Source organism: Eschrichtius robustus, chromosome 3 (genome assembly GCF_028021215.1).
Source record: "Eschrichtius robustus isolate mEscRob2 chromosome 3, mEscRob2.pri, whole genome shotgun sequence".
NCBI classification, from domain to species: domain Eukaryota; kingdom Metazoa; phylum Chordata; class Mammalia; order Artiodactyla; family Eschrichtiidae; genus Eschrichtius; species Eschrichtius robustus.
The window spans coordinates 23,504,856-23,576,944 of NC_090826.1; the positions used below are offsets into that span (position 1 = coordinate 23,504,856).

Sequence of the window (72,089 nt, forward strand, 5' to 3'; positions counted from 1 at the left end):
CAACAACAGTAGCTCATGCCATTGAGACGTGAAATGATCTCACATAAACAGATGTCTGGAGGGGCTCCCGGGCTGGTCAGAAGCTCAGAGGTATCAGCAAACCCAGACACTTTCTCTCTCGCTTCTTTACCATCCTTGGCCATCTTGGTCCAGGGTCTGATATGGGAGTCAGAGGTGTAGACAAATAGCCCTGACTCTGTGTGTTGAGGGTTATGAGAGACACGGACTGGGCACATGGTAAGTGCTTCCATCAGTTGGGATGTGTTGGGTATCAAGTAACAGAAAATCCAACAACAGTGGCTCAAGTTATTGAGACATGTAATGATCCGGCATAAAAAGATGTCTGGAGGGAGGTAGTTCTGGGGTTGGTCAGACACCAACAGTGTCTGACAGTGTTTTGACAGTGATGCCAAAAAACCAAGGTCTTTCCCTCTTTCCTGGTTACCATCCTTAACCATACTGACCTTTTTCCTTGCTTGTTGCCTCATGGTTGCATGATGGCTACTGCAGCTCCAAACATCATGTCTCACACTAAAACATTCAAGCTGAGAAGAAGGGAGGGAGTGGAGTAAGGCAGAAAAAATAATTCCCAGAAGTCCCTCTACCAGATTTTCCCTTATATCTCAATGGCCAGATCTGGGTCACACTCTCACCCCTAAAACAATGTCTGGAGAAGGGAGGTGGGGTGCCAGGCTTGGCTTCACCCCTGGGCTGGGGAGGCCCACCAGGCCTGAGCCCGTTGCTGCAGAACAAACCCAGGGCTCTGTGAGTGAGGAAGGAGGGGTGGGCTGCTGGGCGGGCAGCCACGAGTGTCTGCCACCTTCTCATCAGTGCTTGTGATTGAGAGTCCTGTGCCGTGTGGGGTCTGGGGTGGTGGCCCAGCCTGGGGCCTGGGGACAGAAAGCCCTGCTCTGAGCCTCTGCCCCGTGTGGCCTGTGTGATCCCGGAGGTACTTGACCCGCCCGGGGCATAACCTCCCCCCTGTAGAGAGGGGGCCTGAACAGCACCTGCCGCTTAGGGCGCTTGTGAAGGGGACATGGGGTCATGTGAGCAGGCGCCTGGCCCAAGGGGGTGTCAACAGCTGGGAACCATAGCAGCGATTAGCCCCATTTGTGAAATGGGCCCGGGTGCCTCCTCTGTCTCAGTCCTGGGGTGACAACAGCAGGGGCATCAGTTCACACGAGTGAGCACTTCCTGCGTCTGCTGGGTGCCCTTCACTTGCACTCTCTCCCTTAATCCTCACAGCCACCCTGCGAGGAGGGAGCTGCTTTCATCCCCATTTTACAGCCAAGGAAACTGAGGCTCAGGGGTGTACCCAGGTGAGTGAGGGCAGCCGGGGCTCCAGCTCTGACCCCCTGCAGGGCCCTGGGTGGAGCCACAGGCAGGCGCTCAGGTAACCCCTCCCCCCGCCAACTGTCACCTGGTCCAGGCTGGTGGCTGCGGCTGACCTCTCTCCTGACCCTGCTCTCTGTCCTCCCGGAGCTCCAGGACCCCAGGACATGCCTGTGGTGTGGGGAGATTTGTCCACCTTCCCCGCTGCCCCTCCTCCCCAGGATGATGAATGGACACATTCCATGTCCTGCGTGATGGGGACACATGAGCATCAGGCTGGGGTCCCTGTGTCTTGGTCGTGAATTGGCAACTTGCATCCTCGGGGAAAAAATGTACACTTATGAGAACATAAGCGTATGTTAATGATGGATAATTACAACCCATATATATAGATTTATCAAAATATGCAAAACTATTCTGACAATTATATATCTACGGCACATCACATTTAATAATTGCACTTGAAGATCCTGGCCAGCACCGTGATGCAAACTTGGACACCAAGTGTGAAATGAAACTGCAGCCCAGCCCCATGGGATGCCTTGGTTGTCTCCCCTGCCGGCCCGCCACTCAGACCTGCGCCCATCCCCACGGTTTCCAGCCTTCCTGGTCCTCTCAGCTCCCAGAGAGACAGACCTTGTGGGGGATGGGTGTGGAAGAGACCCTGAAGACCACCGAGAGTGAACTTCCCCTTTTCTAGACGGGGAAACTGAGGCTTCACCCATCGCTCTCTCACCCAACAGTTTGCTGAGTGCCCACGACGTGCCAGGCTCTGTTCTGGGCACCGGGATTGAGCCGGTGTCCCTGTGGGGGGAGACACGACAGTGCCGGGTGGTAATGGGCCACGTGCGAGAACTGAAGTGGGCGGTGGGGGTCCCAGAAGAACTCGCTGAGCGGGTGACCTTGAGTGGAGAACTGAAGGAAGTGAGGGTGGAGCTGTTCTGGCCCCTGAGGGATAAAATGTGCACGGGCTTGGCCGGCGGGGGACCGACCTCACCCAGGGAGGATGGCCCTCCACCCACTTGTGGGTTCTCCAAACGTTTATGTCTCTGGGTCACCGGTGGGGGCCCCATGCTGAGGGCGAAGGGAGCAGAGAGAAGCAAGGACGGGTCCCTGTCCTCAGGGATGGAGGGGGATTTAGATAAGTGACGACAGTCCATAGTGTTCAGGGCACCGAGCCGGGGGATGTCTCAGGAGATGAGAGAAGCAGAGCGTGGACCCGGACAGGCCTGAGCTCAGTCCTCACACCAACACTTCCTTCTTCAGCTCCCAGAGCCTCTGATTCCCTGTCTGTACAATGGGTGGGTGAGGGTGTCTGGGCATCAGGCTTGTTTTAAAGCCAGTGACTCTAATGGTCCTGGAACGAGACCCCTAGTCTGGGTGGTCTTCCAGGCATCCTTCCAGCCCTGAGTAAATAGATGATAGCTATTTAGATGGCTAGGGGGATAGAAAGGCCTGAATTTGGATCTCTTCTGAAGCTCTTTCCTTTAAGCCCCTGCCCCTCTCCAGCTGCCCTGGGTCACCAGGGACTTTCCCCCTCCCTGTTCTCAGGACAGCATCTGAATATAGACCCTTGGGGGCCTCTCCTGAAGGGTTTTATATTATGATTCTGAACACCAATAGTGGAGAGTCAGTCTCTGTTAATGGTCCCTGTGGTAGAGGGAGGCAGTGTGGCCTACTTGTTAGACCACAAGCTCTGGCCAACCCTGGTTTCTAGCTGCTTGCTTGCTGTGGGACCTCAGGAGAATTACTTAACCTCTCTGAGCTCAGCCCCCTCATGTGTGAGTTGAAGATAATAAAAGCATCTGCCTTATGGGTGGGGCCAGACTTAGATGTGGCAACACATGTGACACACTCAGTGACAGATTCTGTTAGTATTACTCCTGTGTTGTGTCATGGCTGGTGATCTCTTTGGCCCCAAGCCCCCCGAGGTGGGCAGCTCCCCCTGCACCTGGAGGGTGCTGGCTCCACCTGGGCCTCTCACCATTGACGCAGTGAGAAGAGATTGGCCTTGGATCCTATAGAGCTGGGCTTAGATTCAGTCTCCAGTGCTCACTCGTTGTGTGATTTGGACAAATGGCTTAACCTCTATGAGCCTCATCGCTTTTCCCCTCTGTAGAATGGGCACAATAATACTGACTACGTATGGTTATTGTGAGGATTTGATGAGGCTACCTCAGCGGGAGGCAGATTCCTGGGCTGACATGGCACTTCCAGGCAGCACTTGGAGGTGGGACTGTGGGCAAACCCAGGGCCTCTCTGTGCCTTGGATTCTCATCTGTAACACAGTGATTGTGACAGTCTCTGGTGGGAAGGACGTTGTGGGGACTCCACCCCCTAATGTGTGTTAAATGCCTGGTACACGATGAGCCCCGAATGCATGTTCACTGGCATGGTTATCATTACTATGATGATGATCATTAATCAGCTAACAGGTAGATGCCGCCATCTTGACATCGGGCATCAAGCCCAGCCCCGGCACAGGGTCTGGGCACAGTAGAGGTCGACACTCAGTACAGCAGGAAGAGCAGGGACTGGGGAGCAGACTGCTGGGGTTCAAGGCCCAACTCCAGCACTTCTGAGCTGTGTGACCTTGGATGAGTTCCTAAACCTCTCTGTGCTTCAGTATCTTCATCTTTAAAATGCAGGGATAGCAACAGTGCCTCCCTGATAGGATTGTTGAAACGATTAAGTGAACTAATGCACATGAAGAGCTAAGCGCCAGGCCTGGCATAGAGTCAGCTCTTGCTATTCCAGGCCCCGAGGGAGTGTTGGCATTGAGGGGCCTCTAAAGATCTCCCTTTCTGTGTGGAAAAGGGAACCCTCTTACACTGTTGGTGGGAATGTAAATTGATACAGCCACTATGGAAACAGTATGGAGGACCCTTAAAAAACTAAAATTAGAACTGCCATATGACCCAGCAATCCCACTCCTGGGCATATACCTAGAAAAGACCATAATTCAAAAAGATACATGCACCCCAACGTTCATTGCAGCACTATTTACAATAGCCAGGACATGGAAGCAACCTAAATGTCCATCAACAGAGGAATGGATAAAGAAGATGTTGTACACATATACAATGGAATATGACTCAACCATAAAAAAGAACGAAACTGGGTCATTTGTAGAGACGTGGATGGACCTAGAGATTGTCATACAGAGTGAAATAAGTCAGATAGAGAAAAACAAATATTGTATAATATCGCTTATACACGGAATCTAGAAAAATGATACGGATGAACTTATTTGCAAAGCAGAAATAGAGACACAGACATAGAGAACAAACATATGGATACCAAGGTGGGAAGGGGAGGGGTGGGATGATTGGGAGATTGGGATTGACATATATACACTACTATGTATAAAACAGGTAACTAATGAGAACCTACTGTATAGCATAGGGAACTCTACTCAGTGCTCTGTGGTGACCTAAATGGGAAGGAAATCCAAAAAAGAGGGGATGTATGTATACATATAGCTGATTCACTTTGCTGTACAGAAGAAACTAACACAACATTGTAAAGCAACTATACTCTGATAAAAATTAATTAAAAAAAAAAAGATCTCCCTTTCTGCCACTGCTGCACTCAGAGATGAGAAACCAAGGCCAAGAGACACTAAATTAAACATTTGAGAACAAGACAGTAGATGACTGTGCTAAGTTATGCAGGGCAGACAATTAGAGAACAAAACCATCTGTAATAAAGGGCTAATTGGGCCGGACAGCCGCTCGGTGCGCCCGGAGCCTAAGATGCAGCCTGAGATGGGGATGGCCTTGCCAGGGCCCGGCACTCTTGTTAATAACACTGACCTTTCCCCTTAAAGTAAGTGATACCTACTTCCGGTGAAGCGTTTGGAGTGTAAAATGGTAAATATGAGAGTACATAAATCACCTGATGCCGCATCTCCCAAAGATAGTGGCCGGTAAATTATCGATATCTTTCTTTATTCTTCTGTTTGTCCATGCACATTTTCATTTTTATGTGACTGTCAGGATGAGCTCAGATATGATGCAATAATGAACAACCCTCCAAAACAACCGAGGTTATCCTTGCTCCTGTCATGTGTCCGCTGCAGTCAGCGGGGAGGGCTTTGCTCATCACCAGGGGCCCTCACTGATGGAGGCGCCACTGTTTCAGGATATCAGCATCTCCACGTGTGTCTCTCAACTGTGACAAGGAAGATTGGAATGTTGAGCTCTGACCCTTAGGTGCTCCCTCCTGGAAGGGACACTCCCCACCTCCATTCATGTTTCCTTCGCCAAAGCAAGTCTCGTGGGCATGAAGACTGACATGAGGGTGATGGGGGCGTGCCACTCCCCCACTGTGAGGGCGGGCGGCTCAGGAGAACTGGGTCTTGGAGAACCCCAGCTGTGCCCTCCACTCTGCACACACCGATTTGGGTCTTTCTTGCCTGTCACTCCCCTCTGACCAGTTTTCCATCTCATATGTTCTTGGAAATAGTCCATTTGATTAATATTTCATAATTTATTTAACATCCTATTTATGTAGTTTAGATAGTTTCATTTTTTACTATTATGAATAACACTGCGATTAATATTTTCATCCTTTAATCTTCCTCGAAGCTTCTGTTTTGTTAGAATAGCTTTCTATAAGGAAGGAGTTGTTAGATAAAGTAGTATGAAGTTTTAAGAACTGATAATGCCTAATATATAGGGAGTGAATAATTTCCATTTGCTTGACTGTCACTTAATCCCAGAACTGAGATCCTCTCCCACTGTCCAGGCTCTCCCCCTGGTCCATCACCACCACGCCTGCACCGGTGCAGTGGGCTTCTGCCTGGTCCCTGCCTCTGCCCTGGCCCTGCTCCCGTCACTCTCCCCGCGGGAGCCGGGTGACCCTGTGAGACTCGGGGCAGAGCCGTCCCTGCTCTGCCCCACACCCCAGGGCTCCTGCCTCACGGGGGCACCGTCCACGCTGATAGTGGCCCTGGGTCCTGAGGTCTCATCCCCCTCACCTCTAAGCACAAAGCAGCCAGAGACAGCTTTAGAAATATGACTTTAATATACTTCATTGACTTACTGTGGCACTTCAGCTCCAGTCTTGAATTCCTGATGCAGCCGCCAAGGCCCAGGGAAGTCTGACTCTGTCCGCCTCTGATCCCCCCATTCAAGATGGCCCAGGCACACTGGTCTTTCTTCTGCCACCCGAACGTCTGAGCCTTGGCACGTGTTGTTCCCTCTGCCTGGGGCAGGCTCACCAGGGAGGCCAGAGGGAATGACGGGACAGGGGGCGTGGGCCGGTGTGGGACCAACCCCGCAGGTGCTACAGGATGCGGACAGGGTCTGCCTGCTCTGCTCGCAGCTGCCTGAACCATGAGGACGGAACCAGAGCCACAGCCCCCCGCAGACGAGGCCCGTCACCTGCACAGGTTAGCGGGTGGCGGTGGGTAGTCAGATCACCTGCTTTCCTCACTGGGCACGGCCACTGGAGCCACCAGAAACGTCTCTCACAGAAGCTCCGCTGGCCAAGGGAGGGGCGTCTCTGCCCTGGGGTCAGGAACGTCACTGCCTGTGCGTGCACTGGCCGTGACGCGGGCTGGGCAACTCGCCCCTCGGGCAGAACGGGGTTGTGATGCTCTGTTCTACTCACTCTTCGGCAACCAGGTCTGTGAGGGGCCTGGGACAACGCAGAGGTTGCCCGGGTTACCTGTTACCAGCAGGACCCTCATCCAGGGCGGGGGAAGGCAGAGGGCAGGGGCGGGGCGGGGCGGGGCGGGGCGGGGCGGGGCGAGCCTCCCGGTCCTGCTCAGGCCTCTCCTCGCTCACGTGCCTCACTGCTCACTCCTGGCATCTCAGGGACACGTGGAGGGAGCCGGCTGCTTCCCAGCGGTGGAGGAAAGAGTTCTTACCAGATTCCCAGATGTTCATCAAATTGGAATGGAAGTTGTGATAGTTATCCATGTGAAAATGCTACTCTGAAAATAAAAATAAAAGCAAGAAAGGCCATCTACCCTCTTTCCTGAGAGAAACATTGTGGGAGCTGCCAGTGTCCAGGGGCAGGAGGGAGGAGCAGGGAAGTGGGCGGCCCAGGGTCAGATATCTGACCTCAGTCTCTCCCACTTGCATGGCCCACGCCTGCATCTCTGCTCCCAGCCTGTATGGAAGATTCTTCTGAACACATCTGTTTTTACGCAAAACCACCCCTGAGTTTTCCACTGGTGTCAGCCCCATGTTCCTGGGAGGGAGTGGTGAGGGCTGAGGGCCATGGGGCTGGATGGAAGAAAGGAAGGAAAAAAACTCCCATCACAGGAGATGGCGAGGCTGGCCTATTAGTACATGAATGGAACTAACCCTTAGTTAAGAAATGATTTGCTGAAATAACAGGCTTCTCATCTTCTTCCTGTGATCACTGCATGCTCCCTGACCACCTGTCTTCTCTCTGCACTCCCTCCCCCTCAGGATGCTCTATTATTTTTTTCCTTCTTTTTGCTTAACTATAAGACAACACTTTTTGCCACATCATTTTCATAAAAATCCTCCAGGGAGAAGCACAGCAGAGCCGACTGTGTAGCCCCTTTTGCAGGAACCAAAGAAACCATTTTGCAAATTGCACAAAATGATTAGAAATTAGAACGGCATTTATGTCAATTACAGCTGGGGATGGAGAGAAAGGTGGTCTGTGTGGAGGTGGGGCTGGGGTGCATTACGCTCTCCTCAGTAATGGGGGGGCAGCGTGGGAAGTGGAGAGAGCACTGGACTGGGGGTCCCGGGGGCCTGGAGTCAGACCCCAATGGGCTCCATCCAGAACCTCTGTATGTGTAGACGGGTGTGCAGATATGGTCAGCACACACATGGACACACACAGAGACACAGATACACACAGGCAGAGACAGATGCAGATACACGTGGACACAGGCACGTATTCCCCCCGGATACACATACACCCCTCCCCCTCGCACACACACTCACCCATTCACGTGACACACAGATGTGTTCGTTTGGCCGCAGTCAGAGGCAGGGGAAGGTGAGCCCACAAGGCAGCGGAGGGGGGGGCCTGTGAGTGTCATTCCCATCCCCCACGCTCTACCCAACTCACCTTCGGAGGGAGAGGATGAAGAGGGTGGAGTGGGTGGCAACCCTCACCCTCTCAGGAGTCAGGAATGGATTCTGCTCCCAGCTCTAATGAGCCCCCTACCCTGAGCCCACTTCCTCGGGCCCCCGGCTCCACCACTGCTAGGCAGAGACACCTCCTGCTCTGGCTCCTTGCCCAGCCGAGGAAAGAGCTCTACTTGCGTGACGACAAGCAACACACACATGATACAGGTCAACCTGGTGACACTTACAGATCCGAGAGGCTGAGGATTCTCAGGGCACCGGCGGGTCAGCAGCCAAGGGAGGATGAGACACACCAGTCAGGTCCGTCTCTGCTGGCCCTTGACCTGAGGATGTGTGGTTTCAAGGGAGGAGGGAGGTGATTCTGGCAATGAGAGGAGAGCAGCAGGGAAACCAGCCATAGAGAGAAGGATGAACAAGTGCCCAGAGAGAAGCTGAGATGAGCCCCCAGGGTGGGGTGGGCAGTGAGCAGCTGTCTAGGGTCCCAGCGGGGGCTGCAGGCCCTGGTTTCAGGCTCTAGTGTGGCAGGGTCTTCCATGAGACGCTCCCCCCGACCCCAAGCCTGGTACTCTATCCACACACAATTTCCTCTTGCCTAAGCTACACTGGTTTTCTGTTTTTTGCAAAGAGCCCTAATTCGGACACCAAGAAAACCTATTTATTTTTAAAACTGCTTTAAAAAAAGCACCATTTCCAACAATGAATGTCTCCCGCTCACAGAGGCCTCGTCAAACATGAGGAACGAGGCGTTTGCAAACCTGTATGAAAATTAAATCCACAATCTGGGCACACAGTTGCTTGACAAGTGATAATTAACTGCTGACAACATAATTTCAGTTTGGATGCAAATGTGTTTTTCATTAAAAAGTAATCAAAGAAGATCTGTGAATGGCCAATAAGCACAAGAAAAGATGCTCAACATTGTTAGTTATCAAGGAAATGAAAATTAAAGCCACATTGAGAGGGCATTACACACCTACTAGAGTGGCTAAAATTAAAAAGGCTGAAAATAACAAGTATTGGTGAGGATGTGGAAGAACGGAGCCCTTACACATTGCTGGTGGGAATATGAAATGTTACAATGACAGTGGAGAACAGTCTGGTGGTTTCTTAAGAACTTGACTGCATCTACCCCACAATCCAGCTGTTCCACTCCATTTACCCAGAACTCTGGGCTTGACTGTGGGAACTCAGCTCTTCCGCTGGAAAGCTTTTCAGAATAGATGTTGAGTGTCCACTGCCCTTTGCTGGGATGGGGCTCCACCAAGAAATGGCACTGGGATTATGTGTCCCTAGATCTTCTCTGACCCACAGACCTGGCGGCAGTCCTGGCTCAGACAATCCATCTCTTGCTGAGGGACCAGCATCCTCCTCTGATCATGCCCAGGCCTGAATGTGCGCAAATCCAACAGGTGGGGGCTTGGTGCTGACTCCAGCTTCAAGAGAGGAGACGGGCATCTCATCTCTGCAGCCCCTACCACACTCTAGGTTCTGCAGGTGTCATACCCTATCTCCCCATTTCACAGAGGAGGAAACTGAGGCTCAGAGACTTGGAGTCACTTATTCAAGGCCACACAGGTGATGAGTGGCAAAACGGGGAGAGATGTGAACTCTGACTTGCCTGACTCCCAAGTCTGTGGCCCTCACCCCACCTACCTCCCTTTCCTGTGATCCACTCAACTCCTCTGTGCCTCAGTTTTCTCATGTGTAAAATGGGAATGATAGTGGTACTTAGCCTCATGAGCTTGTCATGAGGATTAAATAAGTTAATACACAGAACAGTGCTTGGTATATGGAAATCTCTCAATCCACGTGAGTGATAATACTTATTATTAATTAATTCAGATAATTAAAACTATCATGGTGCCATCTTCATTCCTTCCCCCAGTGGGACAAGTTGGCTCTTCCCCCTTAATCATCTCCGTATCCCCCTGGGAATTTCATCCTGATTTCCCTTACCCACTTAAGAGGGAAGCCAGAAAGGGACCCTGTGACCTAGAGATCAGGGCAAACATTGTTTCCCGGCCTGTGAAGGGGCAGAATCCTCTGAGCTGAGAATCCAAGATTCCTATACCACTAAAATAGCCAAACTCTCCAGTCACTCAATTACTGTAGAATCTACACTAACCATGTGAAAGGGCATTTTAAATGCCCACGTCCGATTGTGTAGAAGGAAACTTGACTTCATTTCAAAGGGGCCACATCTGTCTATTTCTCTTCTCTCTTAGGAGCAATTTGTCATGATCAAGGACAATTCGAAAAATGTAGCAAACTTAAGAAGAGGAGCCCGGTCTCCCTCTTGGACAGTCCTTCTCCAACTCTCCCTCACTCTGGAAGGAGGCAGAAATTCTAGAATCATGGATACAGACTGGAGACACAGCATTCAATCCACACGACAGACAGCAGGTGTGGCATCCAGGTCATTGTCAGGGAGTCAGCTCCTCCAGGCACTCATGAGGGACTCCGCAGTTGTCCGTCCCCCATCCTCCATCCCCCATGCTGACCTCTCATCAATACCTGGGCTGGGTCAGGGTCACTGTGGGGACCCGGAGACACGTTAACCCTCATGCACTTTGATCAGAGCAGAGCCCCGGCCTGGCATCAGAGCCCGTTGAGACTCTGTGTACAATCGCACCGGTTTCCATACATACTAGAGGTAGCGCACAGGGAGTGGGGGAGGGGCTGAGACGGGCAGACGCAGGCGGAGTCCAGGGAAGGAGTGACACCTGGGAGAGCATCAGTGACGGGGCCACCGTGAGAAGCTCCGTGAGGACGTGGTGAGTGGCCGCCTGCTCATCAAACCTCATGGTTCTGAAAGGGACTGAAGTGGCTTCTCAAACCCACACTGCACAGCAAGATCCATGCGTTCCTCCTCCAGCGTTCGCTGAGCACCTACTGTGTGCAGGCCCTGCGCTGGGAGCTGAGTGCGCGATGAGGACGAAATGGGTCCTGCCCCTGGGGGAGAAGTGGAGACCCTGTTACCCTGTGATGAGGATGTGCCTGAGCTGTGGGGAAACAGTTGAGGGGTGGCTAACTCTGACCCTGACCTGGGTCTGGAGTGAGAGCTCCCTGATAACCCGGGGAGTCTGGGCATTTGGAGACCATCTTCACTTCTCAGGGGAGCTGACAGAGGTGGCCCAGATGGGGGAGGGACTTGCCCCATGTCCTGGATCCACGTTTCCCCAAACCTGAGCTCCGTCCTCAGCATCACCTGGCTTCGGGGGCCTATGGGACAATCATGGTGATGACGCAACCCCCTTCCTCATTCCCAGGCCACACAGCAAACTTTCCCACGCTGACAGTAATTATACTAACCAGAGTTTAACTTGCAAGGAGACAATGAAAATGTGTTATTTAAATAGTGATTATTAAAATCATGCTGGGGGTTTGCTACATAATAGGTAATTATCTGGAACATAATTGGGAAAACAATGTAGTCAATGCTATTTAGCTCTTCCCACTGAAAGCAGAGTTAATCCTGGGGAGCGAGCGGCGTACTCAGTGGCACCAGTGATATTTGCAATTATATTCTTATTACGTCTAAATTGAGTGGAGATGCTTCCTCAAGGTTATTGATACTTCCCCTTCATGTCCAGCCAGAACACATGAAACCAGTGCTCCATTTACACCTTTGTACAATTATGCATTTGCTTATTGTTTTTTATATGCACTCATTCACCTCTAGTACTAGTTTTGTTTTTCATGTATTTATTGCTTCTTTCATTCATTTATTCACACACTCATCCTGTGTTCATTTATTCCTTGCTATTCATTCTTCCTTCCATTGATTGTACTTTCATTCACTCTTTCTCCCCTTGTTTATTTATGTACCCAGTTCCTCACTCAGTCAACCAGCGACTCCTTCATTCCTTCACACTTTACTTCATTGGGTCATTCATCCTACCACTCGAGGATGTGCTCTTTCATTCATCACTTCATTCTTTCATTTGTTTGTTATTCCCTGGTTCACTCATTTATTCAATGGTTCATGTAGTTGTCCATCCCTTCATTCATTCATCATTCGACTGTGAACGGTTTGTTCATATGCAATGTGTGGGGTGCATCTGTCTGGTGTGATTGCAGCCATGCCACCTCTCTGGCATTTTCTAGGCATTTCAGTAGAATGGGCCTTGGGGCTTATCTTTTTTAAAGCCAACTTTTTATTATAGGATAATGTAATGTAAAACATACATAGAGCAAAGTACACAAATCATAAGTGTATGGCTAGAAGAATTTTCTGAAACTAAATATACTTGTAGGACAAGCACCAGGTCAAGCAAGAGAATGTTACCAGTAGCCCAGCCTGTCACCATCCCTCCAAGCTTACTGATACTGATTACCAATATCATGATGTCTAACACTGTATATTGCCTGTGCCTGATCCAGAACTTCATACAAGTGGATTTGAACTATTTTGTGCTCTTACGTGCCTTGTTTCCACTTTGTCCAACATTATGTTTGTGTGGTTTATCCAAGTTTCTGCGTTGAGTTGTACATTGTTCACTCATGTTGATGTATGATATATGTATATTGTTTGAATATGCAACTATTTATTTACCCATCTAACTCCAGGTGAAATTGAGTACCGTCCACTTTGGGACTGCTATGAACAGTGCTGCTATGGAATTCTTGCGTGTGTCTTTTGGGGAACATATGGATGAATTTCTGCTGGGTGGACACTTAGGAGTGGAATTTCTGGATTTCATGGACTATTTCATGAACATATGTATAGCAATATACACATATACTGAGATATATATATATATATATATATGTACACATAGTATATGTATATATGACTATACGTATGTTCAGTCATAAAAGATACCATCACACAGTGTTCCAAAGTGGTTATTGCAATTCGTCTTCACACCAGCAGTGTGTGAGGCCCATCCTTTCCCCACAGACGTGCCCCTGAATCACTCGCTTTCCCCATGACCTCACCTCACCCTTGGTCTGTCTCAGGCCCCCGGCCCAGGTGCTCACTGCTCCTTCCCAGTCTTGCCCCTCCTTGGGGCTTCAGTGAAGGTCTTCCTCTTCCCTGGTTCTGCTGTTGGCTCCTTCCAGCCCTGGTTCTGGGGACACATTCTCAAGCCACTCTGGGTGAGTGGCTTGAGGCCAGGTCATCTGGACCTGGCCCAGCCTGGCTGCCTTTCCCACCCTCGGGACTTTGTTGGGGGATGAGGTACCCAGGCATCCTGACCTACCTCCTGGGGTAACCGGCCCATGGCTGAGGCCTTCTGCTGAGCACTGGGGGTCTTTGATAAACCAGGTGTAGGTCCTGCCCTTGCACAGTTCACAGAGTAGTGTCTGAGATATTGCCTGGGGTTCTCTTGTTGTGACTCAAAGATGGGTAGTCAGATTTGAAAGGAAGAGATTGACAGAGGAAACTTCACATGGAGAGAATCATAGAACCTGGCATCTGATTTACTGGGGGTGGAGTGGGGGTGGTGATGTCATAGGCTAGAAAGTACCTGAACTTTAAAATGAGTTGGATCTGGGCTCAAATTCCAATGCATTCGTGTCTAGCTGTGCGACTGGAAGGTGATAGCACCAATTTTGGTGATTAGAACACGTGGAGGTGCCATCAGTGCATCCAGGAGGACATGTCCAGTGGGCTGTTAGGAATCCAGAGACTGATGGCAAGGGCCCTGGAGTTGGAGCTGGAAGATCTGGAGAGTCTCACCTCTGTGACCCTCTCTAGGGACTGCAGTCAGCCAAACCCACATTTCCTTCTGTTTCCTTCTCTGATTCTCCAGCAGTGTGACCTTGGGAAAGTCCCTTCACCTGTTTGTGTCTCGGGTGCCACAATCATGCAATGGGGATAAAAAGACCGGCCTCCTGGGACTATGCAGAGGATTGAGTGAGCCGGTGGAGGTGAAGGGGTTAACAAACCCTGCCGCCTAACCCATCCTGGGTTGGTCATCACATTCCCTCAGAGGGTGGTGCTTCCCTCACTTTGGTTCTATTCATCACCCTTCAGGATTCCACTTCCCTCCTTTTTTCCACTCCCTGCTCACTTACTTTCCTTTGTCTCACTTTTTCTTTGACTTATTTTAATTTTAGACTCAGAAAGATTGTTAGAGACCAACTGGCCCAACCCCTTGCTTTACACATTGGGGAAACTGAGGCCCGGAGAAGTAGAGCAATGGGTTCGAGGTCACCCAGCCAGCTGTGGTCCAGCTCCCAGCTCCACTCAGGATCAATGTCTTTGCTCAATGTGGTTCCTACTCTATGTTCCAGGGAGATGTTCAACCTCGTCTGGGAATTTTCTGACTGATATTCTCAGAAAGAACAAAAGCCAACAAGCATGAACGCTGCCTTTGAAAAGCTGGAAGCTGATTTGTCTTGGGGCCCTATTTTCTTTTTCGACTCACCCAAAGCCACACTTTCTCATCTGAACTGGCTGTCAGCTTCACTCCAAAGCAAGCACGCTTGATCTATTGCCTATGTGAACATAGCATGCTATTGATGTAATTAAAAATGCCATCAAAAAAGTTTATGACAAGTGAAGGGCTTTGATTTGGGAGAACTCAAGTTGCTTTCAGACTTTTACTTTAATTTTTATGTCAGGAGAGAGCAAATTATTTTAAAAGGTTACCTTCACCTTAAAAACACCCCAGATGACGTTGCTTGAGTACATGTTGAACGTGTGAAATGTGAGTGTTTTATCACTTATCTAAGCCTTTCCCCAGTGATGGGAAGACCTAGGCCAGGGACTCCCTGCTGCATTGCATCATCAGCAATTTCTCTTTGCAGCCTGAGGGTTTGTTTCAAGAGACCAGACGGAGCTACTAGACTCAGATGAAGACAGGCAGCGACAAGACTTGATTTCAGATTTATCAGCCCTTTCCATTTACTGATGATAATAGCTACCATCTCCTGAGGGCCTACAATGTGCCATGCACCGTGCTGGGTGCTTGTTTGTTTAGTTATTATTCATTATTCATGATCCTTACGGTAACCCTGGAAAATACGTTTATTTAAGGTCCCACCTTTATCACACACCACATCTGCCTGGATTATTGCGGGAGCTGTTCAACTTTCTCCCTGGTTCCATTTTTGCCTTCTATGGTCTTGTCTCCATGGAGCAGAAGAATAGAGTCTATGAAAGTGTCAGTGCAACCAGGTCCTTTCTGCTTACACCCTCCATGGCTCCCATCTTCTTCAGATTAGAGTCCTTCACGGGCACCTAAGATGTCTGTGACCTCTCTCCCCTCCCCTCCCCTAACCCTCCCTCCCCACTCTGCCCCAGTCACATGGGGACCAACCCTCCTTGATGACCCTCGAGTATGCCAGGTACACTCCCACCTCCTGCCTCACAATTGTGGTTCCTGTGGCCTGGAGTGCTCTCCCCAGGTACACGCATGGGTCACACCTTTTATGATCCAGTTGACCTTTAGGGATTAAGGTTATTGTGGGCTTAGATGATCTTTAGGATGCCAGTTATTATTAAGCGCAATGCTCCTGAAACTTTTCTTACAAAACCCTCTTAGGGCAGGGGGTAGTGAATGCTCTCTGGGAATCTGAGGACATTGACAGACATGAGCCACCACGGAACAGAACATTTTGAGGACTGCTCACTGATCTTGAAAAAAGTCATGTTAATTTTCACTGTATTCCATTATATATTTGTATTTTCTTGAATTAAAAAAAACTTCCACTAAATCTTTGAGTAGTATGGACGTTCTAGGAAGGTTGGCTTATCATTCAAAAAGGTGCTGTGCCTGGGAATCCACCAACTGGAGAAGCAGAGATTTGGGGGTAGGCGAGGTAGGGTGAGGTCTTGGAGTAGGTAGAATAAGCTGAAGCTGCAGTTGGCTTAGAGGGACTTCGAGAAGTAAAGAGCCATGTGGTTAAGAGCACTGACACGTATCTCATATTTCACACCAACCAGCCAAGTATCTTTATCCTCAATTTCCTCATCTTTAAAATGCCACTAACATCGGGGATTACTTCATAGAGCTCCCATGAAGGGTCAATGGAATAATGAGTGCAAAGCAGCCAACACACAGTGACATCATTGCTATTGTTAGCTATCATCATAGCAGGGCTGATTTTTAGGGTCTTCAGCCCAGGGACATGACTGAAATATTTTGGGTGGATTTCTGCAGCACTTGCAGAGGGAAGTAGATGGGGCTGTTGGCTGGGGACCAGGAGCTGATCTTGGTTCTGGTTCCAGCTCTGCCACTAACTCACAGAGGGACCCTCGGTAGGACTTTTTCTCTCCCTGGGCCTCAGTTTTCTCATCTCTAAAATACAGAAGTTTGGATAGAACAATTGCCAAAACACTTCCAGCTGGAATGTTCTCTGAATCTGGGAGTTGCTTTCTTGACCTGTTGAAAAACATTTCAATGTCTCATGAGGTGTCTGCTAAAGAAGCTTCTAAAAAATCTAATTAGTTTGGTGTTGATGAATATGGCCACATTTATTAGCCATTCATCAAGAATCTTCTGTATAGGAGAACAGAAGGGATAAAATACTTGGAGTACAAAAATATGGCGGGCAATCAGCAGACTCACAAGCCTTTTGGGTGCTTTTCCCCATATGGGGACAGAATCAGGGCTGTGGAACTCAGAGATAGCACCTGCATTGTACATCAAACCAGGCATCCTAGAATCAGAGGATTGTGGCTCATGGAGGGAATATATTTTCCCCAAGGGGATATAAAGCTGATCCAAGTCACTGGCCTTTTAGTCCAGTGACCATTTTATCCATTTATATCACTACTCCAACACTCCTGGCATTTCTTCACCTGTAAAATGAAGAGAGAGATTGTTAAACTCTCTGTCTGAGATTCCTTTTCACTATATTAATTTACTATTCCTTGAGTCATGAAAGACATACGGAAGCTGGAGTTAGAACCTAGGCCAGCACGGCCACTATCCAAGGTTCTAAAGGAGAGTGAGGGCCTGTCTCTACAACCAGGCCCCCACAGCCAAGGGGAGGAGGGCACAATTGGCTTCAGAACCTCATGCCATCCACCCTAAAATTATTATTTCTACCATCTCATGGTTCCCCAATGTGCCAGGCTCCTGGTGCCCTCCCCAACTAAGCCTTGGAAACCATGTATGACAGGGGTCTTTGGAGAGAAAACAGCAGTGGTGAATGGTATGTTAGCTTTGTTTTCTCACTGATGAGGCCCTGAAACTGTGTCTGTCCTAGGTCTGGGTGGTCCAGGAAAGAGAACGCCAAAGCTAAGCTCTCTCCATCAACCATGATACCATATGATGGTGGGAGGGGCACTCTTGGATACACTAAAGGGCACATTCACAAGCTGTGGTCAGGTTATTATCTAAGACCTTAGATGGGCTGGCTGTCAAGACCCTGTAGGAGCAGCTACAGCCAACAGAGTGGGAGACCAGGGATGTGGAAAAGATGGGCCAGGAAGGGTAGGAGATCCCATGGTAAGACTCACAACTTGGAATCAGTTGGGCTGGAGAACTGCAGGAGGGAAGGTAGATTTGAGGAGGCCAGAAGGTAAAATCCTGGGAAGTGCCTGATGAAATCATCTCCTTCCAATTTAAATTTGCATTCACCGAGCACTCACTGTGTTACACGTGTGGTTTCATTTAATTCGTTTTAGTGACACAGAAAAGAATGCAGCATTATTGCCACTTTACAACTAAGTAAACGTAGCCTCAGAGTGGTGGAGGGACTTGCCCAAGCTCTCTCAGGTTGGGGAGGGGACAGAAGTGAGTTTGGAATAAACTCTGCCTGCCTGTAAAACCCTCATTCATTCCATAGCAAACACTCCCACCCCTGACTCTGAATGCAATGGAAACAGGGCTGGACTTGTCCGGAGTGAGTGGGGAGGGTGGGTACAGCAAGGGTGCTGAGTCCCTTCCTGCCACCTGACTTTTGTGCAAACACAGCATTGAATTGGTATGACTTGGAAGCCCATTTCTGGGAGAAGGGGTAGTGCATACCAGCTGGCATATTATGGCTGGCAGTGTCTCTAAGTGCCCTTGGGAAAAGTGATGTGGGAATATCCACTGGTCAATTAATCAAAGGAGATTGGCCTTTGGGTCATACTTGGCCCTTCGGCCAGGAGTCATAAACACTGAATCACCCACCAGATGTATCTGGGACATTGAGTACTTTCTCTCTCTTGGTATCATGTGATTCCTTGAGTAAATAAGAGCCGTTTGTTGATCATCTACTGAACTCATTCAACAAATGTCTATTGAGTGCCTACTAGGTTCTGAGCACAGTGAACCCCACAAAGCGGGCAATGACAGAGACGGGACAGCCGGACTCCTGCTGTGTCCACTGTGCTTGTGGCCTCTGTAGCCACGTGAGAGCTCCCCTTTCATACTCTGGCCCCTCCTGCTGCTCAACTTCAGATGCTACGTTTCGCCCCCCCCACCCCCACCCCGCCCCCGCCATCATTTGCTGGTCCTTGGTCTTAGAGCTGGGGCTGGGGATGGGAGGAGGGAAACAGCAGGCACATGGAAGACAAATCCCAGAGCCAAAGTGGGGATTTTCCTCCTGTTTCTTACTCTAAGAAATGACAAGTTTAACTCAAATTAATTCAAGCTCAGTTTATACCTGAAGAAGAAAAAGGAGCTGGTTAGACTCAATTTCTTGGTCGGCTTTTCAAGCCTGGTATTAATCTATTCACCAGCTTCGTTCACCAGGAGAAAACATGCTTCTTCAGGAGTTTTCTAACTGAAAATAATGCCTCATTTAGTTAAACATATTAACCTGAGAACAGTATTGGTGTCAGAGAGACTAATGAATGTCATTATAGGGAATGCACAGTAGTCCTCGAGGGACCCAACCAGCCATTAGAAACTCTCTGCAAATGCACTCAGCTATCGTCCCAAGGATGTGGAATCTCGAGGGAGGGAGGGAGATGGGAAAGGAGCTGATGTGGAGCTGCGGTCATCCCAGGAAGCGGTGCTCTGATGAATCCCGGCATCTTTGAATGCTGTGAGGGGCACATGGCCAAGGGAGGCACCAAGTGTAAAGTGACTCATTGTTGGGTCCAAAAGGAGGGACACTGGGTTTAGCTTCTAGAACAGGAGGGAAGGCAGAAGGGTCAGAGTTCAGACATCAGAACACTGGGTCCTGGTCCCAGGTCTCCTCATCACAGTGGACGAAATTTCATTCCACCCCATCTTTTCTGAGCCAAGCGCTGTGCTGGGCATATTCACATGCATTATATTCATGCAACCCTCACAGGATCCTAGGGAAACTGAGGCTCAGAGGAGTTAAGGGGCTTTCCCAAGGTCACCAGTGAGTGGGTGGGAGATCTGAGACCGAGATCCAGTCTGGCTGACCCTGGTGGAGGCTTCCTCTTCCAACCCACCCGGCCTCTCCCTCCTGGTGGTCTGTCTTCAAAGCCCTCCAGACTCCTTCTCCTGGACCCTGTAATTCCTTCATTACAGCTGTGCGGGACTCCTCTGGTCTGGAGCTGGTGTACCCCCTTGCAGAGGGAGTCCCGCTATTCATGGGGGGGTGTGAATTACAATCACTATGGACACCTGCTCTCTCACAAGGTGAGCTCTGACAGTTCTGGCTGAGTGTTGTAGTTGCAACTTAATTGCAGATTGGGGTACTTTATATGCTGAATGGAACAAATTCTGGGTGAAATGCTACGTTTAACTCCACTGTAATTATTTTTGCAATTATTTATTTAATTTTCATATCTCCTGTAAGTTCTTTGGTGGCAGGTTCTATCACTATCTTCGTCATTTTTCTATTCTTTGGTGCCTGGCACATATAGTAGGCACATTTTAAGTATCTGCTGGGTGGTTGAATAAAGGATGCACTGGAAGGGGGAAATGAGTTCTACCAGCTCAGTTTCTTTAGGCAGGGTGAGATACCTGTGGAATCTTAGGAACAAAGATAATGGTGAAGAGATGATTGAGAAGAACCAAGGCACTAGAGGAAACACTGCAAGGCTATTGAGTCCTGCAGCTCTGCAGTGAGAGAAATGTGGTGTATCAGTTAGCTAATACTGCATAACAAATAACCCGGAAACTTATTGGCTTAAGATAATAAGCATTTATTTAGCTTATTTATTTATTTAGCTTATTTAGGAGTGTGTACATAAGCTGGGTACTTCTGCTGATGGGGTGGGTCTGCTTGATCTTGGTTGGGTTCACTCATGCACCTGCAGTCAGCTGTGGACTGGCTCAGGGCGGGGGCAGTCCCTGGTTTAGCATGGCCTCAGCTGGGATGGCTCATTTCTGTTTCATGTGGCCTCATCTGACAGTGGGCCTGTTCCTATCTTCATGGTGAAGATAAAAGTTCAAAAGAGGAAGGGAAAGCGCACAAAGTTGTTATGAGACATGGGTTGGCAGATTGACCATATATTCTCATTTTCCATATTCTTGATGCTCTGTGTTAGAGCCTGGTTCTCTCCAGGAAGGGCTAGTTAGTTCCTAGAGATAACAAGTGACTCCCCTGTGAGAATGCCTTTGATGTACAAACCAACCAATCCAGAGCCTACAGCCCTGACCACTCTTATCTAACTCTCACATATCAAGTCAATATTCTTCCTGCCCTAAATCACCCCAAGCTAGGTACTGGCAACCAGGGACCACCCCTATAGCCCAGAACTGCCAAAATTATTCAGATTATCTAATCCTAAGCTTACTCAGCATTCCTACCTTACCTTGCCCATTTCTTCCCACAAAAGCCCCGAAAAAAGCTCTGGGCCATGCCTTCCCTTCTTCCCCTTCTGCTTCCTGACCCACCTTGGTGCTTCCCCATGTGGCCCTGCATGCTGTGCTGTGCCTCATTTTTCTAGGGATCTATGCGTTTAAATTTCCTCCTTTATAACATGTCTTCACGTCTTACCATACCTGGTTAAAAAAACCCTGAGTATATATTTTTTAAATTGAAGTATATTTGATTTACAATATTGTGTTAGTTTCAGGTGCACAGCAAAGAGATTCAGTTATATATATATATGTTTTTTAGATTATTTTTCATTCTAAGTTATAAGATATTGAATGTAGTTTCCTGTGCTATACAGTCAATCCTTGTTGCTTATCTATTTTATGTATAGTAGTTTGTATCTGTTAATCCCATACTCCTAATTTATCCCTCCCCCCTCCCTTTCCCCTTTGGTAACCATCAGTTTGTTTTCTATGCCTGTGAGTCTGTTTCTGTTTTGTATATAGATTCATTTGTATTATTTTGCTAGCCAACAGGCACATGAAAAGATGCTCAACACTGCGAACATTTTAACACAACTGGTACAGCAAAGCAGGGTGGTTTGACACTAGATGGAGATGCTATGTCTTCAGACTGCTCTCTGCTTACTAACCGGACCCCACAGACAGCGGCCACTGCCCCGAGAGGCACAGCCAGGTGTCGGGGTGCATGCTGCTTGATGGTGACTGCGTTGTGCTGTTCCTGTCGGGTGGTGCCATGATTTCCCAGCCGCAAATGGTGGAACTCGAAAAGCTGAGTCCTCCCCGAGCTGCTGGTGGTCTAGAGTTTCAGGTGTTCAGGACAGAGCATCTGGGGGTGTGGAGGTAATTAGCTACTTCAGTTTCCCCAAGAGACCCCTCTGCAGGGGACAAGGAGTGACCACACTTCTGGTGCTGTGGGACGAGTCTGACCAGCTGACTGGGCAGGACCTACAAGCCTTGGGGCCATCTGAGTCATTTCGATGAACGTGCCTAGTACCCGGGACGTTATATACTCCTGGTGACGGTCAATAAACCACCTCCCCTTTCCCCTTGGAGCTTCGCGGAGTCACATTTGCGCCTGTTCTGTAGAGTCGTCGGGAAGTGCGCCACCTGAACCTTTGCCATGTGTCGAGGGTCCCATTTGCGGGGTCAGTGCGAGTTCCTCCTCCTCCTCCGGGGGGTGCGATGCCCTGCAATCCCTGTGGTTCAGGCTGCAAGCTTCTCTGCTGTCATCTGCTTGCTGCTGTCGCGATTTGTTCCCCCACCTAGTGGGATATAGGAGGGCCCCTCCCTGGAGACCAGTGGCTCCATGTTTAATAAAAGAGGGGAAAGGAAAGGATCATCCCAGCCCTGGCTCCCCTCAGACCCCTCACTCCCCGGGGATATGGTTCAATTAATAAAAAAACATAAAACATCTAATCAATGTGCAAGGGATCTCTGAAGTACTGTGTGTCAGTACCAGGGACGTCCACACTCAAAAGAAAAAAACTTGAAAAAGAAAGCTGATAGCACTGGTGCTCTCTCAGATGTAAACCCTCTGAGCTGGAGTGGGATGCCCTAGAAAGGGAGGCCCCCGCTCACAGCAGAGGCCACTGGGGACCACGCAGAGTCCAGCTGGTAAGCACCCTAAGGAAAAAGGAAAAAAAAGGAAACTATGGTCAAAGACAGACATGAAAAAAAAAAAAGGAAAAAAAGTTACTCACCTAGAGATACAAGCCAGAGCCCATACCCCACTCTTCTTCTTTATCAAACTCTCACATACCATGCCAATATTTCCCCTGCCCTAAATGACCCCAGAGCCAGTTACCAGACATCTCGGGATGACTCAATAGTCCACAGTCTGCAAAAATTATTCAAACTGTCCGATCCTAAGGTTACTCAGCGTACCTACCTTGCCTCACCCGTTCTTTCTCACAAAAACCCTAATAAAGACTCTGGGCCATGCTCTCCCTTACTCTCCTTCTGCCTCCTAACCCACCCTGGTGCTTCCCCAGATGGCCCGGTGCAGTGTGCTCCGCCTCTTTCTTCCAGGGATCTGTGAGGATAAACTTCTTCCTTAACGACAATCATTTCTGTGTCTGCCTGTCTTACCATACCTGACTGAAAAAAAACAACAACCCTTTACAATGTTGTATTAGTTTCTGCTGTACAGTGAAGTGAATCAGCTATATGTATACATAAATCCCCTCCCTCTTGGACCTCCCTCCTCCCACCCCCCATGCCCCCCATCTGTGTCATCACAGAGCAGCAAGTTGTACTCTCTGTGCTATACAGCAGGTTCCCACTAGCTAGCTATTTTAGCCATGGTAGTGTATTTATGTCAAACCTAATCTCCTAATTCATCCCACCCTCCCCTTCCCCTTCTGTGTCCACACATCTGTCCTCTAATTATACTCCAAAAAAAAAAAAAAAAGGATAACCAACAAGGACCTACCGTGTAGCACAGGGAACGCTGCTCAATATTATGTAACGACCTAAACTGGGAAAAGGATTTGAAAAAGAATAGGTACGTGTATATGTATAACTGAATCACTTTGCTGTACACCTGAAATGAACACACATATAGCTAATCAACTATATTCCAATATAAAATAAAAAGTTAAAAAAAACACAAAAAGACAACAACCCTGGGCATATTTTAGAACAGCTGGGAACTGGCACACTTCTACCACATTCTATGGGCCAAAGCAAGTCACAGGGCCATCCCAGATTCAAGATCTGGGGAAAAAGACCTCATCTCTTGATGGGAAGAGAAGCAAAGTCATATTTCAAAGGTCGGGAGACAGATGCTGACAGAGAAGAAGTATGGTGGCCATTTTCCAATCAGTTTTTACATATGTTTTAACATTTCATTATTCACCATTTATATTCCTTATGAAAACTCTCAGCAAACTAGGAATAAAAAGGAACTTTTGCAAACTGATAAAGAGCACCTATGAAAGCCAACAGCTAACATACTTAATGGTGAAAGAGTGAATATTCTACCCCTAAGATCAGGAACAAGAGAAGGATGTCCTTTTTCAGAATCTGCTCTGTTCAACACTGTACTTAAGGGTCTAGCCAGTACAATGAGGTGTGAAAAAGAAATGAAACGCATCCACACAGGAAGGGAACAAGTAAAACTTTAGTTGCAGACAACGTGATCAGCTACATAGAAAACCCAAAGGAATCTAAGTTATTAGAACTAATAAATGAGCTTAGCAAGGTTGCAGGATGCAAGATCAATATAGAAAAATCAACTGTATATTTACTAGCAATGAACAATTAGAGATTGAAATAAAAAATACCATTTACAACAGCATCAAAAATTTTTAAATACTCAGGGATAACTCTGACAAAAGATGTATGAGACCTATACACTCTGGACTAAAAAAAAAGCATTGGTGTGAGAAATTAAACAGGATCCAAATATATGGAGAGACATATACCGTTCAAGGTCAGGGGACCTAATATTGATGTGTCAGTTCTCTCAGTCAACTCAATCCAATTGAAAGACCAACAGGCATTTGTTTTTTTAGAAATGTACAAGCTGTTTTTAAAATTCATATGGAAATGCAAAAGACCTAGAATAGTCAAAACACTGTGAAAAAGAATATATTTGGAGGATTAACGCTACTTAACTTCAAGACTTATAAGGCTCAAGTAATCAAAACAGTGTCATATTGACATATTTATCAGAAAGATCAATAGAGCAAGATAGAGGGTCCAGAAAGAGACCCATAGATATATGCACAACTGAATTTTACCAAAGGTGAAAAGGAAATTCAGTAGAGAAATTGTTTTTTCATCAAATGGTCCTGGCACTATTGGATGTCCCTATGCAAAAAAGTGAGCTTCAGTTCATACCTTACATCACACAAAAACTTAATTTAAAATTGATTACAGATCTAAGTATAAATCCTGAAACGATATAACTTCTAGAAGAAAACAGAGGAAAAAATCTCTGTGACCTTGGGTTAGGCAAAGCTTTCTTAGATGACACCAAGAGCATGGTCTGTAAAAGAAAACACTGATAAATTGAAGTTAATGAAAGTTAAAAAAAATTTACTCTTTGAAAGATAGTCAGAGAATTAAAATACAAGCCATGGACTGGGAGAAAATATTTGCAAAGCGTATATCTGATAAAAGAATTATATCCAGAGTATGTAAAGAACCCTCAAAACAAACAACCAGTAAACAGTAGACAAAAGAGTTGAACACATAATCAAAGAAGATCTGTGAATGGCAAATAAATAACACGTGAAAAGATGCCAAACATCACTAGTGATTAGGAAAGCACGAATTAGAACCACAGTGAAATGCCTCTACAGACCTGGGGTATCACAATGGTTAAAATTTAGAAGATGGATCATATCAAGTTTTGCCAAGGGTATGGAAGAACTGGAATGCTCATACATTGCTGGTGGGAATGTAAAATCATACAGCCAATTTGGAGAACAGTTCGATAGTTTCTTACAAAGTTAAACACCTACCATATGATCCACTCCCAGTTATTCACCGAAGGGGAACATGAAAGTCCATAACAACTTTAAATATAATAGCCTCAAACTAGAAACAACCCAAATGTCCATTGGCGGGTCAATGGATGGACAAATTCGGCATATTTATATAATGTGACACTACTTAGCAATAAAATAACTATTGATACATGCAACATGAGTGGATCTCAAAATAAATACACTGATGCCAGATATAAAGGATCACATTGCTGTATGATTCTATTTACATAAAATTCTAGAAAATGCCAACTCATTGATAGTGACAGAAAGCAGATCCATGGCTGTCCAGGGATGGGGGTGGGAGAGAGCAGAGACGGGAAGGAGAGAGGGATTATAAAGGAGGACATGCAGATTTTTGGGGGTGATGGGTACATTGATTATCTTGATTGCAGTGATGGTTTCAAGGATGTATATAAAAAAACTTACCAAATTGTATGTTTTAAATACATGCAGTTTACATCAATTATATTATACTTCACTAAAGTATTATGAGACTAAACTGAAGTAACACATGTAGAACACTAAAAGGGTCAAACACAGTTTCCCAGTGGCTGGAAGCTGATGTCATTACATATTTTTTTTTTTGGTTTTTATTTTTTTATTTTATTTTTTTAAACATCTTTATTGGAGTATAATTGCTTTACAATGGTGTGTTTCTGCTTTATAACAAAGTGAATCAGTTATACATATACATATGTTCCCATATCTCTTCCCTCTTGCATCTCCCTCCCTCCCACCCTTCCTATCCCACCTCTCTAGGTAGTCACAAAGCACCGAGCTGATCTCCCTGTGCTATGCGGTTGCTTCCCACTAGCTATTTTACGTTTGGTAGTGTATATATGTCCATGCCACTCTCTCACTTTGTCACAGCTTACCCTTCCCCCTCCCCATATCCTCAAGTCCATTCTCTAGTAGGTCTGTGTCTTTATTCTGGTCTTACCACTATGTTCTTCATGACCTTTTTTTTTTTTTCCCCCTTAGATTCCATATATATGTGTTAGCATACGTATTTGTTTTTCTCTTTCTGACTTACTTCACTCTGTATGACAGACTCTAACTCCATCCACCTCACGACAAATAACTCCATTTCGTTTCTTTTTATGGCTGAGTAATATTCCATTGTATATATGTGCCACATCTTCTTTATCCATTCATCTGATGATGGACACTTACGTTGCTTCCATGTCCTGGCTATTGTAAATAGAGCGGCAATGAACATTTTGGTACATGAGTCTTTTTGAATTATGGTTTTCTCAGGGTATATGCCCAGTAGTGGGATTGCTGGGTCGTATGGTAGTTCTATTTTTAGTTTTTTAAGGAACCTCCATACTGTTCTCCATAGTGGCTCTATCAATTTACATTCCCACCAACAGTGCAAGAGTGTTCCCTTTTCTCCACACCCTCTCCAGCATTTATTGCAGATTTTCTGATGATGGCCATTCTGACCGGTGTGGGGTGATACCTCAATGTAGTTTTGATTTGTATTTCTCTAATGATTAGTGATGTTGAGCATTCTTTCATGTGTTTGTTGGCAATCTGTATATTTTCTTTGGAGAAATGTCTATTTAGGTCTTCTGCCCATTTTTGGATTGGGTTGTTTGTTTTTTTAATATTGAGCTGCATGAGCTGCTTGTAAATTTTGGAGATTAATCCTTTGTCAGTTGCTTCATTTGCAAATATTTTCTCCCATTCTGAGGGTTGTCTTTTGGTCTTGTTTATGGTTTCCTTTGCTGTGCAAAAGATTTTAAGTTTCATTAGGTCCCATTTGTTTATTTTTGTTTTTATTTCCATTTCTCTAGGAGCTGGGTCAAAAAGGATCTTGCTGTGATTTATGTCATAGAGTGTTCTGCCTATGTTTTCCTCTAAGAGTTTGATAGTGTCTGGCCTTACATTTAGGTCTTTAATCCACACCCTGATACCAAAACCAGACAAAGATGTCACAAAGAAAGAAAACTACAGGCCAATATCACTGATGAACATAGATGCAAAAATCCTCAACAAAATACTAGCAAACAGAATCCAACAGCACATTAAAAGGATCATACACCATGATCAAGTGGGGTTTATTCCAGGAATGCAAGCATTGTTCAATATACGCAAATCAATCAACATGATACACCATATTAACAAATTGAAGGAGAAAAACCATATGATCATCTCAATAGATGCAGAGAAAGCTTTCGACAAAATTCAACACCCATTTATGATAAAAGCCCTGCAGAAAGTAGGCATAGAGGGAACTTTCCTCAACATAATAAAGGCCATATATGACAAACCCACAGCCAACGTCGTCCTCAATGGTGAAAAACTGAAACCATTTCCACTAAGATCAGGAACAAGACAAGGTTGCCCACTCTCACCACTATTATTCAACATAGTTTTGGAAGTTTTAGCCACAGCAATCAGAGAAGAAAAAGAAATAAAAGGAATTCAAATTGGAAAAGAAGAAGTAAAGCTGTCACTGTTTGCAGATGACATGATACTATACATAGAGAATCCTAAAGATGCCACCAGAAAACTACTAGAGCTAATCAATGAATTTGGTAAAGTAGCAGGATACAAAATTAATGCACAGAAATCTCTTGCTTTCCTATACACTAATGATGAAAAACCAGAAAGAGAGATTAAGAAAACACTCCCATTTACCATTGCAACAAAAAGAATAAAATATCTAGGAATAAACCTACCTAAGGAGACAAAAGACCTGTATGCAGAAAATTATAAGACACTGATGAAAGAAATTAAAGATGATACAAATAGATGGAGAGATATACCATGTTCTTGGATTGGAAGAATCAGCACTGTGAAAATGACTCTACTACCCAAAGCAATCTACAGATTCAATGCAATCCCTATCAAACTACCACTGGCATTTTTCACAGAACTAGAACAAAAAATTTCACAATTTGTATGGAAACACAAAAGACCCCAAATAGCCAAAGCAATCTTGAGAGCGAAGAATGGAGCTGGAGGAATCAGGCTCCCGGACTTCAGACTATACTTCAAAGCTACAGTAATCAAGACAGTATGGTACTGGCACAAAAACAGAAATATAGATCAATGGAACAGGATAGAAAGCCCAGAGATAAACCCACGCACATATGGTCAGCTTATCTTTGATAAAGGACGCAAGCATATACAGTGGAGAGAAGACAGCCTCTTCAATAAGTGGTGCTGGGAAAACTGGACAGGTACATGTAAAAGTATGAAATTAGAACACTCCCTAACACCATACACAAAAATAAACTCAAAATGGATTATGTTTTCTTTTTGTTGAGGAGATCTGTCATCAGATGAGGCTTTGGCTGTTACCTCTTTTCAGCACTCTGAGTCTTTGGAACGAACCCTATCATTTACCCCTGACAGTAAGTGGTCTGTCCCTCCTTCTTGCTCTCCCCCTGGCCCTCCCTCTTCTTCCAGAGATGACCTCTGCTAATTCACAACCCCCCACCTGGCCTTCCTTTTCCCAGTGAACTCCAGCATTGAGGTGACATTCAGGTTTCCTGGCTCCCACTGCCCACATGCACGTGAGGATGACTGATTCACACTACGAGGGGTCCCTGGATCCACAAAATCGCCGACACATTTACAGTCTTTGCAGAGCAGAGACCCTTTCCAAGGAGTGATCTGGGAGCACCTCCTCTGTCTACCGCACCTGACTGGCTGTCTGCTCTTCTGATCATCTTCTCTGGTCTCCAAAATGAACTTTAATTTCAGGCAGAGGAAAAAGAAAAGGCTCACAGAACCTTGTTCCAGGGCTCCCAGCAGAGCTATCACTTCTTGGTCTTAGTCAAAGGCCCCCTCCGTAAGCAACTGCCCACTTAGCACTTGTGAATGGATCTAACTTCCACAGGCTTTAAGTGTTTTCTTGGAATTGATCTTCCCATGAAAAGTATGCTTTCAAGGCATGCAATAACCATGAGAACCTTAAACAAATTACACTTTATCAAATGGAGAAAAACAATGCACTTGAAACACGCTATACAAGGGAATAAAGGGCTGTCAGGTATCAAGATGGAGACGGTGAGGGGAGAGCCTGTGTACCACGTGCGGCTGAACTCACGTATTGTCACAAACGTTTGCCTTTGCATTCAAGAGGTGAATGTACGTCCTGGGTCAGTTTCTCTGCTGTGTGATCTGTTTCTCTGCTCATTTCCCGATCTGCCCCCACTGGGAGGGGGGCTTCTGAGCCACTCTCCTCCCCTCTGGGGGGTGATGGCTTTGCCTCGGAAAGGAAGGTGGGGAGGGGTCCTGCTCTCTCCTCCTCCCTCCCCCCATCTGCCTCCTCCCTCCTGGGCCCCATCTGCTGAAATGAGCCTGGAGGTCCTGGGAAAACAGGATGCAGGGGCCCCAGTTCTCCAGGAACACGGTCGTGTGGAGACATCTCATCGGGGCGGGAGGACAAAGATGAGCCCCAGCCGCCCCTCTTGTCCGCCCCTTCCCCACACAAGGGCCCGGGGAGGGGGCTCCGTTCCTCTGGACGCTCAGTCAGCAGGCGTTGGCCAAGGGCAGCTCATGCCCGGCTCTGTGCAGGGCCGGGGATTCAGGCAGGACGGACCCTCGTCCCCACCTCGCTCTGTGCACAGTGAGGCCACATCGACCTCTGACCCGAACGCTGTCACCTCTGTCCCCTCACCCTGCTTTGTGTTCCCTTAGCGAGTGTCACCACCTGCCTCTGGACATGGCTGTGTCTGTTCCCGTCCGTCTCTCCACCGAATGTCAGCTCCACGAGGACAGGCCTTTTCCTGGCCTGCTCAGAGCTGTGTCCCCAAGCCTGGGACAGCTCCCAGAGTGTAGTGGACACTCTGTTTTGTGAGTGAATGTCACTGGACGTGCTCTAGTGGAGGAAACAGGAGGACAGAGTTGCGGGTGTCCTCAGGGGGCCGCCTTCCTTGGTGTGTGAGGGCGAGTGCCCAGGGGACACGGGCGGGTCAGTCACAGCGTCTGCTATGATCATAAGAGCATCCCGTGCACGGAGCGCCGGGGCTCCGAACCAGCAAACTCCACTCTCTCTTGACCAAGGCCAACCCAGCCCCCGTCGGTGACAACTGTCCTCCTGCTGCCACCAGGCCACTTGGATCTGCACACCTCCCGCCTCAGCCCGGCCCTCCCCACAGGTGGAGAGAGGGCTCAGCTGGGGCTTCCATGCTGTGCCTCGGCCATTGGCCCTGGGGTCCTGCAGGTGCAGTTCTGATGCAGGAGGCTGGATGGGCCCAGGGATGCTACACTTCTAACAGGCTCCCAGGCGATGTTGCTGTTGCTGGCCCATGGAGCACACACTAAGCAGCAGGGTGGTTAGAGGTCACCTTGTTTGTGCACTGATGTTTACTGAGGGCCTACTGTGTGCTGGGCACCGAGACACAGTGGTAAGCAAGACGGGCTTGGCCCTGCCCTGTGGAGAAAACAGACAAGGATGAGCCGCGTGTGTGATCCCTGAGTCCGCCCACTCATCCCAGCGTCCACCCCAGGCACTGCCTCGAGGGACCCTGCAGGGCAGCCCAGGCTCTCCCCTCACTGCACTCTTCTTTCCAGGGTGTCAGGGGGGAGGGGACAGGGAAAAGTCTAGCTGGGCTCTGTCCCGAGGCTGGTCTTGGGGTGTTTCCCAATGGGCCAGGTCAGAGGACAGTTCCCATCCAGGACAGGGCATGGAACTGGGGCAGGAGGAATGTACCACAGCAGAGAGCCCAAGGGGAAGCTGAGAGCCAGGCCTAGGAAAGCTAAATCCCACAGTCAAGGCAGATGGGTGAGCGGGGAACAGTGCCTGGTTAGGAGCAGGGTCCTTAGAGATGCCTGAACATCCAGGAGTGGTCCCTTGATGGGTCTGGCCAGGCTGGGTGTGACTGGGTCTCAGAGGGTAAAGGTGCCCACTGTGCACATCCCTCCCACAGCCTGGAACTGCTACTGGCTGTGTGCTGATTCCTCTGGACCCCACCCACCCCATTCCTGGCTATGCAGCCCAGAGCCCTAGACTGACCCCTGGGCTCTGTAGAAAGCCGAGCCCCACCCCCTCCTCCCTCCCCACACTGGCCCAGCGCCTGCGGGCACGGGCAAGGGGATGCACCGTGTCGGGGTGTCGGGGGCTGTCCAGCCCTGGCAGAGGTTAATGGTGTGTTACTGCAGGGGCTGCAGGGGCTCCCTTTGCATCCGAGGGAGGCAGGATGCCTTCAATCATCAGAAGCGGGTGTTCTGTGTTTGCCTCCTGGCTGAAGTCTTCCTTGAAGGTAATAAGTAAAGCGGGCACATTAGGGAAGTGACAGCCCTGGGGCTCGGTGGGGGGACGATAAGGGGGGATGTGGTGCAGACCTAGAAAGAGTGGTTTGGCCACCAGGACAGGAGATACCGCGAATGGAGGCTTTTCTGTGAGTCCACGACACCCCCGCCCCAGGGAGAAGGGGGCCTCAGTCTGTGCTTTCTTCTGAGGATTGTTGTGGGGAGGGCGGTGGGGGGCAGGCAAGGCAGCCCTAGAGGAGGAGTTAGGCACATGGGGATCCCCCAACTCCCTGCTGTGTGACTTTGGGCAAGTTGTCTTCCCTCTCTGGGCCTCAGTTTCCTCATCTGTAGATGGGGGACAGTGATATAAACAGCCCTTCCCTCACAGGGTGGTTGAGGACATGAGCCCTAACAGCTGTACAGATGGACACCCAGGAGTAGAGGGGCAGTGAGGGCAGTGGTCAGGGGCCAGGGGTGGAGTCGCCACAGGTTTGGGATTTAGATCCAAGCTGTGACCTTGGCAAGTTCCGTTCTAACTTCTCAGTGTCAGTTCCCTCAGCTATAAAACAGGTTAACACAGTCCCTTCCTTGGAGAGTGGTGGTGAGAATTAATGAGGTGGTGCCCACACAGCCTGGCGCACAGTAAGCCCCCAGCCAACCGTGGGTGGTATCACTGGTGTTCTAAAGGGACACGAATCGGAGGCACATTCATGCTCCTGGTCTCCGTCGACCCTGACTCTGACTTCTTATGCCTACAGAGCCTGGTCTCACTCTGCTTTGCTCTCTCTGCTTAGGGTACCCATACAATTTTTTCCCCCGTTTCTCGGGAACGGCCCAGGGAAGGGAGGATGTGTTGTTGGTGTCTGGCGTTTGGACTACATTTCCCCAAAGAAGGCTTGTTATCGTGGTTAGTAGTAGTAGAAGCCATTAGGACTTTTGGTCCAACCCCAGTCTATAACAGAGTTTTAGGGAAAATTCTATTCTGAACTTCAAAAAAACTTTAGGGGGACCCTGGTGGCGCAGTGGTTAAGAATCCGCCTGCCAATGCAGGGGAACACGGGTTCGATCCCTGGTCCAGGAAGATCCCACATGCCGCGGAGCAACTAAGCCCGTTCGCCACAACTACTGAGCCTGTGCTCTAGAGCCCGTGTGCCACGACCACTGAGCCCACGTGCCACAACTACTGAAGCCTGCACGCCTAGAGCCCGTGCTCCACAACAAGAGAAGCCACCGCAATGAGAAGCCCGCGCACCGCAGTGAAGAATAGCCCCTCCTCGCCACAACTAGAGAAAGCCCACGTGCAGCAATGAAGACCGAATGCAGCCAGTAAATAAATAAATAAAAAATTAATTAAAAAAATTTTTTTTCCCTTTAAAAAAAAAAAACTTTAGGAACATAACATTCCTAAACTCTTGGAGAGGAATGAATATCCATCTTGCACCCCTGCATGCCAGGCATGGTCTAAGTTCTTTGCATATGTTAATTTACTTAATTTTCACAGTGATGCAATGAGATTGGCGGTATTAGTCTTATTTATTTATTTATTTCTGGCATATAATTTATTTTAAAAATTAACCTTTTTGTGGGGGGAGGTATTGAAGAGCCCTGTGAAGTTATAAGAAATAATACAGAGGTGTTTCCCTGTTCCTCCCCACTAAGCATAACTATCGTTGCTGGAAATGACACGAGAACCAAAGGAGCACTCTGTAAAGTGGACAGAGGAAAGCAGGCGGGTTAAGGGTCCCAGGACTGGAGGCACAACACGGCGGCAGGATGTCTTAGATCCCGCTCACCCACAGAAGAAGGAGACCCAGGCCCGGTTCCTCTATTAGCCCCAACCTGGCAACAGAAGGCAGCCCAGGTAAGCTCCTTCCTCACTGGATCTAACGGGAGCCTGGCCCACACAATCAGGTGACACTGGCCAGATGGATCCTACCACAGCCCCCAGCTGGGCAAGCATTCATCATCCTGTGGGGGAATTGACATTCAGCTGAATTTTAAAAAAAGAAAGGAATGAGAGAGATCTTGTGTACCCTTTGTCCAGTTTCCCCCAATGGTAACATCCTGTAAAACTGCAGGACTATATCACAATCAGGAGATTGACATTGATACAACCCACCCATCTGACTCAGACTTCCCCAGTTTTCACTTGTACTCATTCATGAGTATGTATGTGTACGTGGTACGGCCGGGGGTGGGGTCTCCTCTGCCCACTCTGACCCACCATGGCCACACCAAAATGGTGGCCCCTACCTGCCCTGAGCTACCCCTCTTACAGCTGGCTGCCACAGTTTAGTGACTCTGTCTCCATGTTCCAAACTGAGGTTCCCGAGAGGGGAGATCTGCTAATTTGGCCAGTGTGGACCAGGTGTGCACCTCAACACTGTTAATCAGCTGAGGGTTGCTGGTGGTGTGGGAGCGGGAGAGGAACTTCGGGGCTGCGGGCTGAGCAGGGAGGGATGGGTCAGGAGAAAATAATCAGTATTTCTAAAATGATGGGAGTTATGGTCCTTATTTTTCAGTTAAGGAAATTGAAGCTCAAAGAGGTACAGTGAGTTGCTAAAGATAGCACAGCTAGCAAGCTGGAGAATCGCGATTTATACCTGAGGTTCAGCTGCAATCCAGACTGCAACCCTCAACCCCTCTTGCTTTTCCGTCTCTTCCTACCATCTGTTCCTCTCACCTGCCGCTTCCTGCTGGGCCAAGCAGAGCAGGAAACAGGGAAAAATGACTCCCTTGAGGTGAGAGATAATGGGGGCAACTCCTGGGGCCGGTGAGGGTGAAGTCCTGTCGCTGCCCCCTCAGCACCTGGGGCACCTGCAGAGCCCTGCACCTGACACCGAGGTTGCCCCTGCTTCTCCTTCCAGAGCAGGCCTGAGGAAGTCAGTGCACCTGACCGTCATGCTCAATTATTCACGCCAGTAAGAGTTTAATTAAAATTTCATGACAGTCATCATGTTTCACCCAAACAGCTGATGATGGCCTTGCATTTTTGCCTGAGTCCAGCGGTCGCATCGCAGAGATCTTCATCCGAAGCCTTTCAACCCTCACAAATCAGTTCTGATAACAAGCCCTCTTGTGATTGTCACAAAGTCCAAAGTGGGGCAGACGCAGCACCTTGGTGACTGTGGTTGAAGAAGGCCCTCGCTGGAGCAGGGCTGTGGGGTCTGCTGGCCACTTGGTCCTGGCCTCTGGTTCCAGGAGACAGTCTCTGACATTTACCCAGCAAGATCCATGGGATGATTCCAGGTAAACAAAGGCCAAGGATTTAAGAAGGGAGACTGCAGAGTGGGTTGTACCTGGAGGTTACAGAAAACCACATCCCTGCAGGGGCAGTGGGAGGGAGGGAATGTGTGTGCATCCCCTTCAGGGTGTCTTAGGGTTAGGGAGGTGACCTTGGGGCAGGTCCTCAGTTTCCCCACCTGGAAGGTGGAGCTGATGCACCCTCCTTCACAGGGCACTTGTGGGGTGGGGGTCACAGGAGGGGCTGTGGGAAGCTCTGAGCACGCTGCCTGCACACAGTAGCTGCTCAGATAAGTGGCTGTTGACTTGAATTGGGTGCCAGATGACTTGCTGAGCTGGGTGAGGTGGTGATGGGGAGCCCTGGCTTCCAGCCCTCCCCTGTCCCACCACTGATTGTCTGCGGAGGCTCTGGGCACCACTGGGCAGTGGGAGAGTGGGTCTACATCGAGGCCAACCAGACATGGAGACTCAGGGATGTGGGCAATAGACTTTCCTGCTCAAACAGACAGCAGCGCTTTGGAGGCAGCCCCAGCCATGGCTGATAGGAGACCAGACAGCATTTAGAGAAACTGGGGCAGGTGAGAGATGGCCAGCGAGGTCAGCCCAGGCCTTCCAGCAACAAAACAGAGCAAGGGTGTGTCCTGCAGGCAGGCGGAGCTCCACCCACGGTGGGGCCCGGGAGTGGGTGGTGAGGGGAGATCCTGACTCGGGGTGAAGAAGGGCATCCATAAGATCTGAGAAGAAGGGCGGTGCCTGAGCCCAGAGCTCAGCTCAGGCCCTGGGAATGAGTGCAGCAGACCCCCCGGTACACATCCATATCCCCTCTGCACCCACCGATGCGGGGCCAGCTAATGGAATAACTGGGGGTGTTCAGTGTAGTGTAGGCTCTGGGAGATAGCAAGGATTCTATGGGAGGGGCTGCTTAGGACCCGGGGAGGAAACAGATCGCATCCTGGGAAGAAGCCATGGCAGAGTGAAAGGAGCAACTGGACTCAGAACAGCGAGATCTGAGTTCTGGGCCCAACTCAGTCTCCAGATCACTGTGTGACCCTGGGCAAGTCACGTGACCTCTCTGCACATCTACAGAGCAAGGCACTTCTAAGAGCCCTCCCAGAGCCTTGACTCTAAAGAGTTCTGTGCGAATGCTTCCGTCCAACCCCCACCTTAAATACGACCCGTGGCTTCCCAGCTCAAACCCGCCTCCTGCCAGAAGGCAAGTCAGCACCAGGAACGCACAGGGTGAGTCAGCAGCCCTCACGGTCGCTGCGTGATGCAGGTCTGGCCGTGACAAAGCTGCTCGGTTCATTAGAGTCTGAGGATAATGTGCCCTCGCCCTTGGAGATGCCATTATGGGGTGGTTTCTGCAGCTTCCTCCTTGGGAGGGAAGAAACCGGGGAGAAGGGGCAGCCGGAGATGAACCTGACTCACACCCCTGGGGGAGAGGCTGACACGGCAAAGTTTTGTGCTGGTCTCAGCTTGGAGACTTAGATGCTGGAGGGGAGGCAGCCATTAGGCTCTTTCATTTCCTGTGACAGGAACCTCAGTGCTTAAACCTGGCTTGAGCTCAGAAGGGATTTATTGGTTTTATGCCACTGACAAGCTCAGGGATGAACCTTTAGTTCCACCTTGTTGCAGGGGCTCAAATGATGCCACCAGGATGTTCTCCCATCTTTTAGTGTCTCTCCCCCATGCAAGGCCATGCTCAGATCCCCCTTCTTGGAGGCCAGATGGTTTTCCATCCAGACTGGAGTCCAGCAGAGAAGAGAGAGCTTCCTCAACAACAAATCAAAAGTCCTGGGCCGATTCCCATTGGCTCCAAGGGTCACACACCTATCCCCGAACCGATCTGGGTCAGTGGGAAGGAATGTGGTGATTGGCTTAATCCAATCAAGAAAGATCCTGCAATCTGGAGGTGGGGTTGATCCAGCCTAAGCCTGGGATGGGCTGAGAGTAGGGGAGGGGGAAATTCTGGGGGAAATTACAGCTTTACTAGTAAAAGGGTGACAGGATACTGGATGGCAACAGCCTACAGATATCTTCCACTGGGTTAGGGTAGAGGGCAAGAATAGCTAATGTATAAGATCAAGAGGAATAGTGGGAGAAAAGCCTAATATCCATGAAGCATGGCTGATCTTACTTCATCTTCCCAGTAGTCTAATTAGAGTGTGAGTAGTATTATCCTAAATCCAGAATCCTATATTTTAGTGTTGGAAGGATCTTCAAAAGCACCTGGTGTGACATCCTTATGTTTAGAGATAAGGCAACAGACCCAGAAATGTTAAGTGACTCTCTCAGGGTCACATGGCTCATTAGTAGAAGACTCAGGTCTTCCCAGGCAGAGGTCGTTCCAGCCGGTGTCCATCTGTTCAGAGGTGCTGCTGAATTACAGTGAACGCTGTGCAAGGCAAGTCTGGCTCTCACTCAAACCAGGCAGGACAGCCTACATGGGCTAGAGTCCGTCCTGCCTTGGGTGAGTGGAAAAATGGGTCCCTCATCACCTCCCTGCCCCCAACCCCCCAGCATGGGCAGATGTCTCCGTAGATACACCCAGCTGCACCCTGCTGGAGACTCTCTCAGAGGATCCTGGGGCGCTTCACGTTTCACACTCCTGATCGGTAGCTGACCCCAACCTCTGCCACCTGACCCTGCCTCCCTGTAGGTCTGTGAAAGCAGAAAAATTAACTCCAAGAGTATGAAAAATGGTGAGACTCTTCATGGCCATCTAGCCAAAACCCTGCATTTTATAGGAGGTAAACTGAGGCCCAGGAGAGGAGGGGCATTCCAATGCAGGCAGAGCGATCCAGGCAGAAGGGCCCCTGGCTCCCAGTCTGATGCTTTCCCACCACCCCACTGGCCTTGCTTGTTGCATGAGCCCTGAGCCGCCCTTCTTGTGGCCTCTGATGGGGACTATCAACCATCCACATATTTACACACGGACAACCTCTCTCCCTTAAAAAGTATCACACTTTGCAAGGTGTATCCACTGTCTTAGTTAAACATGAAACAAATGAGGGCCAGAAAGCAGTTGGGGGCTGTCCAAGGTCAGCTGCCCACCAGTCAGAGATCAGGGCCAGCCCCCTGTGTCTCAGGACAGAAGCCTTCAAAGAGTTTGTGTCACTTATCCTCCTTGATCCCTGCAAGGCTGGAGTCCCTGTAACTGTTGCCCTAGTTATAGATGAAATAATGGGGCTCAGAGGGGCCCAGCCCTCTGGGCTCCCTCACACAGCTGGTCAGTGGTGAAGACGGGGTGGGCCAGTGTGCCTGGAGTCCAGTCTGGTACCCTGTCACCCTGCACACTGCCACTTGTACAGTTGGGAATGGCCTTCCTGAGAGTAACTGGAACCCGACCAGTGGAGCTCTAGACAAGTCAGGGGTTATTTTTCTCACTCAGTGAGGCGGGATTCACTCAATGAATCAATGGGGTGGGAGGTGGTGAAAGCCCAGCAGCTCCAAGATACCATCTGGCCAGCCTCCTCCTCTATCTCCCCTCAGTGTACTCAGGGTGTGTGGACACACTTGAGGTCACAGCGTGGCTGCTCCACCTGGGCCTCCTTTCAGGCTGGGCAGCTGGCGGTCCTCTGGGAGAAGCCAGAGGCCCCTGCCCTTCCAGGGAATTTCCCAGAATGCCCCTCAGCCACCTCTGCCCCGTCTCATTGGTGGGAGCTGTGTTACATGACAGCCTGCAGAAGGGGAAATGTAATGTTTCTAAGTAGGGGAAATTGTTGTCCCGCACAAAATAGCAGTCATGTTAGGAGGAAAGCAGAAGAGGGTCACTATCGGTGGGCAGCCTGCAGTCTCTGCCCCAACATTTACAATCTCATTTTCATGTTTGCTACCTCCCTGGATCCACGCAAGCATGTTTGTTGTGATCAGGCAGTGAGAGGCTGAGCCACTTGCGCGGGACCCCACAGGAGTGGTCTGAGGAACAAGGCTAGAGCCCGGCTCCCTGCAGCTCCCCAGGTCTGCCCTCCTGCCCCGCGTTGTCCCCTCTCTCCTCTCTCACCGTCCCAATTCTCCGCTTCTCCAGCTCCCCAGACCAGCTGGGGTCAGCACATTCCTGCGGGCTGAAGATGAGAGGGCAATTGTTTATCACTTATGGTTCTGACACAGACGTACTTTCAGGCTGAACTACCTTAAGCAAGTCTGCTATGGAAAGTCCAAACTCAAACCAATTCCCCGGTGTTACACTCCCTCTCTCACATCCTGCTGGTGGGATAGTCACTGGGGTAACCTTAGCGGAAGACAGTTGGGCAGTGTCTATCAAAATTCAAAATGCACGTGTCCTTTGTCTCAGCAATTTAACTTCTAGGAGTTGATCATTCTGAAACACACTAGAGTACAAAGCTATGCAAGGATCTTCACTACGATGTTATTTGTAATAGCAAAATTGGAGAAATCTAAATGTCTATCAGTAGGAGATTGGTTACTTAAATTATGGCACATCCATACCATTGAGTACGGAGCAGCCATTAAAATGATTGAGTTTGGCCTCTACTATCTGACTTGGGAAAATGTCCATGATGTGTTTTTGAATAAAGAAAGTAGACTGATGAAAAATACAAATAGCATTATAAAGATTCTAATAATCTTGGTTTGTATACAGATAAGTGAGCATCTGGAAGGATATGTGCCTGTGTGGGAGACTCTCAGGAAAATTCCTCATGCACTGAGGCCCTCTCATTACATGAACTCTATGTCCCTTATCCAAGCCATTTGTGCCTGAGATCCTTTCCCTTTTTGCCTACATCAGTAATGTTCCCATCTCTTCTGGATCATTCCAATTAGTGTACAGACACACCATTAATTCTCTAATCGCCCCAAATAGAAACAAGTCAATATCCAACCTCTTCTGCTACTTTCGTTTCCCTTTACAATAAAACAAAAGTCACGATTATTACTATCTTTAATTCCCCTCCTCCTAGTTTCTTTTCACTTCACTCTAATTGGATTTCATCCCCTCACATTCCACCATAACTGCTCTTGTCAAGGTCATCAATTATCTATGCACCGATAAACCCAATGGTCAACTTTCAATGACATTTGACCGATCAGTATTTGGAATAGTTGCTCATGGCTCTCAAACCTTCCCTCCTCTCTGCTCTGGGATCCCACTCTCTCTTGTTTTTTTCTGCTTCCCTGGTTACTCCTCCTCCATCTCCTTTGCTTGTTCTTTCTTGGCTCCTCAACCTGTAACCCTTGAGTTATTCCAGAGTTCTGCCATTGGTTCTCTTCTCCTTATCCCCCCTCACCCCCTTCGGGACTTCACCAGACTTGTGGCCTTTACATGCCATTCATATGCTGATGGCTCCCAAATGTACATCTCAACCTGGACTTCTCCCTGAACTTTAGGCTTATACATCCAGCTGTCTATTCATTCTTCCCTCCCTCCCTACCTTCCTGGTCTCCTGCCTCCCTTCTTCCCTTTCTTTCTTCCTACCTACCTCCTTCTTCTCTCTTTCTTTCTACCAAAAATCATATATTATCTCTATAATTTGTGCACACAAGTTCATGCGTGTGTGTGAAACACCCTTACAAGCCAGAACTATTTTCAATAGAAAGCAGTTCCACACTTTACAAAAGATTTCCAAAGCCTTCCTTGAAATGCTACACTCTCCAGAGAGCTACAGAAAATGATTTTGATTTATAAACCCGTTTCTTTTATGCTCCAATGCAACCCTTAAAAACCTTCTCAATTTCTGTTTCAAGTTCTGTCCAATTCAACCAGTATTTTCCCATGTTCTTACTAAGAGCTGGGTGCTGTGCTTGGCACTGGGGGGGACAGAGATGAATAAGATCCATGTTCCAAGGGAAACTGGCACTGTCAACTCTCTTACAGAGAAGGCTTTTAAGAAGAACTTACCTGGGCAGCTGATGCCACAGGAAATTTAACAAAACCCTAAGCACCATAAGCAGATTGAACTGACAGCCCAGAATGAATAAATGTCCCTGGTTTCTGACAAAAATTCTTTCCTTGATTGGACTCCAGCCTGGTTCCTCTGAACCCTCCTTTTGACTAAGCCTAACCTTAGCTCTAAAGAATTGAACAAAACACTAACAGTTTCTAACAGCTCAAGGCCACATCCCTAGGATGTCCTTAGCCCCTCTTAAAGAGCCTGCCAGACAAAGCTCAAGGATGCCAAAAGAAGTTTTGTTTGTTGCAGCCAACACCTGAAGATATGGCTGCTGTCTCCCAATCTTCATGGGAGGGCAGGAGCCTACCTCAATGAGTGCCACTTAGCAAACCCAGACGGGTTTTACGTGGACCAACCTTCCTTCTCACTCTTTGTAATTTTTCACTTTCCTGACTCTGCTCAAGACCCTGCCATTGCCTCTCTTCCTCATCATTCTCCCTTTAAAACACCCAATCACCTCTGCACAGATTGGGGTAGAGCTCAGCTCTTTCCCTTAGTGTCAGTAGTTATTGAATAAATTCTATTTTCACTGCTGTAACTAATGTCTGGTTGTGTTTACCTTCAACATCTCTCAGGCTGGTGGGGCAGCCAGAAGGGGCATAACTATACACAGAAGGGTAGCTGAGGGATGGCAGGGGGAATAGCTGCCAAAGTCACCTAGATTTTCTCCTATGTTTTCTTCTAGAAATTTTATAGGTTGTATTTTACGTTTAGGTCTATGATCAATTTTGTGTTAATTTTTGTGAAAGATGTAAGGTCTGTGCCTGGGTTCATTTGTTTTTGCAAATAGGTATACAGTTCTGCCAGCACCATTTGTTGCAAACACTATTATTTCTCCATTGACTTGCCATGCCCTTTTGTAAAAAACCAGTTGACTATTTTTATGTGGGTCTATTTTGGGGCTCTCTATTCTGTTCCACTGATCTAAGTGTCTAACTTTCATTGTCTTGAAAACTGTAGCTTTATAGTTAATCTTGAAATTGGATAATGTGAGTCTTCCAACTTTGTTCTTTTTCAGTATTATGTTTCCACATAAATCAGCTTGTCAATATCTACAAAATAACTTACTGGGATTTTGACTGGTATTGCATTGAGTCTATATGTCAAGTTGCGAAGAACTGATGTCTTAACAATATTGAGTCTCAGTTCATGAATATGGACTGTCTTTTCTACTTAGACCTTCAAAAATTTCTTTTATCAGTGTTTTTTAGTATATAGATCCTGAATATATTTTGTTATATATATGCCTAAGTTCTTTGGTTTTTTCGTGCTATTGTAAGTGGTATTTAAAAAATTCAAATTCCATTTGTTCCTTGCTGGTATGTAGAAGAGCAATAGACTTTTGTATATTAATCTTGTATCCCGTGGCCTTGCTATACTTATTTTTGCAGAATTTTGGTGATTTTCTGTAAAAAAACATGCCAACTATGAATGAAGACAGTTTTATTTCTTCCTTTATGATATATATGCTTTTAATTTCTTTTTCATGTCTCATCGCACTAGCTAGGATTTCCAGTATGATGTTGAATAGGAGTGATAAGAAAGAAGACATCCTTACTTTATTCTTGATCTTAATCTCACCATTAAGTATTGATATGATGTTGGCTGTAGGTTTTTTGTAGATATTCTTTATTGTGTTGAAGAAGTTATCCTCTATTCCTAGTTTGCTGAGAGGTTTTTGTTTTGTTTTTTTTTGAATGATGATGAATAGGCATTAGATTTTGTTAAATGCTTTTACTGCATCAGTTGATATGATTGTATGATTTTTCTTCTTTAGCCTTTTGCTATGGTGGATTACACTGACTGATTTTCAAATGTTGAACTATCCTTGCATTTTCAAATGTTAACAGTTCTTGACAATACGGAGTCTTCTAGCCCATAAACCTGGAATAAAATCCACTTGGTTGACATGTTCATCCTTGTTATACATTGTCAGATTTGATTCGCTAATATTTTCTTGATAATTTTTGTGTCTGTTCATAAGAGATATTGATCTGTAGTTTTCTTTTGTTATAATGTCTTTTTTTTAAGGTATTGGGATACTATTGACTTCATAGGATGAATTAAGATGTGTTCCCTCTGTTTCTATCTTTTGGAAAAGATTGTAGAGAATTGGTAATATTTCTTCCTTAAATGTTTGGTAGAATTCACCAGCAAAACCATCTGGGCCTGTTGTTTGCTTTTTTGGAAGACTTTAAAAGAATTATTGATTCGATTTCTTTAATAGCTGAAGGGCTATGCAGGTTATCTATTTGTCTTTCTGTGAGTGTTGGTAGTTTGTGTCTTTCAAGGAGCTGGTCCATTTCAGCTAAGTTATCAAATTTGTGTGCATAAAGTTGTTCCCTTATTATTCCCTTAGTATCTTTTTGATGTCCATGGGATCAGTACTGATGACCATTTTTTCATTTCTGATACTGGTAGTTTGTACATTCTCTCCTGTTTTCTTGTTCAGCCTGGCTAGAGAAGAGAAAAAAGCTCCTTAAGTGATGAAACCGTAAACTTCAAGGTCAGGTTTTACTAGTTTTTTGTAGTTTTTTTTGCTCTCTGGCACATGAAATGTTTCAGGAACATAATAATTGCATAATGTATTGAGTTGTTATATCTCAAAATGACAGAAGTTTTGAATACTACAATCCCCTGACCTTAAGAAGTTTAGAATTTTAACTTTCAGCAAGTCATTAACAATTAACTGAGCATCTACTATGTGGCAGGCACTGTGCTGGGCCCTGGGATACAATGGTGAGCAAATTAGACATGTTTCCTATCTTCATGGTAACTGGTCTAACATGAGTCATGATATCACAAATAAATAAAAAGTTGCTACTGTGGTAAATTATATAGGGAGAAAGGGTCTATGATACCAATTCATAGAGGAATTTGACCAAGCTCAGGAAATCAAGGAAGGCTTCCCCAAGGAAGAGACAATGGAGCTGAGGTCTGAAGACTGATGAGAAGGTACCGAGGCAGAAAGCGAAATGTGTTTCTGGTAGGGGTGACAGCACATGCAGAGGCCCTGAGGTGGGAAGGACTACATCAATATGAAGTCCTGAAAGAAGGCCAGTGTATTTGGGGAGGACATAAGGCATGGGAGAGTGTTGGGAACTGAAGCTGGAGAGGGCAGGGCCTGGCCAGGATGGAGTTGGGCCTTTATTCTAAGAGCTGTGGGAGTTGTTCCTGCTAAGACTGGTCCAAAACACTAAGACCACTCTCCAGCTCCCTCTTCTTTTCTCAGAAGGAAATGGGAGCTGGCAGAGAACTGCGTCCATCACCTATTGTCTTCCTCATTTAGCCAGCTCTGTGGGACATTCCCATGTAGTTGTTTCTTTTAAATAGTTTTATTGACATATAAGTTATAATAAAATTCACCCATTTTAAGAGTATGATTCAGTGATTTTTAGTAAACTTCAAGAGTTGTGGAGAAAGTGGACATCCAACTGGTATTGGAACTTTCACATCACATATGACAAAGGAACAATTTCAAAGTGGGTGATGTGGAGAAGGGCAAGACGATTTTTCAGCAGTGTGTCCAGTGCCCTACCATGGAAAAGGGAGGCAAGCACAAGACTGGACCAAACCTCCATGCTCTATTTGGGCGAAAGACAGTTCAGGACCCTGGATTCTCTTACGCAGATGTCAACAAGAACAAAGGCATCACTGGGGAGTATTTGGAGAATCCTAAGTAGTACATTCCTGGAACAAAAGTAATCTTCAATGGCATTAAGAAGGCAGAAAGTGTAGACTTAGTAACTTCTCTCAAAAAAGCTACTAATGAGTAATAGGTGGCTACTGCCCTATTTATTACAACACAGAAATGTCTATGACCTTTTTATGCATACCGTATCTAAACTGATCTCATATACCAGAATTCAGATGGTGAATGGCTGATAGAATATTTCTGTTGGACAGTCCTGATTTAAATAGGATTGGCTTGTGGCTAAACGATGATCAGCTTTTTGAATTTTGATAGTAATTCTGGTTCAGCAAGGGCTGTCACTGTTTTCCCCTTCTAAAAATATGATTGAATTTGATTAGTAATGTTCAACTTTTCACAGAGATGGTGAATGCCATCTCAAAACCTATAGGAGTTTGGTTTTATAGGTAGATCTATACAACGGGTTATATTAACATATTTAAGTACTGAGGAGATTCCTTTATTGTTTCATAAAACAGAGCAAGACTCACCTGTATGTTTCAAGTTGTGTTTACCAGCCTGTTAAGGCAAGGGCTGAAGATAAGCTGGCAATGTCTACTTTATCTTTTTGGTCTTAACTATGCCTATTTAATTAAAATTCCCTGTATCTAAAATGTTGCCTTTTATTTAATGAAAGGCATTTTAATGTAGCTTATGTATAATATCAAAGAATATTGAACACACACACACACACACACAAACAAACAAGAGTTATGTAACCATCACCGAAATCCAGTTATTGAACATTTCTATCACCCCAAAAGTTCCCTTGTGTTTGCTTGCAGTTAATCCCCACCTTCCCCTCCCCTCCAAACACACATAATGTCCTAGGCATTCAAGGTCTGATTTCTGTCTCTGTAAGTTTGCCTTTGGTGGACTCTTCATATAAAGGAAGTCTTACTGTATGTAGTCTTTTGCATCTGGCTTCTTTGCATAATATATTTGAGGTCATTCATGCGCAGTATGTGTCAGTCGTTCTTCCTTTTTATTGCTGAGTGGTATCCACTGGATGGATACTCACATTTATGTATCCACTCGAATTTGATGGACGTTTGGGTTGTTCTGCGTTTTGGTTGTCATGAATAATGCTGCTATGAATGTCTGCATATGAATCTTTTTGTGAACATAGGTTTTTTATTTCTTTTAGGGAGATTCCTGGGGATGGAATTGCTGGGTATCATGGTAAGTTTATGTTTAGCGTTTTAAGAAACTGCCATACTGTTTCCTGAAAGTAATTATACCATTTTACATTCCTACCTGCAGTATAAGAGAGTTTCTATTTCTCTACTTCTTTAACAACACTTGATATTGTCCTTTTAAAAAGTATAGTCATTCAAGTGGGTGTGAATTGGTATCTCACTGCTGGTTTTAGTTTGCATTTACCTAATGACTAATCTCATTCGCTGAATACGTTAAGCATGTTTTTATGAGCTAATTAGCCATCCATGTATTTTCTTTGGTGAAATGTCTACACAAGTCTTTAGCCTATTTTTAAATTGAGTTGTTTGTCTTCTTATTATTGAATTATGTGTTCTTGATATATTTTGGATACAATACCTTGATCAGTATGCGATTTACAAATATTTCCTCCCAGTCTGTAGGCTTGTCTTTTCATTTTCTTAATGGTGTCCTTTGAAACAAATTTTTAAAATTTTGATAAAGTAAATTTGCTGATTTTTTTTCTTTTACGGATCTTCTTTTTGGTCTCTTCCAAAAAGGTGAAAAATTCTTCGCCTAACACAACGTCACGAAGATGTATTCCTTTGTTTTCTTCTGGGAGTTTTATGGTTTTAGCTCTTATATTTAAGGCTTTAATCCATTTGGGGTTAATTTTTGTGTATGGAATGAGGTGAGAGTTTAAGTTCACGTGGGTAGCCAACTGCCCCAGCATCACTGGTTGACAAGTTTGAACAAATGGTCAAACGTGCCTTGACAATTCAACAAGACATCGAATTGTCTTTGGACCTTAGGTAAAAAACAATTAACTATACATTTAATGGCTTACTTTAGGACTCAGTATCTTTTCTTTGATCTATATGCCTGCCTTGCACCAATGCCACACTATCTTGATTACTATGGCTTTATAATATGTTTCAAGGTTAGGTAGTATCAGTCCTCCAACTTTGTTCTTTTTCCAAATAGTTTGGTCTATTCTCTGTCCTTAGAATTTCCAAATAAATTTTAGAGTCAGTTTGTCAATTTCTATAAAAAAGCTTGCTGAGATTTTTATAAGGATTGTATTTAATATGTAGATCAATTTGGGGAGAATTGCCAACTTGACAATATGGAGTCTTGTAGCCCATGAACATGAAATATCTCTCCATTTATTTAGATGTTCTTTAATTGATCTCAGCCATGTTTCATAGTGTTCAGTGCACAATCTTGCCCTTCATTTGTTAAATTTATTCCTAAGTATTTTCTTATTTATGATGTTATTGTGAATGGCCATATGTTCATGTTTTATTTTTACCAGTCTGGCTGTTAATTCTTTCTCTCAGTTTCTTTTTCCTGGAAATGACCTCATTCTAAGACCAGGCAGAATCAGGAAATCAGGAGGGCTTCACTTTGGCATGTTCTGTGCCCCCAGCCTGCCTTCAGAAGACCCAGGTTTCCCAAAGCCCAGACACCAGCTGGTTGCAGCTCAGAGTACAGTTAACCTTGGAGGCCCCAGATAAATGACAAGGCTGTCCTGTCAGACAAGAGAGTTTAGAAAGGTGGGAGCCACAGGAAGTGGATCTCATGGGTGTGCCCTTCATAGGGGCCTTTGGGATGCAGCAGATCCCCGATGTGGGTCCCCGGAACCATGAGCAGGGCTGCAGGCTGGGATGGTGCCCTGGGCGGGGGGAGGGGTGGGGTGTGGTGGGGCAGGGGGTGGGGTTGGTCACAGAAAAGGGCAGTGGCTGAGGCATGGGCAGCTCTGGGCAGCTGGAGGAGGACGCTGTCCCGACAGGACTGCTCACCCACGTGCACAAGTGTCCACACTGCACCAGGCGCTGAGCTTGTGGCCGAGCCTGGAGCTGGGCTAGAGCTACTCAGAACCTTGGGGCGACATCAGGCCTGGAGCACAAGTGGGGGTGGGTCCCAGGATGGGGAGACAGGGCAGCCAGAGGGAGGACCTGAGAGAGGCTGAGGGGGAGCTCAATACCTGTCAGACCAGTGATGGGGACCAACTAGTGATTGCCTACTGTGTGCTTCGCACAGTGCTATGCTTCTTCTCATTTAAGTCTATGAGGATGGAACTGTTATTGCCTTTATTTTACAGATGAGGAAACTGAGGCTCTGAGAGGTGACATAACTGTCTGCCAGGCACCAGCCTCTCCAGCCTCTCCAGCCTCATCTCTCACCTCTGCTCCACCCCTTAAAGTTACAGCCCATCCTCCAGCCATTCCAGACCATGTGCTCCTCCTTGAACAGGCCAGATGCTTCCCAGCCTCTGAGCCTCTGCACATGCTGTTCCCTCTGTCTGGTGTGCCCTTCCCACCATGACATCCCAACAAACTCCCCCTCTCCCCCCTCAGTTCAATGTCACTCTGTGAAGCTTGCCCGACCTCCCCAGGCAGATTCACACAAGCCCTGCTTGGAGCTCCCCCAGATCCCACACATCCCTGCAGCCGGCACCTCCCACTGCACCAGACTCTCCTGCTCTCGTATTCCTCACCCACCAGGCTTAGAGCTCCCGGAGGACCAGGGTATGGCTTATAAAGTGCTAAATAAGTGCTTCTGGGCGCCTGAATGAATGAATGAGTGAGCAGGTGAGTGAAGGCTTTGGACCACATAGAAGTGAAGAGACCCTGGCGGTCATGTCTTGTTCTCCTGAAGGGTTGACATCAAAGGTCACCAACCCCTCGTTGACTCAAACAGGGGTTTCATGGACTGGAAATGGCATGAGAAGGTCTGCAGTCCATGCCCCTGCCTCTAGGCTGGAAGCCAGTGTCTTTCTTATTTGATGGATGAATCAGAGGACTCACCCTCCCTGTCCAGTGTCACAGGCAGCACCCTGCCAAGAGCCTTGATTTGCGACAGGCACATCCAGCATCCGCCACAGTCATCAGAGCGGCCTGGCAGCCCCAGGCATTGTGCACTCAGCACCTGCCCAGCCCTGTGCGGTGGGCGCCGTGAGTATCATCTAATTCAGCTCTCACTGCACATCAATTGGGTGTGTACTACACCTTCATTTTATCTGTGTTTCGTTGTGCTTAGTTTTCTCCATACAAAAGAAATATATGCTCATCTTAAAAACTTTTTTAAGCAATAAAGAAGATGAGAGCCCTCATCAGCATGTGCTGTGATTCCCATTTCACAGATGAGGAAACTGAGGCTTGTGGTACTTTCTATACAATACCTTATTCCCCTATGATCACGCAGCTGGGCTCTCTGTCTGCCTGGTGTGACAGCGGCAGCTCAGTGACTCACGGGGAAACCACGGCCCTGCGGAGGGCTTGGGCAGTTGGCAACAACTGGCTCATTTGTAGCGATTTTTCTTCAGGGTTGGTGCTGGCAAATCGATATTCAGTTGTGCCACCCATTATGGTGCCTGCCTCCCCACTCAGGGATGGCAGAGAAGAGCAATAATCTTGACAAAATCTAAATAGCACTGTTCCAAGTGAGCTGGAGAGGAGTCTTTGTACATTGGGTTCCCGGGGAGTCCATAAATCTGAGGCTGATGAATTACCTGGGCAGGTGCCTCTGCCACTGGCATCCTCGCGGAGGACCAGAAAGTGGGATAATTACTTTTCTGGCACTGGTTGTCTAGAGCGAGTGGGTCCATTTTTCTCTTTTATTACCATTGAATTTCAGGAAAGTGTCTGCTGAGTCCCCCACCCCTGCCCCCCTTTTCTTAATGTTGGATTTATTTGATGACTCCACTAGGCCTGGTGGGGGGGCCCAGAGGGAACCCTGCAGTGAGGAGGACTTGGCCCCTGAGCCCACCTGCCCGAGGCTTCAATCGGCCGGTGCGATGGGTGGGTGGCTGGACACCCCCCCATTCATAACCATCATCCCCACCAGTGGTGCCATAAATTTTCCTTCCTTCCCTTTCCCTTGCTCTGTGGGCTGGCTGTGCCCAAGTCAAGGCAGCAGTAATGGGCTGAGGCAAAGTTTTTCTTAGTCTTGGGAGATGTAGTCTGAGCAGCCACGGACAAAGCCGAGATTTGAGGTTCAGTTATTAAAGGAAGATGGGAGAATCTGCTGGGGGGGCACTGGCAGACCCGTCCCACTCAGGCATGTAGATGAGGGGTGTTTCTGGGAGTTGGGGTGGAGCTGGTAGTGCGAGAGGAAGGAGCTGGGTCCATTCTGTCCTCTCCACCTTCTTTCCCTCCCCCAAGACCTGCTTTCCACTCCATGTTTCTCAAACTTGACACTGATACGTGGTTCTTTTGTTGCCTTAATTTGGATCTCTCAAAGTGCCTTCTGGATCATCTCTTAGCTCTGGGATCCCTCAAACTAGGGAGACCCCCCCCGAACATTTGGATAATTAGGTAACGTTTACATCGACAGAGCCTTATACATCTATGGTAAACACTGCTGAAACTCCTTGTTTATTCACACGCTCACTCGCTCACTCACTCACTCAGTATTTACTGGCTACCTGCTCTGTGACAGGACCTGTGCTAGGGGTTGGGGATACAACAGAGAGAAGAATCAGATATGGTTCCTGCCCTCTTGGAGCTTAGACTACAGTGGGAGCAGACAGTAAAAAAAGTAAATCATCTATGTACAGCTATAGCTCTAGTAAAGGTTCAGGGAAGGCTGTCTTGAGCAAGTGATGAATGCGAGTTTCTCAGGTAAGTGGGAAGAAAAAAGCATTCTAGGCAAAAAGAACAGCATGTGCAAAGGCCCTGGGGTGGGCAGGTTAGCATGACCAGGAGGCAAATGTGGCTGGAGCAGATAAAGTGAGGGGAGCAGGGTAAGGTGGGGCTGGAGCAACATTGGCCCAGGCTGTCTCTCCAGTCAGGGCTGCAGGAAGCCTTTGGAGGCATTTGAACAGGGAAGTGTGAGCCCTAGTCCGGCAGTCTCCTAAAATGTCCTCCACTTCTAGAGAGAGCTGAGGTCACTGCGATTCTTTTGCTGTCTTCAACCGTGTTCCCACACATCTGGATTTGCTTATGTCAGAGCCAGAGTTACTGCATTCCTTGGGGAAAGAAAGAATCCAGAGCAAAACACCGGCTGCGGCGATGACCCCGGTTCACACCCCTGGTGTTGAGGCCCGAGTCCTGGACAGACCTTGGCTGCTAACACCCTTTTCTTGGCGGCTGCAGTGACCATGTGCATGGATGGAAATAGTCCCCATTAGCCCTTGCTGACCTCACTCTTGTCTAATAACCGAGTGTAAAGCCTTCTCTGGATTAAACTTGGCCCTTTGAGCCTCAGCATAAACAGGGAAAGATCAATCCTTTCAGGACACAGAGAGCCAAAGCACTTCCTCTTTGGGGAAACCGCTCACCCCCATTCCAGGAAGGCCTGAGTGGGTGCTCTCAGGAGCCGCATTCACTCTGTCTCCCTTGCCTGTTCCCTTGTGTTCCCATGCTCTCTCGAATAGAGGGAAGGGGTGGGCTTACAGCTGGCTAGGGGCTTGGGTAGAAGTTTAGCCCACCTCACCTGTACCATGGCCTGTGGTCAGTGACCATGAATGATGTAACATTAATAGTTGGGGTAATGAGGGCACCATCATCTCCCCCTTCCAATCTTCCTACTGACTCTTAAAGTAGGAGCCGCCACACTCTTGGGACTATTATCCAGAAGTATTTGCCTCAGTTTCCACCTCTCACTTTCTCTTATTTAAGGGAGAAGCAGGGGCTTGTCTGATGAGTGCATTCAGTTGACATTGTCATTCTGTAATGCACACAATTAGATTGAACCAATCTAATTGGACCAGCAATATTGGCCCAGTTGAGGACCATGGTGCCGGGAAATGCTCCCTATTTGTCACCAAAGTGGGTCGACTCCCAGGCTCTGCCCCTCACTAGCTGAGTCACCTTAGTCAGGTGACTTCACCTCTCTGAACATCCCCTGTAAAGGGTGAGTGGGGTTGTCCAGAGCAAAATGTGCTTGGAGAGCTGTGAAAGGGAATGCAGACAGCAGGGGGCATTGGCGTAAGAGGTCAGAATTACCCTGGTGTCTCTATGTCTCCTGGCTATGTGTCTACTTCATTGATAATCTCTTTCAACAGTCATGTCAGTCCTTTGCGTTATCATGAACCTTGTGTCTGTAATGTAATGTTGCTCAGACTCCAAATGAATAAAACCCCAATCAAAGTGGCTTGCATCATAATGATATTCATTATTTCACGGGAAGAGAATCCAGGAGTGGATGAGGTTACAGATTTGGTTGAATTGACAGCCCAAGGGCTATTCTAGGATTTTAGGAGAATTCAGAAAGGGACGCCAGCAAGGTGTCAGCAGGATCCAAGGGAGGGGAAAGGGGAGAGAGGGTACTATTTCTCGAGCACTCATGTTGCATGATCTTCGGCAAAACTTTCTGCCTCAATGAGCCTCAGTTTCCCCATGTGCACAGTTGGACAATAGCTGCCCCCACCTCACAGGTTGTCATGAGACTCGATGAGATGATCCGAGTGAACCCCTTTGCGTGGCGCCTGGTAGGTGGTGAGCACTCAGTAAATAGCTCTTATTGCCGGCGCTGTTGCCGTGGTTGATGCTGTGTGAAGGCTGTCGGGGGGGTGGTTCCGCTTGTTCTGTGTTGTCCCTGGATGTGGGGCTGGGGTCTTCAAGAGGAACCACCAGGAGGCAGAGTTCAGCTCAGGAGAAGGGACCTTCTGATCAGGTGAGCTGCCCAGCACAGGGCAGTGGACAGCGCCCCTCCCCAGGGGTCAGGCACAGCCAGGTCAGGACTGGAGGGAGACCCTGTGGCAGGGACTCAGGCCACACTGCCTCCAGTGCTTCTAGCTTGGGTTGGGGGCGTTCTGGGGGATAAACCAATGATGGAAGCAGACAGCACAGTTATAGCTTCTGAGCACACATGAGACCTGAAAATAGTCTCTCTGGATTCAACTGGACTCCTTGCCCAGCTGGCACCCTGTGGCTCCTGGCCTCAGGCCTCAGCAAAGCCACTGGGCCATAGGATCAATTCTCTCTTCGTTGACACAGCCCTTGCTGCCACTCAGTGCGCGGGGGGAGGGGGAGAGCCCAGTTTGCCTTGGACAGTGCTCTGCAAACCAGCCAGCTCTGGCCCTGTTGAATCCTGACCCTGTCTCTTCCAATCACTTAACCTCTCTGAGCCTCAGTCTCCCTTCCTGTAAAATGGGAACTAAATCCACTTCATACTTCTGTTGGGCCTTAAATGAGTTCACATATATGAAGCGAGTTTGTCAACAGGTGTGTTTTGAGTGACAACTATATGCCAGGCACTGAGTTAAACTCTCTAGGGACATAGAATGGGGACATAATGGTGGAGACCTCATAGGTTGCAGTGAGGTTTGGCTGAATCACTAGATGTAAAGCATTTAGCACGGTGTCTGCCCCCCAGGCCCGAAGACACAGAGAGAGTGGCACTTAGGGCTTGGGGCAGTACTCCTTGGACATAACTCCCCAGGGAAGTTTTTAAAAAACTGCAGATTCAGGACCCCTAGCACCAGAGAGGCTGATGCAGCAGCTGTGGATGGGGTCCAGGAAGCTGCATCTTTAATGAGCTTCCCAGAGGAGGCTGATGAAGGGGTTCCTTAGGCTGGGGTATGGAAATCAGCACAACAGGGACATAGAGATGAATGACGGGGCACAGGGGCTAGAGGGGAGATGCCCACTTGTAAAGAGCTTCAGTGTGAGGCTGAGCAAGGCACCAGCCCTGGAGCCAGAAGGCCTGGGTTCAAGCCCCAGCTCTACCACTCTCCTGCTGTGTGACTCGGGCACATCTCTCCGACCTCAGTTTCCTCATCTGCAAAATGGGGTCATTGTGGTTTGCCATGAGGGTTAGATGGGCTGCCCTACGTGAAGAAATAGCCCAGGGTGATTCCTGCAGGGCTGTGAGTCTCCTGTCCTCACCTTCCCCCAATCCACCTCTGAACGACCCCACAGACTTGCCACCGTCTGTCCTACACAGGGATGGTCAGCTCCTGAGAGGCAGGAGGGGGCTGCCCTCATCCCTGGGCCCTGAACCTCTACCCAGGAGGAAGGAAAGCTGCCTGCCAGGTGGCAAGGTCAGGGGTGGGCACTGGGCCCTGGAGCCCCCCTCTGGCCCGGCTCCTGCAGGAAAGTGGTGAACCTGTAACTAACGCCTGTGCAGATGGAGTATCTGAATGCCTCCCAGGCTCCCGCGGTGTAGCTAAACCCAGAGCCTCTTCTTCCCCTGCACAGTACTTGGCCTGCCCATGGCCTTTGACCTTCTGGCCCAGGAAGGAGGTTGGAGGCCACTGTGGCTGCTGGAGGTGGGTGGGGAGGGAGGAGTCCTTATGTGACCTCCCCAGGGTCACTCGGCAAGTCAGTGCCAGTGGGGCTCTCAGCTCCTTCCAGGTTCCCCATCATCAGCACCAGACACTCTTCTCTGGGCTGTGTCCAGAGCGGACAAGCTTTACTGTGACCACAGTTACTGTTGGCATCTTTCCACGGGGCTCCATGCTCTCTCATCTCTATTGTCTCAGTTAGCATCAGGGCTGCTTTTATTAGGAGATCTCCTTTCAGGAGTGACATGAAACATTTCTTGAAAGGAAGTACAGTTTCCATTTTCTCCCCCTCTTACCCATCATAACGCATTTCCATTTCAATTGAGTCTGTTTTCTTTTTGTGCATCACATTTCAGAATCTGCAGCATTAAAGAACAGCTGGGTTGCCGTTTTGAGCGGTCCATTCCCAGCACCTTCCTGCTCCTCCTTCCTGCCCCTCAGTGGGCTGGTCTCCTCCTGATCGTTGCTCCCTTGGAAAGAAAGGCGTGAATCCACTTCTGTCTGCCTCAAAGCCTCTTAACAACCTACTCCACCCTCCTGTAGGCCCCCAGATGTAGATGATGATGGTGGTAAAAATGGCCCAGGTGTTGCAGATGAAGCGAGCTGATGATTGCTGTAAGTTGAATTGTGTTTCTCCAAAAAGATACATGCAAGTCCTACCCCCGATTCCTCAGAATGTAACCTTACTTGGAAATTGGATCTTGCCAGAGGTAATCAAGTTAAAATGAGATCGTTAGGGTGGGCCCTTGTCCAATATGACTGGTGTCCTTATAAAAAGGGGAAATCTGGACACAGAGACAGACACAGAAGGAGACGATGTCAGGAGGCACAGGGAGAAGATGGCCATGAGCCAAGGAATGCCTGAGCCTGCGGAGGCCTCAGGAACAGGTCCTTCTCCAGAGCCTTCCGAGGCAGCATGGCCCTGCTGACACCTTGATACAGAGTCCTGGCCTCCAGAACTGTGAGAAGTAAATTTCTGTTGCTCTAAGCCACCCAGTTTGTTGTATCTTGTTACAGCAGCCCTAGTAAACTAATACAGAGATGACGACAAGGTGGCAATGCATGTGAGGGGCTGTGTAGAGACATTGCTGGGAAGGGGCTGCCTGGGACTACCTTTCCCAGCACCCCCTGCGTGTAGGTGGAGCCATATGATCCGCTCTCACCAGGGGGCTGGAAGAAGTGATGTGATTGTCACTTCTGGCTGAAGTGATTAAGAAACAGGTGTGTCTTCTCCACTCTCTCTTTCCCCTCTGCAAGCTGGAAGCAGAGCAATTTGAGGCCTTGGAGGAAGGCGGAGCCATGAGATGGAAGGAGCCTGGGCCCTAAATCACCGCATGGAGGAAAGCCGCCTGCTGGCTGGCAGTGTCAGAGCTCTGAGAACATGCGGCAGATTTAACCCAGAGGAGGTGATGCCTGTGCACGGCCTTGAAAAAGTAAGTGACCAGTGGGAAGGGGCAAAGTGCACCAGGCAGAGGAGGCAGCATGTGCAGAGGCCCAGGGGAGAGAAGCTGAGCCCTGGGGACCTCCCAGTAGTTTGTGTGGTTAGGGTATATCCTGTGATGGGGAGAGAGGAGACCCCAAGGCAGAGAGGTGAATGGGAGCTGGGTCCTGGGGAGGCTCGGTGCCATGTGGGGGACTTTGGGAAGCATGCTGAGTCCCTGCTGGGTGGCTATTGAATGCTTTTGAGCAAAAGGACCATGTGACCACATGGTCACACTTGTGCAATTGAAAGGGCCCTCTGGCTCCCAGTGTGGGGCTGGACTGGAGAAGGAAAGATGGAAGGCGGCAAGACCGGGAGGGAGGCTGGCCCAGTGCACTGGGAGAAAGAGCAGGGGCAGAACTGAGGCAGAGGGCCTGGGAGTGACTTTTAGGGGAATTCAGGATTTAGAGTCAACAGGCCTTGGTGATTGATTTCGAGGGAGGGTGAGGGAAAGGGAGGGATAAAGGATGGTGTGTAGGTTTCAGGCCTGGGGATGGTGGCGCTATCGCTGAGATATGGGGATCCAGGACTTGGACAGTGTCTCTGTTCTGGCCCTGGCCTCAGTTTTCCCAATTGCAGTCCTGTGTCCAGAGTTACAGACGTAGGTGATGGATCAATAGCTGGATGAATTAGTCAAAGGGCACAGCAAGAGCACATGCTCAGAGGCGGGAAGTTTATAGTGGGGGACAGTTTTTACTTGTATAACATCTGTATCCTCAACAGGCAGGGGCAGTCGTGCCTGTCTTGTTCACTTCTGCACCCCTTACACCAACAGACGGAGCCCAGGACGCAGCAGATACTCAATTAATGGTCATGAATGAATGGAAAAATCAACAAACAAAGTGCTTTGATTTGGCTGCAGCCCAGAGGACTGGTCAGGACTCCTGGGACCGTGGAATGGAGACCTCAAGTGCCGGGGTGGTTTATTTTTCATTCCTTTGATGATGGGTTTAGAGTTGAGGCAAGGCCTGAAAAGAAAGACAGCTGGGTCCAGCAGCACAGCTAAGTGGGCCATTTGGGAGCCGAGGAAAGGGATATCATTGGTCTGATGGTCCTTATTGGTCTTAGCAAATCAGAGCCTCCCCGGTGTTCCCCAGTGGATGACAATGAGGAAGAATGCCAGTGCACTGCTACATTCCACACTGTCCGTGGAGAAGAATAACCTCTGCCCTCTCCAGAGCCCGGCTCTGCTCTCTGCTTCCTTCCATCCCTCAAACGGAAAAGCAGGTGATGGATGGTTTGTTTCCTTGCCTGTTTCCTTCTCTGACAAAGTCAGTTACCCTGTGAGGAATGGTTCCATCCATCTTACCTGGAGTCAACCAGCTTTTCTGCCAAATGTCCAGAACACAACCCAATGGAGACAGGCTGTGTCCCTGACTCCTGCTGGATCCCCAGGGAATCCCTGGTCTTCCCTTTGGAAGCGGAACATTGTGGCAGGGCTGCAGCTGAGGTGCTTTCGTCCATCCTGAGCCCAGCTGGCTGGGATGCCCTCCCTGTAGCCAGGCCTGTTCCTGTGGCCCAACAACGGGGAGGGTTTGCAGAGTCTGGCACTGGCTGCTTCCTTTGGGAGGCAAGGAGCACTGTGAAAGGACGCCTACCCAGGCAGGCACACTTTCAGAACCAGGCTGTGTATCATCAACAAGGCCCCACCCCATGCTCGCAGGCACAAAGGCAAATGGCCAAGGGAAGATGAATAGGCATCTCAGAGCCCCGCCCCCCCCCCCCCCCCAATTCCTCACTGCCCTGCCTGCATCAGGTCTTCACTGGCCCTGCCTGGACACTGCCCAGTCCTCCCCCCAACCCTGCCCCAGACCTACCGTCACACAGTTGCCATGTGCTCTGTCTCAGGCACAGCCCTGACCGTGCCAGCCCCCTCCCTGCTTAGGAACATTCCAGGGTTCTTCCTCTCCTACCAAAGGAAGCCACTCAACTTTGCAGGTGAGGCTGACCTTGATTGAACTCATTAACAGTCCTGAAGGGAGGCTCTGCGGTGCAGTGGTTAAGACCCCAACTTTGAAGCCGGGCTACCCTGGTTAAAATCTTGGTTCTGAATGAGTTACTTAATTTCTTAGCACCTCAGTTTCTTCATCTATAAACTGGAGATAATGATAATATGTATCTCATGCCATTGTTATGAGGATAAATGAGTTAGTGTGTGTAAAACCCTCACCACCTGCTCATTCTTGTGATCTGTTACTCCTCCTCCCCCTCTTCTTCCCCTTCCTCCTCCCTCCTCTCCCTGCTCCTTAGACTTGTTATTTAACTGCTCTAAGCCTCGGTTCATTCATCCTGCACGTGCAGATGGTAATGCCAACCCCACAGGCTTCTTAAATGGATTGAATGGATTGAATGTTCACGAGAAGGGCTTGGTGCACAGTGGGTGCCTAATAACTGCTGGTTAACACAATCGGTGCTGGGCTGACATAAGCCAGCTCTGCCTCCAGGACTTCATCTCCAGAAGGGCAGGCAAGATCCCTGGGGAAACCTTATCCACCAGTTTTGCTCTGGGAAAGAGAATTGGAAACTTTTCTAATTCTAAAGAGTAAATGTCAGAGGCTTGGGAAGGATTTTGAGGTTCTGAAAATAAACATCGGCATGGAAGGGAAGGAGGGAAGGGGGAGAGAAAGGAGGGCATAGAAGTGAAGGAGGGCCAGGGTGAGAGGCAGAGATGAGATGTCCAGACTGAGTGAGAGAGAGAGAGAGAGAAACCTCAGTGCCTGCCCCCAGATGCCAGGATACAGAGCTGAGAAAGCAGGTAGCTGCTGAAACAGACACTGTCATGCTTGGCTGATGGATGCCACTGGGTAGAGCGGCTCTGTTCTGCCATCAGGTGAATTGAACAGGTCCAACAGCGGGTGTTTGATGTCAGCAGATATTTGCAGAGCTGGGCTTTGGGAATAATAATACCTGCTCCACATGGCTCATGGGTGAATTTAGAAAATGAGTTAAAAGTGCCCGTCTCTGTGTCACACACGGTAGGATTGCAATAAATGATGTGCTTTTTCTCCTTCTTGTCCTATACCACATTTTCTTTTCTTGGTCAGAACCCATCAGATTCTCCATGAGAAGTAGCCAGCTTTCCCCCTTTGGTAAGTAAAAGCAGTTTGTGATTTTCTGTGAAAAATGCTAGGTTGGTTGGTACTTTTATATGACAATGTAGATTTTGTCTTCTGCTCTTGCTGCTGTGAAGTAGGAATAGTGAAGGCATCTGAAACTCACTTTCTGGGGGTCCGGCTGCCCTTGTGCACAGAATTTCCCACTGGGTTTTAGTGGGTACCTATAGAGCTGGTGCCATCAAGGGCACACTGAATGGGCCTGTTGTTGCCTGGCGGGCGGGAGCCTTCTTCCCCTGTATGCTTCTGCAGTTTATGTGCTGATATGGTGGTTTTAGCACATTTATAAACATTTGGGTATCTTCTTCAGTCATTTATTTTTCAGTTATTTTTAGGGGAAAATAAATTCTTTACACTCTCGTAAAGTGACTGTTCTGCAGCCTCAGACATGCCCAGTGGATGTGAGCGGGAGCTGGAAGAGGCCCTGCGCTGAGAATCAGCCCTGGGTGGGCTGAGAGCTTGTTGTGCAGCTTTGGGAAAGTTGTTTCCTCTCTCTGGGTCTCAGCATCTCCTTCATCAACTCTGATATTTATAGTCTGAATGTTCCAGGAGTGTGAGGTTCCAGGCAAGGGGGAGCTCAAAGACTCTATTTATGAAACATATATGTACCTACTATGTGCCAGGCACAAGGCTGTGTCCCAAGGAAGCAGATCCGTTTCTTGGCCTCAAAGAACAGATCTAGAGAGAGGAAATTCACTCATGAAATATGGAAAAGTCACTGTAATGTACAGAATGGGAGCTACGGGGGCAGGGGGTTCCTTTTCTTTACTGCTGCTCCCTCGTCTGTGGGTCCCGCTGGCCTCTGCCCCTGCATCCCTCCTGGAAAAGGGGGCGGGGCACATCAAACTGAGCACCGTCTTTCCTTCAGATGCCACCACTCCTGGGCACCCTACCTCTCCCCAACACCAGCTGGTTGTTGACTGTGCTGTTGAAGCTTTATGGCACCTTTAATCCATAATCAATGTGCCAGGAGGGCAGGGATGGAACTGATTGTGTACGCAGCTCACATTACCCTGAAGAGCCCAGCCCAGCCCAGTCAATCAATGCACCTGCAACAGTGGTGACTTCTGCCTCAAATCAATAATGCTTACAAAGTTAGGCGGGAGGGATGGAATTTCTTTTTCCTTCCCCCACTTCCTTTCTGGAATAACCAACCATCTCTCTTGCAAATAAATGCCTCGTGCCCTGCAGGCCCCTCAGGCCCTGGGGGGCTGTGGAGAGGTTTCCTTTCAGTGGACCCCAGTGTCTCCAAGCCCTGGCCCAAGAGCTTCACATGTGGACTTGACTCTCCCCGCAGCATCCCCGTGAAGTAGCATTTCAGGGGGGTTGAGTCACTTACGTGAGAATGCACAGCCAGGAAGTGGCAGAGCCTTGATATGAGCCTGGAACTGACAGATTAAAAATAATAACACGGAGCATTTATGGATCCCCTCCAGTGCCTGGGGAGGTGGACTTGGAGAGGAGGGGCTCTCTGAGCTGGGTCCTGGAGAGCCCTGAGCGCTGTTCCCCAGGCAGGCATGAAAGGAGAGGGGGTTCCAGTTGTGTGAACAGCAGGGGCAAAGGCAGGGGAGGGGAGGGAGCTGCAGGTGGGTCCCCGGGGCTGGAGGCAAAGGACTGGCTGGGAGAAGATGCTGGAGAGGAGGCCTGATCCTGCGGGACCTTGGATGCCAAGCCAGGAAGCTTGGGCTCAGCAGTCAGAGAACTTGTAGATTTCAGAAATTCTTCCATGTGGTAGGCTGAACGTGGCCCCCTTCAGCCCCGCTCTTTTGTTTTGTTTTATTTATTTATTTATTTTTAAAATTAAATTAAATTAAATTAAATTTTATTTTTTTTAACATCTTTATTGGAGTATAATTGCTTTACAATGGTGTGTTCGTTTCTGCTTTATAACAAAGTGAATCAGCTATACATATACATATATCCCCATATCCCCTCCCTCTTGCATCTCCCTCCCACCCTCCCTGTCGCACCCCTCTAGGTGGTCACAAAGCACCGAGGTGATCTCCCTGTGCTATGCGGTTGCTTCCCACTAGCCATCTATTTTACATTTGGTAGTGTATATATGTCCATGCCACTCTCTCACTTTGTTCCAGCTTACCCTCTTTTGTTTTAGCTTTTCTCCTGAGCCCCATGGGACAGGATGTATTTGTGTGTCTCTCCGGGACAGCCAGAGAGACAGCTGCAAGTGGCCTTGGCTCTGCCCATGGATGCCTCTCTTCTCAGGTTTAAAGACAGGGTGCTGCAACCCCTCCCATCCTCACTCTTCATTATGCCTCTAGTCACCCTCCAGGTCATCGATAAAAATAGGTAAGATTTAATACCTGCAGTTCTACAAAACTGATGTCTGTGCGCTCTTGCTGTGAGCCAGCCCCTCGTCTCGCACTGTGCATGTCACCCCTCATGTCACCCTCACAGCATTCCCATGACCAAGGTTTGACGTCATTCCCATGTCCCAGGTCTGTGCTTTAACAGTGGTGCTGTATCACCGGCTGCCTCTCTTTTGTGGTACTGATTATTCTCTGAACTTTTCTACTAAACCATTCCAATATGTAAAAAAATAAATAAAGTAACTATTTACGAAGCTGGACTGTCACATCCTTGGTCCTGGCCTCCCTGAGCACAGAGGATGGCATCTATTCAGCTGTGACTCCCATGTACTGAATGCTTCCCTGTGCTGGCCCTATACCAAGCCCTCTACAAAGATCTCCTCTAGTCCTCCTAACTCCCTGCAACCCCAAGAGGCCAGTTCAGTTATCTCTGTTCTCCAACTGAGAACAATATAACTCAGAGACGCAAAGGGACTTGTCCAAGGTCACACAGCTAGGCGGCGCCTGGCATCAGTAACTGACTCCAGAGCCCTTGTTCTGAACTCCTGAGCCGGGGGAGTTCTCTGAGTCTGACTTCTGTAAGGGGAAAACAGAGGAGCGAGAACAAACTTGTCTTCGGTTCTGGTGGCCAGAAACCGGGAGCCCGAAGCTCTATGTCACCTTCAGGCTGTTTTGAGGATGGATGGGCTGAGCTCCTGTGCTGGCTGCGGCCTGGGTGGCTGTTCTGCCCTGAGTTATGGCCTCTGTGGTTAAAGGGCTCTGGCTTTGACTTGCCAACCCAGGTGCTTTGTGTCACTTAGGGCCACCTTTACCAGGACTCTGACAGTCTCCACAGTGCGGGGCGGGGGGGGGAGGGACTTGATCATCACTGTTCCTTCTTCTCGATGATTAGACCAATGCCTCCAGTCACTGCTGCCTCCATCCCCGGCCCTACTGGAGCAGTGTCAGAGGGGCAGCTTGTGCATGTAATTCAATAGCCAATCATGGAGGACACCTAGCTTGAGGCCTTGCCTGTGGGAACCCTGTATCAGTCAGCATAGGTGAGGCTTTACTTAGTAACAAACAGTCCCCAGTGGCTTAAAAATATATATATGTATTTAGGTCACTGACATTTTATTTATTTGTTTCTTTCTTTCTTTAATTTATTTTGAACTTGAAGTATAGTTGATTTACAATATTGTATTAGTTTCAGGTGTACAACATAGTGATTCAGTATTTTCATAGATTATACTCCGTTTAAAGTTATTACAAAATAATTGTTATATTTCCCTGTGCTGTTCAATATATCCTTGTTGCTTATTTATTTTACATATAGTAGAGTGTCTCTTAATCCCATACCTCCCTCTTTCCCCTCCCTGCTTCCCTCTCCCCGCTGGTAACCACTAGTTATTCTCTATATCTGTGAATCTGTTTCTGTTTCGTTAGGTACATTTGTTACACACATTTTGTTGTTTTATCTTTTTGGATTCCACATATAAAACCCCAAATATTTATTTCTTGCTAATCCTACCTGCCCGTTGTGAGTTGGGTGGGGTGGCTCTGCTCATCAGGGCCATTCACGGACCCCAGGTGACAAAGTAGCTATCAAGCCAGAGATGGAGAGAGCCCTGGTGGGTTTACACTAGCCATTAAATGCTTAGCAGGGGAATGACAAGCATTACTTCATTCACACAACTCATTGACCAGAACAAGTCACATGGTCCCACTGAGCCACGGGGGACAGGAAGTTCAGTACCATCACACACCTGGAAGGGGGAGATGTGAAAAGATTTGGCAGAACGTATGACTACCCCAGGCACCACGGGGCTGTGAAGGGTGGTGACTCTGCCCCCACCTCCCCCTTCATACCACCTCCCACCCCGCACACCACCCCAGTGGGCTTACAGCTTCACCAGGGTGACCATGCTGATTTTCCTCCCATTCAATCCCAGTGGTCTGTGGACATAATTATTCCAAGAGTCTGAGATTCAGCAGGTAAACGAGTTGAGAGTGATCACAGAGCTTGGAAGTGACTGGGCTGGGACTGGAATCCAGGTTTGTCTGGCTCAAAGCCCAATCCTCTTCTCCCTGAACCGTGGTGCTCCTCAAAACGATCAGAAAATTGGCAGAGCAGTGGAGAGGCTGGGATGAGTGCTGGGGTGCAGTCAGTGCCACAGGCCACCAAGAGCCTAAGAACCCAGGAGGGTCTGGAGGGGTCACATCCAGGTGGGTGAGGAAAATACAAGGTGCAGTGTGTGGGGCTGAGGATGCTTACTTAGTAAGAGGCATCAATGACAGCCTCTGGATAGTGAGCTCTTCCTTTGTGCCAGGTCCCCTGCCAATCACTCTGCACCAATTCAATCACTGAATTCTCAGAACAACCCCCTGATGAGGTACCATTGGATAGTACCAGTGAATAAGGTACCATTTTACAGATGAGGAAAATGGAGGCCAGAAAAGTTGATGCCTGAGTTCACTCAGCTGGTCAGAAGCTGAGCTCTCTCTTGCCACCTGCAGCCCTTTGCTTTTCCTTATGAGCCCCAGAGCCTGACAACCAAGCTTTGGGTTAAAAGAGCATGTAGAGCTCCCAACCTGCTGACCACCTTCTCATACCCTCTCACTCTGCCAAACCCAAGCTTGCCTTTAAAAACTCCATTTCTCCAGAGAGGGACCCACTTCATTATTAAAGGCCCCCCTGCACAAAGACACAACACAGAGGCCGATGAAATTCACTTGGATTCAGCATCACTTTGGAAATCGATTCGCTATGATTGCAAATCCAGTGTCTGTCAGCAGCTGCCTAATTTTAGCTGGATCTTTGCAGGCTTCTCACCAGGCTCATCCGCCCCTGTGGACTGACAGAGCCGTTCTGAGAGTATCATTGATCTTTTGACTAAAGTGTCCTAATGAGACACAAACCTGCTGTTACTCAGAGGGCTGTCTGCCGTGGTGGCACAGAAGAAATGCTACCAGGTCAATGATAACCATAATTTCATTGTAAAACACGCCCTCTTGTACCGTGTCCCTCCCACCTCTTCCCTACTTTGATCTTGGGCTCACAGCTCAGACCTGGAAAATCGATGCCTTTCACTGTTTCAACTTTGTCACAGAGCAATGGGGGGGGGGGGGGTTGGGTGGGGAACCATCAATAGGGTGTTAAAGATATTTCCGGTTGTGTGCAAGCTCCCTGTGATGAGGGCCCGTGGCAACTTGCAGTGAGTTAGCACCTATTTATTTGCAGGAGGGGAGTTGGTGGGAGGCTGAGTCAGTGCTCCTGTTCTGGGGTATTCCACCCAGCTAAGTGACTGAGGAGGTGGCAGAGGTGGAGGGCTGCCAGAGGTTCTGGAGTCCCCGGAAGTCAGAAACCATAGTCTTTAAGGGTGGAAGTGGACAGAATAAGAAATCGGTGTCTTATCTTGCAACCTGTTGGCCAGGCAGTGGGGAGTTCCGGGAAAGGAGGCAGGGAGAAAGGCATCTACCACTTCGGAGACAGGTGTTCTCTGGCAGGACCGGGTCATCAAATCCGATTTGGGGAAGGTCCTGAGGGTCCAACGACCTCATCTTAGACGTGGGCCCGCCCCCTGAGACCTGGGGAAGGAAAGGCAGCCTGTTTCTCGATCCCCCTATAAGTCAGTGGCAGAAAGAGAGACGCTGATGCCCCCCAGTTAGATTTTATGGATCGCAGGGGAAAGAACACGGTTTCCTTCAGCTGGCCCTGAGGGTGCCCAACGGTCTAGGCCAGGGATCAGCAAACCACAGCCCACGGGCCACGTCTGACCCCACAGTCTGTTTTTGCAAATAAAGTTTTATTGGAACACGGCCCCACTCATCCTCTCCTGTACTGCCTAAGGCTGCGTTCATGCTCCACCGGCAGAGCTGACGAGCTGCAGCAGAGACTGTGCAATCCACACGCCTGAAACATGGACTATCTGGCCCTTTCTAGGAAAAGTGTGCCGACCCCTTCCCTTTTCTAGACACTTACCTGAGGGGCTCTTACACATAATTTATGCAGAGGTTTTATGTACATTATGATATTATTATGAAAAGTCAGACATTTGTTTTCAAAGGGAAACTGACATGGATTCCTCCAGATTTAAAACTGACAGCAGCAAAGCTTCTCAGATTGCAGTGGGGAAGGGCCTGAGCCTACCCACTCTCAACCTCCCCTCCTGTTGCTCCATCCCCAAGCAGGGCTGCCAGATAAAATACAGGACATCCAGTTACATGTGAATTCCAGATGAACAACGGATTTCTTTTTTACGATAAGTATATCTCAAGCAGAATTAATTGAAGCATTCTGTGTAGGAAAACAGAGAGTTATTAAGAACAGGAGCTCTGAAGACCTGAGCTGACTTGACATTGATTCCCAGCTGCCGTGCTTATGTTGTGTGTCATTGATAATTTCTCTAAGTCTTCGATGTTATCTATAAAATGGATTTATTACTAGTACGTATCTCATGGGATGGCTGGGAGAATTATTTTTAAAAGTCTAACTCCAGTACCTGGATTTCAATAAATGTACTTATTGAATAAAGAACAGTTAAAAACAGAATAGGTATATCCTAAATATTGTACAGGTCATACTCATACTAAAAAAATATTCATTGTTTAACTGACATTCAAATGTAATGAAGAGTCCGTCTTTCTTACATTTTTATTCGTTAAATCTGGCAACCCAACCATTGAGCCACCTCAGAGGAAGCAGTCCACAAAAATCTTTGGTCTCCAGAATAGACTTCAAACTCCTCAGCCTGGCATTACAAGTCTGTCCTTGGGCAAAGTCTGCAGACTCATTGCCTGCCCCTACTTTTCCATCCCCCGCCCCCATCCATCACCGTCCACCTCAAGCTCCTTCTTGCCTCCTTCCACACTTCTGTGCCTTTGCCTACACTATTTCCCCTGCCCAGGCCGCCTCCACACACCTGCCCACGCTCAGCTTTGCCTCTTGGCCGGTGCTGCAGAGTCACCTCCTACAAGGTATCTGGCTGCAAAGACGGCACGTGCAGGCAGGTAAGCGGAATCTAGGAAACAACAGATCAGACCTCCTGGCGTAGGTTCATTGCGGACTGTGGCTTCACGGAGAGGAGTGTTGGCAAAGTCGTCCCAGGCCAAGGCTTGAGGGGCTCCTGCTTTCTCCCCAGGAGATTCCTCCCTTTACTTTTCCAGAAGACCAGAGCCTTTCACTGGCAACCTGCCTCACACGAGGTGAATATGGGAACTGGACTTCTGGAAGGCAGGCTTTGGCAAGGGCCCCGGTGGAGGCCTGAATCCTCCCGGTATCACGAGCTCCCAGGGCGCCTTTGAGGAGGTGGGAAGTGGGGGCAGGAGGGCAGGAGCCTGGAGGGAGAAGGGGGATGAGACGTGGCTGCCAAGTGGGTCTCTTTACTCCCACTCGCTGCAGGTTACATTTAAATGGGATAAAATTATCCTCTAATCCCCTTTATTTCCATTCAGTGCTTCTAGAAAAGACCCACTTGACATGTAGGAGAAGGAAAAAAAGAAAGCGAGAGATATAATTTTCAGTTGAAACTGCAGGATGGAGAGATCCCAGTGAACTCAGCGTTTAGTGTGTCTTAATGTCTCCATAAATGAGTCCAGGTGAGCGGGTGAGTGAGATGATAGACAGTGTGCCAGGATCTCTCCCACGTGTCCCTGTCTTGGGGGGAGGGGCGTTGGCCCTCCTCACATAGGTCTCTCCCAGTGATAGGCCGTGAGGCTCACTCCTTCCCTCTCCTCATGGGCAGCCTTGAAGTCCATGTAAAGGGGGCACACCAGAGAGGGTCACTCATTTTAAATATGCATCGTTCCCTGGACCATGATCATTTCCTTAAGAGAAGTATCCAGGGGTGGATTTGTCAAGACAGATGCTTTTGATGCACTTTGCCAGAATGCCTTGGGTCAAGCCTTGGCTCCACCATCTATTCTCTATGTGACGGTATGCAGACTACTTCCTCTCTCTGTGCCTCCGTCTCCTCATCTGAAAAATGGGGATGATAACAGTACCCACCCCTCCTAGGGTTGTTGTGAAAAATTAAAGTGTTTACTACACTCTCCACTCAAGAAAACACTCAAGAAATTGTAGCTACTACTATTATTTTTTAATTATTATTCTTAGAGTGCCTCCAGAAATGTTGTGCTAATTTTAGTGACTAACAGCACCTCTTGAGTGTTTTAGACATGGAAAGGACAGGATGGAGAGAGCTGGCTTCTTTTCCTGGGTCTTCATCTGACACATATAATCTTGCTGAACCCTTGTCCCTCTTTCTGAGTGTCAGTTATTTCATCTGTTAAATTAGCCATGGTCTATGTGATCACTGAAATCCTATTCAGGCGATGAATTTGTAAATACAAATAGCTGGAAAACACGGAACTTTCAAAAACAGGACAGATATGCCTTTTACAATCTTTCAAATGACTCAGGAAAACTTGTTGATGGAGTGGAGATAAACTCATGCCTGGATCATGATACATTCTGAGTTATTTGGGTCTACTCTACTTCCTACATCCATTTGTTAGTTTAATAAGCATTTATTGGAAAGCACCATGGGCAAGGTTAGGGTTTGGGGAAACGGAAACCCTTCAATCATTCATTCATCCACTCACTGAACACACGGTTATGGAGTCCCAGCTCTGTGACAATCACTGTTCTGGGCACTGAGAATACAACCATGAAAAAGATAGACAAGGGCTCCACCCTGCAGGAACTCACATTCTGGAGAGGGAAGCAGGTAATATACAAGTGTATCAATAAGTAGATTGACTTCAGACCATGATGAAGGTGATGCAAGTAGTAACTGAGGGTGATGTGCTTGAACAGGGGATGCTGTGGGACAGGAGGACGGAAATGCGCGATCGGATGATCAGGGAGGGCTCCTCGAGGGAGATGATATTTGGACTCAGGACTTAACAATAAGAAGGATCCAGTCATGTGGCGATCAGGGGGCAGAGAGCTCCAGGCAGAGGGAACAGCATGTGTAAAGGGCTGGAGGTGCACGCTAGCTGGCTATGTTCTAGGCCCTGAGGAAAGGCCAGTGTGGCCGGAGCAGAGTGAGGGAGGGGAGAGCAGTAGGAGATGAGGTCAGAGAAGCAGAAATAGAATTGCGAGGATTAAAAGTGTTTAGCTCAGTCGCTAGCACACAGTAGGTTCTTTATAACTTTTCCCTACTTCTGAGAGCTCACCTGGGTACAGGTAACATGAGTGGGAGGAGAGAGAGGAGACCAGTGAGAGAATCTTGACGTCCTTTCCAAACCCAAGAATTTGTGAATAAGAGGCTTGAAAACAATTTGTTAATTTTAGTAGGGTAAATACTCTCACTTCCAGTCCTTTTTATAATATTAAATGGTTTCACAAAATATTTTTTGTTCCCTCCCTGGAATTATGATCAGTTTGTGTTAGTGACATTTTATTGTATTTTCAAAGACATGTCTAAATTTCCCCTTTAAAAGGCAAAGGCTAATTCAAGACTCAGAACTCCTTTTTTTTGAGTTTTGGAAATATCTGACAGTATTCTAATATTAGTAAAACTGTAAGTTCCACAGAATTTCTTTTATGCACTTGGAAAATTCTCTTATCTTGGCCCCTTGCCCTATGCTGCCCAGAAAGTCAGTCTCCCCGGGCCCTCCTGGATGTCCAGGGGCCCCCAGGTTGGCCCTGTGTTTCCCAAGGAGGCTCTTTTCAATGACTCACAGGACTGGAACCAGAGCTAAAGGTTGAGGAGCCCAGCCCTTCATTTCACAGATGAGGAAACCAAGGTCAGAGAGAAGAGACTTCCCCAGGATGTCCACTGGGAATATAATCTGGGACAAGGATATCTCCCACAAACCCCTTACCCCACAGCCCATGGAGAGCAGCTGCCCTTCCCAGGTAAGCAAAAGACCAGTTCTGCCAATAACTGCAATTAATTCATTAATTGATTCATTCCAAAGACATCCACTGATGGCTACCACGTGCCCAATAATAAGCAAGGCACGAGGAACATAGAGGATAATAAGATTAAATCTTTGTTCTCGAGTTGGAGTGTGAGCAGAGGCAGACCAACCAGAAAAAATCACATCCTCCTCGTCCTCCTCATCGTCTTCATAGTCAATGTCACCATCATGAGCATTATCACAGTTTTACAGGGTGTGGTGGGAACGGACCGGAGCCACAGAGTTTGTCAGGAGGCAGAACTGAAGGTTTAGCAGAGGAGGTGACATCTGAAACTTCAAGAAGTGACAGTGTTTGCTGTGCATGTGGTGGAAGGGAAGCAATCAGAGGCAGAGGGAACACACGGGCAAGGCATGGAGGTAAGGTGACAGAGAGTGTGGCAAGAGGACCCTGCAAATATTCAGATGAGTACAGAGTGCAGGAGGGGTGTGTCTGGAAGGGGCTGGACAGGTAGCCTGGGGCCAGATCACGAAAGGATTTGAATACCTGTTCAAGTGCCCAGCAACACTCCCTCCTCTCTCCATCCTTCTGCTAACAGCCTTTCATTTCCTTCTTGTTTGCCCCTTCCCCAGTCTCTGTGGCTCTGGACTGGTTGTCAATCAACCACCTCCTTCCCAACAAAGGAAGGAGCATGTGACTCAGAAGTGACCAATCACAGTGCCCAACCCAGGTGGCTACTGTGATTGGTGCAGGGATAGGCACATGGCTCAAGCCAGGCCAATCAGAGCTCTTCTCTAGGGGTTGATGAATGGATGCTGGCAGGGCAAGGTCTCTCTTTCCTCTGGGCCACGGTAAGCCTGGTGGTGTCTTCCACCCTGTCCTCTCCATGCATCTGGCCATTTGGAAGAAAGGATGAGCTGGGCTTCTGACCTGCGTTATGCTGCGTAAATGGCTCTTCTACCTGGGTCTGAGTGTGGAGCCCATGGTCGTAATCACTACCTACCTGGCTGCATCCTTCCCTGAAGCAGGCCGCCTCCCTGCCCCTACCCTCCTTTGGCTCCTCCAGCCTCTTTTCACGCCAGCCCTCTTGCCTTTCCTGACTCATCTGTAAGTAAAGGCTTTTCCTCACCTCCGCTGGAGTGCTCAGAAGCTCTGCTTTGCTGGGGGAACTGGGACGGACACCTTCACTGCTTGGCATTGTTCTCAGGAAGCTGAGGTACCTCTCAATTATTTATTAGGCAGACTTTCTCCATCAGAGGGCCTGAAATTCTGGGAAACTTTTCCTTCTGTTGCCTGCTGGGCCAGTCACAGGGTCTTAGCAATTTAGTGAGCCCGGGAGAGAAATGAGAGTCTGTTCCTCCCCAAGGGGAGCCCGACTGGGTTGATCTAAAATAGACGGGGAGGGAGGTTGACCTGGCTCAGGGCCGGTTATTTGGGGCTGGCCTTGCGGGCTGCTCCCGAGGGCGCTGGTGAGGAGCAGGGGGAGGTCCAGGTGCTGCTGGCACTTCTGGGCTGTAGAGCTGAGTGGAGAGGCTGTTTGGAGGAGGGTGGGAGTCCCTGCCCTCGGCTGTATCCATCTGTCCCCATGCAAGAGAGCCTTGGTTACTGAGGCTCGGGTCTCCCCCAGCCCTGGTCTCTGGGAACCCCAGACACTCAAGATTATTTGAGTACAAGTCTATTAGCATTCAATGTTCATTCAACTAAAGTCTTTGCCCTTCTGGCTTATGGAGATTTAGAACTGGAAGGGACCTTAGAAGCCACAGAGTGTATCCTCTCCACAGGTGTGACTCGCTCGCTGATAAACATGTCCGAAGAGTCCCTTGCCTCAGGATAGCATCCCATCTCTTTAGCACAGATTTGAGGTCTGTCTCGTGCAGCCCTCAGGACACTTCCAGCCCCACATCTGGCCACAATAAATGCTTCCCCAACATATTGTGAACCTGCACTGCTCTGGGCCTTTGCTCCTGTCTCCGTGTCTGGATTCTCTTCCTCTCTCCCACTTGGTGCCATTCTAAGCATCCGTCAAGAGTAGACCAGATGTCTTCTCCTCCCTAGAGCCTGCCCCTTCCCACAGGCAGAACTAACCACTCTGTCCTCCATCCTCTCACTGACGTCTCATCTTGGATTCCCTTCTCAGAAAGACCTTCACTGACCTGCCCATCTGACGGGCACAGTTCATCCTCCACGCCAGAGCCAGACTCTATAACGTCACCCTGTTTACTTTCTTCCAGCACCTCTTCCCGCCTGGGATACTCTTGCCTATGATTGTTAACCTGTTCCTTCCTGCCTCCCCACTCCAGACGTCAGATCCTGGGGGCAGGGACCTCGTCTGTTCGCTGCTGCACCCTCACCCCCATGTGGGCTGGCACACAGTAGGGCCTCAATAAGCCTGGTGGTGGCACGAGTGAACCTGACATTGGGCCTTTGTCTGGCATCCCAGGTTCTCTCCTTGAGGACCAACCTGTGTCCTAAAGTGTCCCAGCTCCTGAGCAGCACGATCCCATCCCCTCCCCTCCGGTTCTCCTGTGCAGCACGAGGAGGAGGGGCTCAGAGCCCAGGGGGTGACTTCACCAGCCTCGCCCTCTCATGCTTCATGGGTCCTCTCTGGGCTCCTAATCACAGCCGCATTTTGAGGGTTTGGAGAAGGAGCCTTAAGGCCAGTCAAGTGGCTAAATCACGTCTTTTCAAATGGGGCAAACACGGATTTACACAATAGCCTGTGACAAACGCATCTTCAGGGGACAATCTGGCAGGAAACATCCCTTTTTCCAAAGGGTGCATCGGCCCTGGGAGAAATAATGAGGGCTTTTTCAGGATTCTAATTATTCCCGGTGCTGACAGGTTGCAGAGCCAGAGCTGCCGCCGCTGCCCAGCACTCACGCAGGCACCCAGCGTGTCTACTCCTGGGTCTCCAGGTGAGCGCCCTGCTCCCAAGGGTGCCTGGGGGCCCAGGGTCCATTCCCGTGGTTCCTGCTCCCTCCTGCCGACAGGCACGTGACCTCAGCAGGAAGAGGGCCTCCCTGTGAGCCCAGGACCTGGACACAGGGGGTCCTTACCCAACGGGGCTCTCTTCTCCTGCCGGCAGCTGTAGGGGCCCAGCAGGGGAGGTTTCAGGGTCTCCTGAATGCCCCCGACAGGCTCCTGAGGCCAGGGGTGCAGTGGTTAGCACTTGGGCTGTGAGGCTCTTGCTCGGTAAGGAAATAAGGGGCCCCACACTGTCCAAGCTGAAAAGGGCCTTGGTGACCATCCACCTGATGCCTTGACTGTCCAGATGGGGGAACGAAGGCAGACATGGGGATGTTGAAGGGAGAATGGT

The 72,089-nt window shown here is 48.3% G+C and overlaps 1 pseudogene; it reads left to right on the forward strand.

Moving 5' to 3' along the window:
• Nucleotides 1-6,671: 6,671 nt before the first annotated feature.
• On the forward strand, nt 6,672-44,701 carry LOC137760540 (cytochrome c-like; annotated as a pseudogene).
• The last annotated feature ends 27,388 nt before the right edge of the window (nt 44,702-72,089 follow it).